This window comes from Rutidosis leptorrhynchoides, chromosome 3 (assembly GCF_046630445.1).
Source record: "Rutidosis leptorrhynchoides isolate AG116_Rl617_1_P2 chromosome 3, CSIRO_AGI_Rlap_v1, whole genome shotgun sequence".
Lineage (NCBI taxonomy): Eukaryota > Viridiplantae > Streptophyta > Magnoliopsida > Asterales > Asteraceae > Rutidosis > Rutidosis leptorrhynchoides.
In genome coordinates, this window is record NC_092335.1 from 324,149,379 (window position 1) to 324,221,467 (window position 72,089).

Below are 72,089 nucleotides of genomic sequence, written 5' to 3' on the forward strand. Positions count from 1 at the left end.
TCAACAAAGACTTATCACAATACTTACAGGATTTATAATTGTTGAAATATATGCTAATCCAATCGTTGGTATTATCTTCTAATTCCGTAGATGAATATATTAAGCATATATTGAGACAAATACGTTTATTCTAAAATATTATACATTTAATACTTTGTTAACGTTTTCAAGTTATGATATATATATATATACATATATATATATTAATATCCATTTATATATTCGTTTATGAATCGTCGAGCAGAGTCAAAAGGGTAATTGAATGTATGAACATAGTTCCAAATTTTCGAGACTCAACATTACAAACTTTGCTTATCGTGTCGGAATCATATAAAGATTAAGGGTGTGTTTGTTTGCATCTGAATGGAATCATTTAGATCTGACCTCTGAATCGGTCAGTGTCTAATGTGTTTGATATGTGCATCTGAATGAAAAGCTGGCTCTGAATGAAATCTGAACGGTTCACTTCCTAATTTATCTCTAAACGGTTCAGTTGTCTATCTTTCTCTTATATACCCTTTTATATCTCATTTGTTTTTCATCTTTTTCTCTTCACATTCGTGGTTCCTCGATTGTTCCACCGGTTGATTTTCTTTCTCTAGATAATCTTCTTCACCCTAAATAATTTTCTACTCTCAAACCCTAAAATTAATTTATTTTTCTTCTATCGTGTATATCTAATTATCATAACTCTTCAGTTCATATGATTCTAATGGTTTCTTATAATTTAATCCGTAAGAATTTAAGCTTTAAGTTCCCATATATATTGATGATGCTAATTGATTGTGTGGTTTTATATGATTTAAGTGCTATTGTGTTATCATAATTTTATTTACTTCTTTATATGTTTCCATCAGTTATGGTTATCCTCTGTTATATGATCTTTGTTTATAATTCTTATTTTTTCCTTTATAATGCTTATATCCTTTATATTAGCTATGTATAAACTCAATATCTCCATCGAGGATGCTATATATTTCATTGATTTTATATGATATTTATGTTTCCTTCATATTTTATTCATAGATAAAGCCAATTACTTCCATAATAAGTGCTATCCCTTCTATGATTATGATGCTTTCTATAATAAAAAGAGAATTCGTTTAAGCCTCTGTTTATTTTTAGGATTCCTCACTTTAGGCATGAATTAAGTGGGTGAATCCTTGAAATCGTAAAAGGTAGGTTAAATTGGAAACAAGATGGTATAGAGAAAACATTTCTTAAAGCTTGTATACATGAGTGCATGGATTGAAAAATTGGAGAAACTTGGTTGGGAGCAAATGATCCAATGTATGAGACCGCAGTTTTACTTTTCGGTGAAAGCACCAATTTTAGGAAACTTTGGTTGATTAGATGAATTTGGTCTCTTTTGAAGGTTTACCCTTTTATGTTTGATGAAGTAATGGAACTATGGAAGTAAATGAGGAACAAGTAATGGAAGGAATTGAATGGGGGTACTCAAGACAGATTATTTCAAGTTACTTTTATATATTGTTATATTTTATTTAATGTTTATAGTTCATAAAAAATAACACAGATTATTTATTTAGCAATATATCATGCACTTAAAATGGTAATTTTTACTCATTCAGGGTTTCGATTCAGAACTCTTATCAAACAGTGAATTTTCATTTAGAATCGTACTGATTCAGAGCTTCTAAACCATTCAGGACTCTGAACCATTCAGTACTAAACCATTCAGTTTTATCAAACGCACCCTAAGTTTAAATTTGGTCGAAAATTTCCGGGTTGTCACACTCAAACAATCTTACACAATTTAATGTGGGATGGGTTGTTACAAACTCCCCCACTTAGAATCCTGACGTCCTCGCTAGGCCAAAACAAATTGATACACATGATCTATTCCTCAGGAGATGTACGAGCCGAGTACCCGTCACACCCCGAGAGGCTAGTTCTCTGATACCATTCTGTAACATCTCTCCTTAACATGACCACAATATTGTCCGCTTTGCCTGCAGGAGCACGGATTTTTCTTGCCACCATACACGAGGAGCACTTTCCCAGGAGGTCACCCATCCTGGTAGTGCTCTCGCCCGAGCACGCTTAACTACAACGTACTCATACACCCACTCTGCCTGTGGTCCCAAAACGCGTTGTGTCTGATAAGGATGAAAGTTACCTTATAAGAGACTCAAACAATCTTACACAATCCGATGTGGGATGGGTTGTTACAAAGATGAATATAGGCAATAAGGTCATTTGATGATGAAAACGTTAGGTCGATTGATGATGAAAACAATTCTTGGAACAGATGGATGGAGATAATCCATATGAAATAGACGGACGAAGAAATTATGTTTGGAGCCCTAAATTGAAAATTTTAAACAGATCGAGGGGTTCGAAGGGACACGTGTTAATATTTTGTAATTTAGAATTTTGTAAATAGGTTTTAATTTGAAAAAAGGATAAGGTTTGGGTTAATGTGGTGGCGACACGTGTCCAAATTAGGGACTGATTTATGTAGATTATAGATTCATGTGTTGGGCTTCTTTCATGATGCGCTTTAAGATTAAAACTTTCTAACGGCTAGTGGCGTCGAAAATGTGTGAATCTCATCGATTTTATGTTTGGTCATCCCATTTATGTTTTTTTGGCAAAAAACAAAAGCATAAAAAGATAACCAAGACTAGCCATCAAAATGGTAGCTTGGCCTATTACAAAGCATTATAAAGCAAGCCCTCTATTAGTCCATTATAATTTGGATTAGAGGCTAAATGAAAAAAACAAGTGTGAGACTAAACGATATTTGGAAACAACAACAAATACTACTACAAAACTTGAACAAAATGTAAATTTCATTCGACGTGACGATTCTTTAATCAAACTAAAGCCCATGAGTTTGGATACCAAATGTAGAATTGGTGAGGATACATTTCGCAGCCTCTGACTGTGGAGCGTACACCTTGATCCTATAACCGGACTACGGACCTCTTTAACTGAGCTATGTGTGAATGCTTGATGTTAGGTTTACATTTTTGTAATTTGAGTAGAAGGCAGTGTTGTAAATCTCCTTATTTCTCCCCGAGATCTCTCCGAGATCTCGTTTTTGGAAGGCTGCCGAGACGAGATGTGTGACGACCCGGCAATTTCCGACCAAATTTAAACTTAAATCTTATATAGTTTCGACACGATAAGCAAAGTCTGTACTGTTGAGTTTAAACAATTTTTGGAACTGTTTTCATGAATGCATTTACCCTTTGGCTATCCCCGACAATTCACGAACAATTAATTGTAAATAAATATGTACAGATGTATGCATATATAAATATAAATAAGTATAATAAATATAAATAATTTAATTTAATCATTTAAACTAAGAAATTTTATTACTATTGTATATATATAATAATTAATAACATGTAATGTTAATATCTGATATAATAAACTTAATTATAAGTTAAACTATAATTGTTATAGTAATAATATTATTATCTTCAATATTAGCATCTACACTAGTATTATTAATATTATTATAAACATGGATATAAATATAAACTGTTATATTATTATAACTAATATCATTGTAACTAGCAATATTATTAACATCATTAATAAAATTATTATTATCATCATTATCATTATAATTATCAACATTATAAATAAAAATAATACAATTTAATATGGTTATCATTAATAACATTATTATTATCATAATTACTTTTATTCTTATTAATATTAGTATAATTTCGATAAAGTTATTATTAGTATTAGTAGCATTAAATGTTATAATATGAAATTTGATATATGTAATTGTTATATTATTATTATTACTTTTATTATTATTATTTATATTAATATTAATATTAATATCATTATATGGTTATTTTAATATAATATATAAAATTGATATATATTTAATTTGTTATATCATGATTATTATAAATTGTAATTTTAGATATTGTTGTGATTATTAATATTATTATGATTAATGTTATTATAATTATATTTAGTATTAATATATTAAATATAATATAAGGATCTGATAAATGCGTAGTATGTTAATATCCCCATCAGAGATTTTTTTATTAGAAACTATATGCTCGTGATATTATGGTCGACCAAGTATCGCTAGAAAACAATCAGGCTTTCCACTATCATTCTCAATATCAATTTGACTTCTTTTAATTTCTATTAATCGTTGGAATTAACCTGTAAAACAAATAAAAAGCTCGACACTCTGTATACAACCTTTTTTAGTGAAAATTCGAATTTGAAACATTTTCAAAAAATGTTAATGCAGTTTTGTTAGGATTCTCACACTCAATCTTTCTGCAAAGTTTCATCTCTCAATTCTTGATATCGAGCTTCAATTTCGAGGTCAAAGTTTTAAAGAAAAAAAGTCAACATTTGTTCATTCATCAAATTCGAGTTTTCTGGGATGATTTGATTTAAAATAACGATTCCAGTAGTTTTAAGAGTTGATTTTCAACGTTTTTCGTTTTATAATTTATGTCCAATACTTTCTCAAAAGTAAAAATCGATTTTCTTTTTTTCCTTATTAGCGACGAAGCAGTAGCAGCAGCTCCCTTGTTCTTATTTTTTTTTTAAGCTATTCAATCACATGTAAGTGTTTTCGTGATGGATATTAAGTATTATAATCAAACAAACCTTTCGTTGATAGGATTAAGGGGGTCTGATCGATTTACATGGTTGGAGAAGAATAAGTATAGAACACTGAAAAACATTTCGGTTAAATAAAATACAGAGGGGTATAATATCAGAAAAACTGAATAGGCTGGATGGCTGAGTGTGGGTTTTGGTTAGCAAGTGGTCATGGGATCGAGTCCCTGATGGGGCAACGTATTTTTTTTGGGCCATTTTTCTCTTGAAGGTATCTTAAATTTTCATTAATATTATTGTTATTATTATTGTTATTATTATTATTATTAAGCTGATTATTGTTATTGTTGTATTATTATTTGTATTAAGGATATTATTATTGACATCATTATTACTAATACAAGTAATAATTATTATCTACTTATAATTCGAAAATGTGTAAACTTACTAATATATGTATTAGTATTAGGTAATCGTATTATTATTGTTAGTATTATCATTAGTTCAATTATTATTATTATCATCACAACTGTAAGTATTACAACCATTAGTAGTATTATTATTGATATTAAGATCATTATTAATTATTGTTATTGTTATAACATGATTTTTTATTATTATCATTTTAGTTATTATTAAGAAATATCTTTATGAACTAAAAGTATTATTATTATTAATACAAAGTATGATTATTATTATTATTATGAATATGATTATTATTATTATTGTTTCTACGAAAATAACACAAATTATTACTATTATTATCATTAATGTTAGTATTAGTATCATTGTGGACTTATTATTATTAACAAAAGTATTATTATAAAGATTATCATTAGTAATAAGATCGTATAATAATAATTATTATTATTAAGTATTATGTATTATTATCAAAATTATTATTTTCATTATCATTATTACTATTAAAACTTATCATTTTATATAAAATCTGTATTAATATTATTATTATTAAATCTAATAGTATTATCATCCATATCTTAATATTCTCATTAATTTAACTAGCAAATGATATTCATATAACAATATATTTAATAACACAGAAGTAAACTATATTAATATCTTATTAATTAAAATAAATAAAATGAATATAATGAAACATATAAGTTATTAATATTAAAACTTGTATTACCAATAATATACATAGTTGTCTGATTACAAGTATATGTATTAATATATATACGAATGATATAGGTTCGTGAATCCGAGGCCAACCCTACATTGTTCAGTATCGTCGTATGAATATTTTTACTACAAAATATTGGATTGTGAGTTTCATTATTCCCTTTTATATACATTTTTGGGCTGAGAATACATGCAAATGCTTTATTAACTGTTTTACAATATTTATATGCGTGAGTTTCATTATTCCCTTTTATATACATTTTTGGTCTGAGAATACATGCAAATGCTTTATTAACTGTTTTACAATATTTATATGCGTGAGTTTCATTTACCCTTTTACCCTTTATATTTTTGGGCTGAGAATACATGCGCTGCTTTTATAACTGTTTTACGAAATAGACACGAGTAAATCAAAACTACATTATATGGTTGAATTATCGAAATCGAATATGCCCCTTTTTATTTAGTCTGGTAATCTAAGAATTAGGGAACAGACACCCTAATTGACGCGAACTCTAAAGATAGATCTATCGGGCCCAACAAGCCCCATCCAAAGTACCGGATGCTTTAGTACTTCGAAATTTATATCATGTCCGAAGGAGGATCCCGGAATGATGGGGATATTTTTATATGCATATTGTGAATGTCGGTTACCAGGTGTTCAATCCATATGAATGATATTTTTGTCTCTATGCATGGGACGTATGTTTATGAGAAATGGAAATATGAAATCTTGTGATCTATTAAAATTATGAAATAATTATTATGTTAAACTAATGAACTCATCAACCTTTTGGTATGTTTATTCTCAGGTACGAAAGAAATCTTCCGCTGTGCATTTGCTCATTTTATAGATATTACTTGGAGTCATTCATGGCATATTTCAAAAGACGTTGCATTCGAGTCATTGAGTTCATCAAGATTATTATTAAGTCAATTATAGTTAGATATATTATAAAATGGTATGCATTGCCGTCAACTTTCGATGTAATAAAAATTTGTCTTTTAAAACGAATGTAATGTTTGTAAAATGTATCATATAGAGGTGAAGTACCTCGTAATGTAATCAACTATTGTGAATCGTTTATAATCGATGTGGACTTTGTCCGGATGGATTAGGACGGGTCGCTTCAGTTGGTATCAGAGCGGTGATCTTAGCGAATCAGGTTTGCATTAGTGTGTATAACTGATAAGTCGTTAGGATGCATTAGTGAGTCTGGACTTCGACCGTGTCTGCATGTCAAAAGTTTTGCTTATCATTTCATGTAGAAAATTACTTGCTTATCATCCTTAAAGTCTAGACACGTTTTGCTGCCGCTATTGCATAGACAGTGTATAGATAAATTCATATTTTAGCATATCTGTTGTTGTTACTTTTACCTGACAGCTTCCATAGATTCCTCCGTAACTTATGGGATTTTAGTATTATATATGCATATGTAAATTATGTATTGTAGGGTACTAATCTACATCCTATAATCTATTTCTTATCGAAAATCCTTCATGTGATCGTACGGGATGAATCTTTCAACCAGTTCGAGTCCCTCGAATTCCGATAACTATTCTGATAGTTATTCCGACAGCTATTCCGACGTGGACGTTCACCTAAGCTCCGAAAGCAGCGTCACCAGAATTAATCAACCAACCAACCATCCCCAATTCATATGATGAGTTCGTAGTCTACTTAATCATTGGAGACAAGAAGAATCGATCCCTTTCACCCACCATATTGTTCGCTGGGCGAAGAACTTGAAACATTCACTGGCGAACCAATCCGAAACACCATCTTCACCCTCATTTACAGAGTAGCTAGACATGATTATATTCTATCCACAATTTGAAACCTTACTCATCTGCTCATTCCGACCGACAATTATTCCGGAGTAATATAAGAAGTCAACGAACTTCGCGATCGAGTAATCAATTTGGAGAATATGGTGCAAAACGTACCAGCTTCAGCAACATCACTGGCATCAACAGTACCACCAACAACACAAGTTTCAACATCACATGCCCCAATATCTCATTCTGTACCTCGAGCATAATCATCATTCTACGAATCATTCTACATTATTTATCTTCGTTCGACATGGCGATTATATAATCTTTAATGTTTTAAGAGATTATATATTCATATTCTAACGGTAAATCAAATGAGTCTAATATCATATTGACCCATTAAATTCATGATTACATCTGAAGAAAATATATATGTAAGTATATTTTCATAAAGATTGTAATTAAAATTCTTTTGTATAAACTGATAATGGTGAAAATATTTTAACGGGTAGGTAATACCCGAGGAATATTTAAATTTCACATTAATAAGTTACACTGTACATTCTTCAAATCTGATTCAACAGTCATTTACTATTCTACTTACATCCACCGCTATACGTATCCGTTCACCACAGAATAACCATTTTCATTCAATTTCATACTTGAATTTTGATCTATCAGAATCCAACAAGTGGCATAATGAAGAAAACATTGGACAAAAAATAAAATTTATTAGAAACAAACAAATTAACTATGAGTAATTTTGTTAAGAATCCACACTGACAAAATCCTAGCTAACTGTTCCTAGCTAACTGTTAATTTCTTATTACATTTTAATTATCGCAATTTATTTTATCGCAATTTAATTATCGCAATTTTAATTATCGTCATTTAATTTCTGTTATTTACTTTACGCATTTTATTTATCGTCATTTAATTTCTGTATTTATTTTACGCACTTTAAATATCGGGACACATATACAAGGTTTTGACATATCATATCGACGCATCTATATATATTATTTGGAATTACCATAGACACTCTATATTCAGTAATGATCGAGTTCTCTATACAGGGTTGAGGTTGATTCTCAAATAATATATATACTTTGAGTTGTGATTGAGTCTGAGACGTATAGGGTCACGATACATATTAATTAATTCGAATATTATATATTAAATTATATATGAATTATTGGACTGTTAAATGTGGACTATCGACTGTGGACTAATGACATTGGACAATTAAAATGAATTAAAATATTGATTATAACATATGAAACTAAATAATTCTTCAAGGTTGCCACATGATCTCATCTTAAACCTCATTGTATCTCGACGATTACAATCTGCGTTCAAACCTGTCATAATTCCTAAAAACACCTCAATCGAGATGATGAACCAACCGCACTTCATCTACGGAAGAAAAGATTTATGCATATAGTTATGCACCTGAAAAATACTCTGAATCTGATTAAACATTCAATACATATCGGTGCTAGCTCCTTTGGCGTTATTATTACCGAAAATAACTTTGCAATCCCTTTCCAAATTAGCCAATTTTGTCACAGCTCCAACAAGTCAACTTCGACTTTTCAGTCGGACTAGCCTTACTATAACCTTGATATATATGCGTGCTCTTTTATTGTTATCAGGGAACCTTTTATATTCCATCATATTACCAGCAGACGTACCAGCAACAAATCACTATATTTATCTATTGAAGTCTCATCATGTACTCATCCGCGTTCTGTAATGATAATTGCCATTCCAATTACCGGGAATCAGCAATCAGTATTTCGAATCTCACAACGTTTCTACATCAACAGTATATGTATACATATAACCTTTATCTCTTAGTATTATGATCTTTCATTCTAAAATTCTGAAAAAGCACCCAGTCTGCGAATTAATGCTCTGAATTTTGAAAAGTTGAATGAGGCATCAAAAACTGTAAATGACCTCAACAGCCAAAAGTTGATGATAAAGAATTGTATATTGGCAAAGCTCAGAAAAAGGTTTGAAACTGAAAAACTGATTGAGCAAACTATGAAGGAGTCTCTGAACAAATCACAAGGACTAAACTTGTACATTAAGAATCCTGATGATTCTGTTTCTGATGAAATCTTTAGCGAATACCTTGCTTCTGACTCCAAACGCTTGCGGACAAATTTTCTTCACCATCCTTTGATATTAGAAATTCCAAGATATCATAGTATCTTTCATTATAAATATCCTCCATATTTCTGAAGATATTTTCATAACTATTCTTATCTGAAATCATTAATCTCTTCGTGCTATTAGTGTTACATCATATAGAAACTGTTAGTTTCTATATTATGTAAACTTTCGAGCTTAAAATATGAATGTTATTGAAGTAATGTTGGGAACTGATGCATGAGTTAGTATAATATAATGACACTTGATCAATGTGATTATATTACAGTAAGTCATGCTGAGTTTCTAAATGGGACATGATGATTCACAGATTATAACGTCATCATGTGCCATGTTACACGACTCTTACATTTTATCTGATATATAAACATATTAAGAACATATTTTCTTGATAGTTCTATCTTTCTCGAATATTCTGGTAATTTGACGAATCAAGATCGTGTTATTACCATTTCTTTCTTAGAACATTAACTATGCTCATTTTGAAATTCATATCTATGAATTCTGGACCGTTGCTCGCTTTACTAGAGGTCGAGAGGATAATAAAAAGGCAAAGAAATCCAAAATATAAGAGAAAATATAAAGCCCAATGACAACACCGAAATTACAAACCGTGGATATCAGTACGTATGGCAATATAAAGACACGGGAGGATTATAAATACAATAATTCCTAGAGCATAATAGAAATAAATAGATTCTTCAGGTGGGAGTTGGAAAAGAAGAATAATCATTACGATAGTTAGAATAAGAACAAGGATCAGAACAGGGTTAAGCATTTTCATAAATCTTTTGAATTTGGGAATTGAGTATAGAAATGGTGAAAACTAATGGAACGGAAAGGGTAAATTTATAATGGAAAAATCAGACGTAGTAATCGAGGCAGATCACCGTATTTAATTATAGAGATCTTAAATTCCTTACTCGCCGAAGAATCAAATCTTTTTAGATTTCGAAGATTTTCTTTAAAATTCCTCGAATTTTCAACCAAAGCAACGTCAAAAGTTAAAACGAAACTTCATTTATTCATTTCACACTTTTGTGATAGTTTCATTCGTGCTCTTCGAATAATCGAATTATTTTATCTGTATTATTCAATAATGATAAAACACTATTTATTAGCTCATATTCGTCAGGAAAACAATTTTATTGTTAACCATGACCACCTCACTCAAATTTCGGGACGAAATTTCTTTAACGGGTAGGTACTGTGACGACCCGGCAATTTCCGACCAAATTTAAACTTAAATCTTATATAGTTTTGACACGATAAGCAAAGTCTGTAATGTTGAGTTTAAACAATTTTTGGAACTGTTTTCATGAATGCATTTACCCTTTGGCTATCCCCGACAATTCACGAACAATTAATTGTAAATAAATATGTACAGATGTATACATATATAAATATAAATAAGTATAATAAATATAAATAATATAATTTAATCATTTAAACTAAGAAATTTTATTACTATTGTATATATATAATAATTAATAACATGTAATGTTAATATCTGATATAATAAATTTAATTATAAGTTAAACTATAATTGTTATAGTAATAATATTATTATCTTCAATATTAGCATCAACACTAGTATTATTAATATTATTATAAACATGGATATAAATATAAACTGTTATATTATTATAACTAATATCATTGTAACTAGCATTATTATTAGCATCATTAATAAAATTATTATTATCATCATTATCATTATAAGTATCAACATTATAAATAAAAATAATACAATTTAATATGGTTATCATTAATAACATTATTATTATCATAATTACTTTTATTCTTATTAATATTAGTATAATTTCGATAAAGTTATTATTAGTATTAGTAGCATTAAATGTTATAATATGAAATTTGATATATGTAATTGTTATATTATTATTATTACTTTTATTATTATTATTATTAATATTAATATTAATATTAATATTAATATCATTATATGGTTATTTTAATATAATATATAAAATTGATATATATTTAATTTGTTATATCATGATTATTATAAATTGTAATTTTAGATATTGTTGTGATTATTAATATTATTATGATTAATGTTATTATAATTATATTTAGTATTAATATATTAAATATAATATAAGGATCTGATAAATGCGTAGTATGTTAATATCCCCATCAGAGATTTTTTTATTAGAAACTGTATGCTCGTGATATTATGGTCGACCAAGTATCGCTAGAAAACAATCATGCTTTCCACTATCATTCTCAATATCAATTTAACTTCTTTTAATTTCTATTAATCGTTGGAATTAACCTGTAAAACAAATAAAAAGCTCGACACTTTGTATACAACCTTTTTTTAGTGAAAATTCGAATTTGAAACATTTTCAAAAAGTGTTAATGCAGTTTTGTTAGGATTCTCCACTCAATCTTTCTGCAAAGTGTCATCTCTCAATTCTTGATATCGAGCTTCAATTTCGAGGTCAAAGTTTTAAAGAAAAAATGTCAACATTTGTTCATTCATCAAATTCGAGTTTTCTGGGATGATTTGATTTAAAATAATGATTCCAGTACTTTTAAGAGTTGATTTTCAACGTTTTTCGTTTTATAATTTGTGTCCAATACTTTCTCAAAAGTAAAAATCGATTTTCTTTTTTCCCTTATTAGCGACGAAGCAGTAGCAGCAGCTCCCTTGTTCTTATTTTTTTTTAAAGCTATTCAATCACATGTAAGTGTTTTCGTGATGGATATTAAGTATTATAATCAAACAAACCTTTCGTTGATAGGATTAAGGGGGTCTGATCGATTTACATGGTTGGAGAAGAAGAAGTATAGAACACAGAAAAACATTTTCGTTTAAATAAAATACAGAGGGGTATAATATCAGAAAAACTGAATAGGCTGGATGGCTGAGTGTGGGTTTGGGTTAGCAAGTGGTCATGGGATCGAGTCCCTGATGGGGCAACTTATTTTTTTGGGCCATTTTTCTCTTGAAGGTATCTTAAATTTTCATTAATATTATTGTTATTATTATTGTTATTATTATTATTATTAAGCTGACTATTGTTATTGTTGTATTATTATTTGTATTAAGGATATTATTATTGACATCATTATTACTAATACAAGTAATAATTATTATCTACTTATAATTCGAAAATGTGTAAACTTACTAATATAAGTATTAGTATTAGGTAATCGTATTATTATTGTTAGTATTATCATTAGTTCAATTATTATTATTATCATCACAACTATAAGTATTACAACCATTAGTAGTATTATTATTGATATTAAGATCATTATTAATTATTGTTATTGTTATAACATGATTTTTTATTATTATCATTTTAGTTATTATTAAGAAATATCTTTATGAACTAAAAGTATTATTATTATTAATACAAAGTATGATTATTATTATTATTATTATTATGAATATGATTATTATTATTATTGTTTCTACGAAAATAACACAAATTATTACTATTATTATCATTAATGTTGGTATTAGTATCATTGTGGACTTATTATTATTAACAAAAGTATTATTATAAAGATTATCATTAGTAATAAGATCGTATAATAATAATTATTATTATTAAGTATTATGTATTATTATCAAAATTATTATTTTCATTATCATTATTACTATTAAAACTTATCATTTTATATAAAATCTGTATTAATATTATTATTATTAAATCTAATAGTATTATCATCCATATCTTAATATTCTCATTAATTTAACTAGCAAATGATATTCATATAACAATATATTTAATAACACAGAAGTAAACTATATTAATATCTTATTAATTAAAATAAATAAAATGAATATAATGAAACATATAAGTTATTAATATTAAAACTTGTATTACCAATAATATACATAGTTGTCCGATTACAAGTATATGTATTAATATATATACGAATGATATAGGTTCGTGAATCCGAGGCCAACCCTGCATTGTTCAGTATCGTCGTATGAATATTTTTACTACAAAATATTGGATTGTGAGTTTCATTATTCCCTTTTATATACATTTTTGGGCTGAGAATACATGCAAATGCTTTATTAACTGTTTTACAATATTTATATGCGTGAGTTTCATTATTCCCTTTTATATACATTTTTGGGCTGAGAATACATGCAAATGCTTTATTAACTGTTTTACAATATTTATATGCGTGAGTTTCATTTGCCTTTTTACCCTTTATATTTTTGGGCTGAGAATACATGCGCTGCTTTTATAACTGTTTTACGAAATAGACACGAGTAAATCAAAACTACATTATATGGTTGAATTATCGAAATCGAATATGCCCCTTTTTATTTAGTCTGGTAATCTAAGAATTAGGGAACAGACACCATAATTGACGCGAACTCTAAAGATAGATCTATCGGGGCCAACAAGCCCCATCCAAAGTACCGGATGCTTTAGTACTTCGAAATTTATATCATGTCCGAAGGAGGATCCCGGAATGATGGGGATATTTTTATATGCATATTGTGAATGTCGGTTACCAGGTGTTCAATCCACATGAATGATATTTTTGTCTCTATGCATGGGACGTATGTTTATGAGAAATGGAAATATGAAATCTTGTGGTCTATCAAAATTATGAAATGATTATTATGTTAAACTAATGAACTCACCAAGAGCACTGGGTGTCCGTAGTCCATTCACGGCTTCCATTTCAGTGTTCATTTTGGAAGCTGAAATTGACTGACGTTGACATGGGTGGAGGTGTCCACTGCTTCCATTTCAGCTTCCATTTCAACTTCCATTTTATATATTTTTTATTATATTTTGTTTTATTTATTATTAATTCTTTTTTAATGAATTTAAACTTCATAACATAAATTAAAATACAATTAAACTTCATAAAATAAAATAAATAATTTAAATTTCATAAAATAAAATACATAATTAATTTAAATAAAATAAAATACATAATAAAATGTTTACTATCAGTTTGACCACAAATGCTGAACTAAGTCGGCACGTAATCCTTCGTACACTTCCCTGTCACGTAGCTCCCTTGCTCTTCGATTTCGAGCGTCACACCTTTTGAACCAAGTATTTTGCATATTAACCATCGGCTCATAAACCCAATCGTTTTCAACAATGTTATAACTGTTGTCTTCGATAATTATGCTGTGTAGTATGATGCACGTATACATAAGTCTTTTCATGTGATTCACTTCGTAAGCCCTAGCGGGTTGTTGTAGAATATGACAACGACCCTGTAGAATCCCAAAAGTCCTTTCAATATCTTTACGAGCCCCTGCTTGTTTCTTTGAAAAGTAAACACGTTTTTCATCAACGACACTAGAAAATGCCTTGACAAATGATACCCATGTTAGATAAATCCCGTCGGCTAGATAGTAGCCTCTTTTGTACTCCACACTGTTAACATGATAAGGGATGTCCGGCATGTCTTCTACAAGCATTGAGTTGAACAAAGGACTAGTATATAAGACATTTAAGTCGTTGTTTGAACCCGCCACACAAAAAAAGCATGTCAAATCCAATTATCATACGAGGCAACGGCTTCAAGCATAATAGTTGGGTAACTATGATCACCTCTCATATATTGGCCTCTCCACGCAACTGGGCATTTTGCCCCCGCCCAATGCATACAATCTATACTACCCATCATCCTCGGAAAACCATGAATCTGCTCGTGAGCCTCGTACAATCGTTCAATGTCTTACGTATCCGGCTCTCTTAAGTAGTCATTCGTATACAAAACAATGATACATTCCGTAAAGTTGAGTAAAGACTCTCTAGCAACACGTTCGGACATTTGCAAATACTCGTCTAAAGCATCCGGTGAATAACCGCATGCGAGCTGACGAAGGGCGGCAGTAATTTTCAAATGTGTACTAATACTCCATTTGCCACGACTATCTTGCCTCATTTGAAACCAATTAAAAAAAATGAGGTAATGGTCTAGCGGAGTAGTGTAGAATATCATGCATAATTTGGAGAAAAACACGTCATCGCATCCGAAACGGTCGTTTGAAATTATCTTCCGTATATTTGCAATCTTCATTAAAATAATTGTTCATCAAACGCTCGTGTGCACCATAATGATCACGCCGTATGTAACGACGACAAGAACTTTCACCTTCATTGTATGAAGAATCGACCTCATCTAATATATCGAACGTATAATTGGTAAAATCATCGGAAGAACTCGAAGAAGACGACATCGTTAAAAATAAAGTAAAAAAATTTATGTATAAAAAAAAGAAAGTTGTGAAGAAATGAGAGTGAAATGGTGTAAAAATGATAAAATAAAACATGTTATTTATAGAGTAAAAAAAAAAAAAAACCTAAAAACTAGTCGTTAAAACGGTTAGTTTTTTCAAATTTTGAACCAAAAACGGTTAGTAAACCACCGTCGGCCTCAGGAAGTTGGAAAACCGACACCGTAACTGACGCCGGTCTAGTGTCGGTCGACCGTCACTTCCGACGTTGGATGAGACCGACGGTGACTTTTTTGGGTGGACACCCAATGCTCTAAAAGCATAAATAAATACCAAGTCTTATATAAATACAGTATCACTTTCCTATTTCATTTCATCCCGTTAATACCAAAAATACAATACAATTTCGTCACAAACCCTAACCCTAGCCTTAAGTTGCCCACCGTATTCCATCACAAACCCGAAAGAAAAACCTTAAATCCGCCATGGCCAAAAAGCGAAAGACTCGTGCTTCACAACCACGATTAGAACAACAACAATCCACCGATGACGCAGTTGTTGTAAAAACAGAGGAGCTATCGCAAGAAGAATACGAACAGTTGGAAGAAAATAACGAAATTAAGGATGAAGAAATTGAACCAAAAGAAGAAGAAGAAGAACACGAAGAACACGAAGATGATGAAGAAGAAGAAGAAGAAGAAGAGGAAGAGGAAGAAAACGATGACGTGGCAACCGGAAACGATATGAAAGAAGTTAAAATCGAAACTAACGGCGATGAAACGGAAGATTTAACGGAAGAGCCAGTAGAGAATCTTCTAACTCCGTTTTCAAAAGAACAACTGATATTACTTATGAAAGAAGCTGTATCTAAATATCCTGATTTAATTTCAAGTATTGAAAAGATTGCTGATGCTGATCCTGCTCATAGGAAGATATTTGTTCATGGTTTAGGGTGGGATACTACTACTGAAACCCTAATTAGTGAGTACACAAAGTACGGTGAAATTGAGGATTGTAAAGCTGTAGTTGACAAGGTTTCGGGTAAATCGAAAGGGTACGGGTTCATATTGTTTAAACATAGGGCTGGTGCGAAAAAGGCGTTGAAAGAACCACAGAAGAAGATTGGGAATAGGATTACTTCGTGTCAGTTGGCATCTGCAGGGCCGGTGCCTGCGCCTCCACCGAGCGGGCCACAGGTGTCTGAGTATACGCAGCGGAAGATTTTTGTTAGTAATGTGGCTGAGGAGATTGATCCGAATAAGTTGACTGAGTTTTTCGCAACGTTTGGGGAGATTGAGGAGGGACCTTTGGGATTGGATAAGCAAACTGGGAAACCGAAAGGGTTTGCGTTGTTTGTATATAAGAGTATTGAGAGTGCAAAGAAGGCATTGGAGCAACCAAAGAAGGTATTTGAAGGGTATACATTGAATGTTCAGAAGGCTATTGATGGTCCGAAACCGGTTAAAGGTGGTTTTAATCAGCAGCAACACCCTCCACAATTTGGTGGTGGTCATCATCATCCTTCGAAAAAGGCGAAATATTCTGGTATGGGTAGTGGAGCAGGACAAGGTCATTTGATGGCACCGTCTGGACCGGGTGTTGGGTTCAATCCTGTTATTCCTCCGCCCGCGTTGACACCTGTTTTGGGTCAGGCTTTGAGTGCACTTTTAGCTGGACAGGGTGGATTGGGAATCGGGAATCTTTTTGGAGGACTTGGTTCACCTGGGAACCCACAGGGGATGCCAGGATATGGGAATCAAGGAGGTGCAGGTTATCAACAAGGAGGGAATGCGAACCCTCAGATGGGTCAAGGAGGTGGTAGGCAGCAACAAGGTGGTTCGTCTTACATGGGTCAGCGTCACTAGGTGAGTAAAAAGTGCTACATTTTTGTTGAAATAATGGTATGCAATCTAGCTATGTTTTTTAATCTGATTATCTGCTTCTTGTTACTGATTAAATGTGACTGGTAGAGTAAGATAGGGGGGCAACTATAGATTTGATCAAGTTCACACTTCACATTGGAAACTTTACAAAAAGGCAAAAAAAAAAAAAAAAAACACACACCAGCCAAAAAAATCGTTTGTGGCTATTGTCTTTGGTGAAGGGTTTGTACTATTGGTTTATGGTTTCACAATGTTTTAATCTTTACATCATTTACTATTAAATGAGGCTAATTCGAAAATTACTATTGTATGTATTTAAGATCTCAAAAGCTCTTATTGTAGGTATTTTGGCTTTTTGTTGATACATAAAATTATATGGTTTGTAAATTTCAATACATACATACAAATTAAACGTACACCGTATGTGTTTAAAATTTCAATACACACCCAATAAACTTCTCAAAGTTTGCCACATTCAATAGTAAACAGTGTAAAGCTCCACTACATTTTGTAACATTAAATTATTTTACTATCTCCATCTAAAATAATGACTTTTCTTTGCTTTTTTTACGTAATAAGAAATAAGATTTGCGTTGTGCTTCATTCAAAATTTGGAAGTGCTTCTCTGTAAGAAATGACCATGTTGATACATTCATGTCTCAAATTAACAAAATTGGAAAGGCTTGGGACATCGGATATGAGGGTGTTCTTATTTGGGATAATACTTCAAATCTTTGTGTGCTTAGTTTATACTTTATATTATATTAATGATGATATAGCTGATATTATTGTAACTTAAAGTCCATACTGGCATCACAGGGTAAATGGTAGGATGTCTATTGTAATAATGAAGTTTAGCAAGCTTTGAACTTTTGTTGATCGAGCTTTTAAGGTTAATAGTGTTGGTTCTCATACCTGTTGGTCGTTCTTAGGTGCTAAGCTGTTATCTAGGCTCTTTGTAAACCAAATAATTGGATAAACACTTAAAAAGAAAATAGTTGCTGTAAATATCTTAGCTAGTAGTCAAAAGCTCAATGTGTAGGGCTGAAGGCATTAGTACTCTTTCCAAACCTTGCATGTTCTTCTTTTGCTTCTACCGATTTCATTTATTTACTGTATCTAAGGGTCAACTGTTGCTTGCATATATGCAACAAACAGTTCATGCTAGTTTATATTTGATTATTGAGGTGGACTTAACAGTGAATTTGCACCATTACTTACGTCATATCAGTTTTGAATCTGATAAAACATTAGTGAAATGAAGTGTAGGGAACAACTATACGCTCTCATAATCGTCTTGTAATAGCTTTTGCTAAGTTGTACTTGACTCGCGTGTGGAAAAGCATACACTGATAGATTAAGTTTCAGATGCCTACAATGCAGAGAATGGAACAGAGAAGAAGGTGTAACGATAAAGGGGAAGGGGAATCACTCGTTTAGCTAGATATCTCGGGATCATATGCCAAGTTTCACTCTAAAATTATGATGATACACATATATCCGGGGTTGTATAAAATAAGGGTTACATATAGTTGAATATGCTAGTGTGACTTGCATTTATCCTGATTCTAATTGAAAAACAAAATTTTTATGTTGGCCTTTTTAAGCGTGGTGTTACTTGATCTGTTTAAAAGAATTGAAGGTACATGTACCATAATTCTAATTTCTTATAGCTATTGAAAGCTATGCCTTTTTGATTTATTTGATCAAGTTTTTTCTGGTAGAAATTTTCATTAAATTATGATTTTTGAATTCAAGATTTTATGATTTTGACAATTTATTGTGCAGATCCTACCATAGATGCTTCTATCTTTTTGTTTTGGATTATGCTGATTCTTCTGAAGTTCCAGCCAATCATGCAAATGAAGTTTTAACAAATGTAGCAAAAAAAAAAAAAGTCATGATTTGTCTAGCAGAATAAAAAACTTGTATCTTTTACTTCTACTTGGTTTCATGTTCTGTTTCAAAACCAGTTTGGTATTTTATGTTGGTATTTTTTAGTTCGCGTATGTTTGAAAAAAGAGTAGCCCGTTGGCCTTTGTTATTATGGTAAACTCGTGACTGGTATTTTAAAACATTTGATGCACTTATTTTCAGTTTTAAAATCTCTTCGTTACGTGTTCTCTTGGTAATGTTATGTTGAGAAAACTACCTTACTTTGGGCTTTGGCTAATGCATTAAAAGATCATTCTGAAATTGCGACTTTGTCTTTGGTTATCCCGATTATTCCTATCGGGACAGCTGTCTATACGAAATCTTTATGGCTCGTGCTTCATCATTGGTTACCTAACGAACCAACTTCTGCACCATCTTACGTTATATTTTCTATTTTGTTTTACATGTATATAAACCTGCTTCCATCACAGTGAATATTTTTAGTGCTTAAATTTTTAGTTTGAAACTCGAAGTGATGATGGACTGCAAACTGATGACGAATCATATTTTGAAATGCACAATTTATATTTTTACTTGTTAAACGCACTTTTGTATAAGTGCTAGGTTGGGTAACGGCTCAAAACGAGCTCTGGTTAGAGCTGGAAAACTCTCAGTATGGGTGTGGTTGGTCGTACCCACAAATACTCTCTTTTTTCAAGTTTTTTCCGTTGAACCGGAAAATATTTTTTAATACGTAGGGTGTTAAATATAATTGCAGCTTTATATTCTAAATAAATAGAAAGGCTTAAGATCTATCCTTTTCACTAGTTGTGAACTTGAAATACACCCTGAATTTTTAGATGAAAGGTGACTTTTAGCAGTTTTCAGAATTTAGAGTTCATTTGCTTTTGTTGAAGCATTAGATTAGATGCCAGCCAATATAGGTTACAGCAGGGTCTGTTGGTTTTTGGGATTCTTTGTTGGTGTAGCCCAGGAAATGAACACAAACTGAAGAACTGGGCAAATATCCATCTATCGATGCTGCACGTGTGCCATAAAAGGTAATATTTTGATGGTTCATATTACACATGTTGAAAAGCAGTGTATATTTTAAGGTTAAATATTTGATTTCATCAAAGTAATACATATACGTGTATTTCTATCTTTCAATTGTCCATTTGTCCCCTCTACAGAAACTACCACCCAGTTACTTTTTGGCATGGCTGATGTCTAAAACTCTGCCGTAAACTATCTTGATCTATAGACCAGCTAGTTGTAGATAAATTGTTATGAACCATCACAAACGTGTCCGACTGCTTGTAGACTAGAGGTGTTAATTGGTTCGGTTTCTTGGTTTATTTGGTTCAGTTTTTCGTGTTTGTAAATTTTGAAGCCAAAATCAAAACCAAAACCGAATTCAAATTCGAAACCAAACCCGAACCCGAACCCGAACTGAATTCGAATTTGCTTCAATTTCAAACCGAAAAACCTAAAAATTCATAATTTAACCAAAATAACTATATAACAAATCAATTTCAAATCGACTTTTGATTTTATAATCGGTTTTTTGCTCCCGGGACCACGCCCCCGTGCCCCCGCCCGCCCGCTTGAACGCACGCACTAATTAAAAATGTTAGCTGAATTAGTTTTGAATTCGATTTTTGGTTAATGTAAATATTGAACACCCGTAGAGACAAAAGGACGCTACACCTATATGTATTCTGAGTGAAGGTGGATTCTTTCTTGTTGAAGGTTATTTTTTACATTTTACAAGTTCGTAGTCAAAATAATTCTGAAGGCGGATCCCTAGCATTGAACTAGTCCGTCTTGAAGAACACGTAGCTGGGAGATAAATTGAAGAATGATTGCTATACTGCATGTATATGTTTGACACTTTTTTGTGTACGGATTTCTGATTATCTTTCTAAAACATTCTGGATTGGAGATTATGAATGTTTTTGGTGGCTGGTAACAAATAACAATATTCTACATTCTGAAACAAAGCTGGTTGCAAGATTCAATAGGATTGTATAATGTCTGTTACCTTGTATGATGGAAATTTGTCAATTCAAGCAGATTTCGGCTAGGAGCTTGATGGTAACAATTTCTGTAGATAATAAATCTGTTGTTGGATATTGTAGTCTAATCGATTTGAATAGCTTGCTCTACCTTAATTAAATAGGCATGGTTTAGTTTTAAAGCTGAAACTTGATAGTGAAAGTGATGTATATCGATGACTCGACGAGTGTCTACATTGTAGGGTGCACAAACACCAATCTAAGATCATATGATATTGCATTAGGTGATATTGTTCACATCCTACTTCAAACTGTATGCATCAATTTTTTGTATATTAGGTAATAACTTTTAAACGTGTGCCGTAGTAATGTATATTGATCCATTAAGTCTCTAATCTTTGTAAGTGCATTGTGTAATGTTGTTATGTGACGTTCGTAATTAATTTTACCATATGTGAGAACTTAATTCCATTATATCATCGTAGAGCTTTAGCGAAATAACTGATGTTGATATGTACTGTCGGGTTTCATCTGCATTCATCTTTAGCCCTCGTGTATCTATGCTGGTGAAGAAGAGAATTGGGATTTGGGAGTAAAAGTTCATATGGATAATAAAAACCAACTAGATACATGTAGTCCGTAGTCGTATATGTTGCCAACTTGGACATGAATGACACGTCACCTCATTATAACCGGCTATCTTTTTCAAATTGAAATACACACAAACACTCAATTATGAACAGTCCACCACCGGCTATCTATTACAGGCTAGTTTGAAGCTAATGATGTAAATACAGTTTTAAACTACATTTACTTATCCCAAAAAAAAAAATTTAAAAAAAAAGTTGAATGATGTAAATTGCTTTTTTTAAAGAGCACAATGACCCTCTTGTAAGACAGTTAATATGGTGACATGGAAACGCAAACTAGTTATAAAGAAACATATAGTAATTGAAAATACTTAATACTGCTATTAATTTAGTTGTATAGTACATAAATTGTATTAAAGACATTAGTTATTTGTAGCATTCAAGTAAATCGACAACAACTCTTGATTATCAATCGAGCCCGGCCCGGCCGTATTGACCCATTACCAAACTCGGTCTTCAACTTTTGGTAAGGTGTAGTGAAACATTTAAATTTAAGAAACGAATAGTTACAAATTGTATTTATGAAGCAAAAGAAGAACATGTCTTTACCAATGTCCAACATAATCAATACTTTCTTGTTGATTATGTATTTGTGTCTGAATTGAATTAGGTGAAAACGGCAAACCAAAAGATTGGTCATGAGATGTCGTTAAGAAAGGTGGTTGAGACATCATACTTGCGGCCGAAGATGAATAAACATTTTCGTATGGCAAAACATTTGTAGCATTATGTTGTTCAATGCATTGTTGTTGCTTCGGTACATTGTTGTTAACCTTATCTCCTTCTAACTCTCGATACTTGAGAAGATACTGTTTGAGTGGGTCCACATATTCTTCGAACCCTAATGTCGTAATAGCCCATATTATATCATCACCGTTGATTGTCTTTCTTTTCTCTTGTTGGCATTTATCTGAGGCTTCTCCCGTTATGAAGCTAATGAATTCCGATACACATTCTTGAACGGTTTCTTTTGCATCTTTTGAGATTTTCCCATTTGCCGGGATAACTTTTTTCATAATTCGTCCTACGTTTGCTATTGGTAAGAACCGGTCCTGTTCTTTGTTATTGTTATTGTTGTTATCGTTGTTGTTCTTCGAACAAGGGTTTTCTAGGCTTCTTTTTCCTTGCCTAACATCTTCCATTTGAATTACAAAGTTGCATAAAAGGATTACATATTGGTTTGTTTGATATTTATATTACAAAAAGGAAGAGATTAAATCGCACAAGAAGCATAAATATAGGCAAGTGAAAAGGGTTACCAAAGGGCTTGGGTATACCGTACACGTTTTTAGTCCCTGGACTCGCTCCTTTGACCATCTTGTTATGTCATTATGTCATTTCAAACAAAGAGCATAAAAAAAACACTATTTGTATTCGTTCCGTACAATAAATTTGATTATGTCTTTTATCTATTTTTGCAATGGATAATGTAAATTTATTTATTTAACCCACTCTTATCTTGATAGGGTTTAGAAGGTAAACTTAGTAACTTGTGTGATGTTTGATCAATTATTTTTAGATACAATTCTTTTGATTCACCATTAATTCTAATTTGATACACAATAAGTCGGTTTTTACTTGATTATTATTTCTACACACAGAATACATAATATCAATAAACTCTGAAATGCTTGAATATATAATTTATTTTTAATAACTTTGTGAAATTAAGTAAAAAAATTTATTGTTTTATATAATTATTTTTTATTACAACATGTTCCAACTTTTGTGCTAAGAATTGTCTTGAAATTGTAACTTTTGTGCTAACACTAGAGTGTACGTACTAGAATGCTTGATTAATGTACCATCCCATTAACAAAGAATTTGCAACTAATTAGGCATTAGATTCTTTTTCAGTAGTCGATGTATAATTTCTTCGTATGAGAACATATTAAGAATGAGAAGATGCGTTTATTAAATTCAGAGTGCTATGATGATAAGTTAATGCACCAATGTCAAAGCGAAAAGTTGAAGATGTAGATTTTAAGGTTGTGACTATGTTCTCATTTGAAGTCTTGATGATTGTTTATGGGTCGTTTGTTGGAATTTTATTATTGATGTGAAGGAAATCGGTGATATATAGAAAAGTTGTACGGATGTTGGTCACAAGATTAGATGTGGCTGAAGCGATGAGCGCGAGCACGGTTGAATCTTAACGGTTTTGGTGTAGTGTGAAAGTGCAATGTGATTCAAATGTTTCGTCCGCATGAAATGAGTTTTCAATATGGTATGTCCGAAAGTTGTTGTGAGTGCGAATGTGTTAAGGTTTTGAAGTTGAGGTTGTTCATTTTGGATTTCGACCAAGTGATGTTGAAGGACTAGTTATCGAAAGTCTACCAGCTCGTGTAGTTGCATTGTGTGTTTCCCTATTCATTGGTGGTATAGATGGGTTGTATCGACCGAGTTGAAATGGTTATCTATGGGATTGTTCAATAATCAAGTGAAAGATTGATGTGTAAAATCGTGTATATTAATTATGTTAGGAAAAATACCGGTTTAAAAGACTATTACACACTCACGGGCAGTGTACCCGATTGTGTAGCAGTATAGAGTTTGGGTAATTTCAAGTATCGTTCCAATGACAGTTTCACGTAAATCAAGATTATAGACTAAATGTAATTAACTAGACAAATGACTAAAACAAATAAGATAACAGATTATTGGTTGTGGTTATTCAACGATTAACTAATCAATAAGAGACTTAAATTAAAAGACACTATTTTTAGTTTTTAATGTTTATGTAAGTAAACAACTCAAAGCAAGTAAGATAGATTTGATATCAATAAAACAAGAATGCTCGTCTAGACTATTTACCTTTGGTAATGGATGTTTTTATAATTAAAACCTGATTAACTAACTCGTGCATGCAAATTACTAGGTTGACTCGTCAAGAATTCTCTTTAGCAAATACTCAAACTAGAATTATCCGGCGGAGGATTCATTTTCACTTAAGACCTTTTCCTTTGTAACCAATTAATTAACTAAATCAAAGAGTTGAATAACAATTGCGTTTCCGTTCGCTCTTCACAATTTAAACCTATATCGTTTAACCGTCTGGATTTAATCTACCCCTTGGTCCGGTTTAGCACACAATCAATTAAGACAAATCAATTGTAAACTAGTGTCTTAATTGTTGATAATTTAGTGTAATTGAGGGACTTGTTTTTTCCACTTGGAAATGGGTTAGGAGGTACGGAGTGTACACCCATCTAGTGAAAGACTTTTAGGACCCAAAAGCGGTTTCGTAAATGTCTTAACTTTATTGACATTTACAATTCATTTAAATGGCATACGTTTGATCTTGTGATTAAGTCTATAACATAATTTATTTAAGATTAATTAATATGGATTAATGACAACTAAATTAGTCTAATGATTAAGAGTGTCGTTAATGCCATATTTCAGTTATCCATAATGAATGGGTCATGTAATCAACCTTCTTATTATTTTATGACTTAGTATTTCAATCACTTCGAATAATTATGAAATATCATAATGAGTGTTTAATTGGCCATTAAGTCTCATAATATATTTCATATTCTTGGGTGCCTATATAAGGGAAAACAATTTTGATGAGAATGAATAAGAAATACATCTAATACTCTCTAGCGAAGGAGTTTTAACTTTGTGCCAAAAGTTAGAACATAATATCCATCTTATCCCAAAGTGATATTCGTGTAACCCGGCAATAAGGGTCGAATAATTACTTTCGGAAAGTGATACCACGATCCAGTGATATATCCGGTCATCGATTATTTTACCGTACACGAAAGTTTTAAAACCTCCAACAATCGAAAGTAATTATTTTGATATTATCGATGGCGGCTACAATGAAGCACATAATGACGAATTTCTCTAAACTTGATAAGTTTGAAGGAATTGATTTTAGGAGATAATGCACTTTCTTCTTACTAGCATGAGCATGTCATATGTTCTGACTTCTACTATTCCTGAAGATCATGGTGATGAGGCTACTGTTGAATAAATTAGGCAAAGGAGCAAGTGGGAGAGCGATGACTATATCGCTAGAGGTTTAATTCTCAATGGTATTGCTGATTCTCTTTTTGATATTTATCAAAATGTTAATTTTGCTAAAGAACAATGGAACATGTTGAAAACTAAGTATATGTCTGATGATGCTTCTAGTAAAAAGTTCTTGGTGAGTAATTTTAATAATTACAAGATGGACGATTCTAGACCGACCCTAGAATAATACAATGAGCTCATTCGTATACTTGGTCAATTCATACAACATAAGATCAACATGGATGAGTCTATTCAAGTCTCATGCATCATTGATAAAGTACCTGCTTCTTGGAAAGAATTTGAACATACTTTGAAACATAAAAAGGAGGTGTTAACTCTTGTTGAGTTGGGCAGTCATTTGTGTATTGAGGAAGGCCTCGGGTTGAAGGATAATGACAAGCCAAAAAGCAACGAAGTTGCTAGTACGTCTGATGTTAATATGGTGGAACATATAAAGTTCACTGGTAATAATGACAAAAAGGGCAAACGTAAACATCAAGGTAATAACAAAGTTGATCCTAATAAGAAGTCTAAATTGACTTGTTGCAAGTGTGGTAAATCTGTACACTTGAAGAGGGATTGCAAGGTTATTTTTGCCACTAACAATGCTAAGGGATCTAGCACAAATTATTCGGGCAATGGTTCAAACAACCAAGCCACTTTAGGTCAGAATATATTTAATAATTCAATTGAGAATTATTATGTTTCGTATATATAAATGAGATTTTTTTTGTGCAGGATGATGATGTTGCGTGGTGGGCTGACTCGAGAGCTACTATTCATGTATGCAAGGATAGATGTTGGTTCAAGACTTACGAGTAGGTGACTGATGGATCAATTCTTCATATGGAAAATGAGTCAACCGCCTCTGTTCATGGATGTGGTTGTGTGGATTTAAGTTTTAGTTCTGGAAAGATTGTTTCGTTGTTTTATGTTTTGCATGTACCACAAATTAGAAAAAATTTAGTTTCAAGTAGTATGTTGAATAATTGTGGTTACAAGCAAGTTATTAAATTTGACAAGTTTGTTTTATCTAAACATAGTTTATTTGTTGTATTTTGTTTTTTGAGTAATGGAATATTTAGACTAAACATTGACCATGTAAGTGTTGATATTGCTTGTATGTCTACTATTAGCATAAATAATTTTATTTTTTGGCATGCTAGATAAGGACATGTACACTTTAAACGAATGATTGATATGTCTAAAGATGGTTTAATACCAGCCTTTGATATAAACAATGAAAAGTGTAAAACTTGTATGCTGATAAAAATCACTAAGAAACCAATTCAAAATGTACATCGTGATACTGAAATTTTGGAATTAATACATAGTGATTTATGCAATTTGCATGCTACTCCTACTTAAGGAAACAAGAAATATTTTGTGACGATTATTGATGATGTTTCTAGATTTTGCTATGTTTATTTATTACATACTAAGGATGAAGCATTAGATAAATTGAAAATATTTAAAACTGAAGTAGAATTGCAACAAAAGGCTTTGATTAAAAGACTTAGAATGGATAGGGGAGGTGAATACACTGATCAAACTTATTTCCAATCCGTTGGTATTATCTATGAGACCACAGCTCCTTATACACCACAACAAAATGGTATATCTGAAAGGAAGAATGAGGTCCTCAAAGAGATGGTTATTTCCATGCTATCCTATTCGGGTTTAAGTGAGGGATTTTAGGGAGAAGCTATGTTAACAGCTTGTTATTTGCGTAATAGAGTTCATAAAAAAGGAACAAGATTACACCTTATGAACTTTAGAATAAAAGAAAACCTAACTTGAATTATCTTCGGGTTAGGGGTTGTAGGGCTGTTGTAAGACTGCCTGATCCCAAAAAGAAAAGTTTGAGTGAAAGAGGTATAGATTGCATATTTATTGGATATGTTGAACATTCCAAGGCGTATAGGTTTTATGTTATAGAGCCTAATGAGTTGGTCTCAATCAATTCTGTGATTGAATCAAGGGATGCCATCTTTGATGAAAACAGATTTTCATCTATATCTAGACCAAAGGATATAATTCCAAGTAACAATGGAATCAATGAGGATTGTAATGATGAAGGCTCTGAAAAGGTTGTTGATCAGCCACTTGAGATTCGAAAAAGCAAAAGAAAAGGGAAACCTAAATCATTTGGACCAGATTTTCAGTTATACTTAATTGAAGGTTCCAGGGATGATGTTTCTACTCAATATTAATATTGCTTCAATGTTGAGGATGATCCTAAAACATTTGATGAAGCAATGAGGTTGATATGCGTAAAACACACCTAATCTTATTGTAATATACTTACGAATTCGTTCACAGGGAGCAGAGTTTAGGATTAAAAAGACTAACAATTATTCTAGAGATTTAAGTTGTAAAATGGGGTTTTGATTTAAAACTACTTAAAACAAAGAAAGAAAATACGAATTCAATAGATAAAGGGGTATTCACTTAGATTCAATTCCCTAGGTTCCGGATTGCTTTTTATTAAGAACAATGTAATTAAATCCCTAAGTATAACTCTCGTTAACTAAGTTCATTAATCAATTAGTAAGATAAGCTGGTGTCCCTCACTTAGATACTAATTCTACCATGAAAGTGTCGGTTTTTCACGTTGGTCTCCCATACGCTTCTGAAGAACACAGTCAATCAATATTAACTACTCAAGATTATGATTCGGTTGAAGGGTAAATCAGCGTCCCTATTTAGGCTTCACAATTACCTACTCAATTGATAGAATTATTTACTAATCTAATTACACCGGTCTCCCGTATGCAATTCAATCTATCTATTTATTTCTCAATAACCTAGATAAATTAATTGATCTAGTAACTCTCATTACATCAATCAACAAACAAGTAATTAATGAGATCAATTAATGGGAGTAATTAAGAATCACAATCAAGAACAATTATCAATACATATAAAGATCAAGCAATCCTTCACCTAGGTTCAATCATCTAAGCAAATACTAGGAATTTAGCTACTCATGAAAATGATAAAAGAAATTAAACATAAAGATAGATCAAAAATCATCATGATATAAATCAAAGATAAGAAAAGATAGTTACCAATGATTAAACCTTGATACGATGATAATCCAAGTGTTAGAATACCTTAAAACAACCTTGAAAAGCTTAAAAATTCGTAACCCTAGCTAAAATATTCGTAACATAAAAACTGAATACCCTAAAAAGGGTTAAAAACGCGTATTTATAGTAAACCAAAAACTGAAGTCGGTTGGCATATCTCACGGCCTCATTAAGTGGATCGCGGCCACGAGAATTCCTCAAAATCGAGCCCGTATCAAATGGAGTCGCGATCGCGAGATTTCACTTCTCAAATTTCTGAACTTCTGTTAACGTAATGCGAACGCGAGAATTAAATCACGGGTAAACCATAAAATCCCGTCCACATTGAGTGGTATCGCGGCCGCGAGATTCAATAATTCGAACAACATTTTTTCAGTTTCACTTTATACGTTGACACTTCGTTTCGACTTTCGATTTCTTCTTGAATGTACTGAAACTTTTACCCAAATATCTTCCAAAATATAATAATTCTCCGAATCATCTGTCACACTCCCAAATAGGGCCAGGGGTATTTGTGACTTTTCAATATCATAACACAAGTGTACAAACGAGAACGACTCTATATGAGACATTTTATAAAACATTAATTGTATTGCAGCGGAAAAATAATAAGGTTTTACATCTTTAATCCAATGACAAATGTCTAGATATTAAGTTATAAATAAAATTGATGGACTCCAATGCAGCAAACAAAGCAGGCAATCATCAACAGCACAGTAGCTAGCATCACAAAGCTAATCATAACCTGAGACAAAACATGCTTAAAAAGTCAACACAAAGGTTGAGTGAAATTCATAGGTTTATATTAATAATCAAGATTTTTAGACCACAAGATTTAGTTATAAAAATCCGATATAAATCATATATCAAAAATTAAAGTATATGTCATGAGTATAATATCGAACTAAACAATTAATACCCCATGGTACCATCGTACCACGCTTTCATTATTATGTACCCACTTGACATCTATCAATGGATAGGGACGTTGCTCCCATAGCGCTACCATCTATAATTAAGTTTGCCAACTCAAATTCATGCAATTAACGATATTATCTAGAGGGGATTTAGCATGTAAAAATACATGTATACATACAAGTTTAACAAAAACTCTCATCCAGTTGCATATAAAGTTTTTCAAGTTACTTGTGTCTAAATCGTAAAACATTTAAAAGCAAGCATGTGCCTCATCCCAAAGTATAAAAAACAGTAAAAATGGGACTATGAAAATCACCTTAGATAGCACAACAAAAGATGAAGATAATTCCACGAATGAAATGAACGAGAGTATATGACCAGGTCTTCAACCTAGAGATATATTGATTTAATCAAAAATTTGTCCATATGACAAATGAATTATCCTAAGTAACTTAAGAATTGATTAACTAATGTTCGCGTGTCCACCATAATCACTTTGATGTTTATACAACTTTGCCCAAACCTCGGTGCTATTAAATAAGTCTGGAATGGCCAGGTGTAACCGGGGCCCAGGAATCTTGATAAGAAAATAAGTCATGACATTTGAGATCCACAAGCTTATCCCATAAAGACAACCTAGACATCATTCCACTTACGACCGTAAGTAGCGGTGAAGTTTGTATAAGTTACATGTTATCTTATGATTATAGCATACACTTGTTATGTGTGTATAGGAATACATCACTTAATTAGATTACTTGTATATATATATATATATATATATATATATATATATATATATATATATATATATATATATATATATATATATATATATATATATATATATATAAATTAAAGTTTATATTTCACATATATGTATTATAAGTATTTAATCATTATTGTTTCATTATATAAAGTTTATGTTATAATAATAGAATATATATTTATTATATATGTATATATATATATATATATATATATATATATATATATATATATATATATATATATATATATATATATAAGTATTTAAGTATTATTTAAATGTTCATACTTAATATATATATTACAAAATCTTAATTATTTTTTTATTATTATATGTTAATAGTTATATCATATTAAGTATTTAATTATTAATTATATAAATACTTTCCTTTTGAGTTATTATATTAATATACAATTATTATGTATATACATATACATATATAGTTTATATAATATATTATATCTATTTACTAAGTTAATATTATATCATAGATATTATAATATTATATTATTATTTGTTACTTAAATTAAAAGATAATTATTAATAAATAGTTTAATAATTAAATATTATACATAAAGAGTTAAATAATTATTTAATTAGATAAATAATTACAATATTTTCTATTTCATATTATCTACTGAAATTATAATTATAAATAGTATTATTTAATTAATAAATATTTTATATATATTTATTTAAGCCGAATTATACATAATTGTACATAAATTTATTTTTAATTCAATTAAATATCCAAAAATTATGAATATAATTTATATTAAATTACTTAAGTATAATATCAGTAAAAACTTAACAAAAATATTTACATTAAAATTTTGTATTTATTTTCTATTTAATCCTATTTATTCTCTCAGTTTATACAAAAAAAAATTTAATTATGCATAAAATAATAATTTGACTTAAACAATTAATTTTATAATTTTTATAAGTTCTATTCACTGTAAAGATAATAAAAAAATTTATAAATCGATTTTATATGGTTCACAATATTTATTTAGAATTTTACACTCTAATATACATAATATTGCATAAATAATTAAATATAATAAACCTTCCAAAATATTATATAACGACGTAGATATGTTTCTTAACAGTTCTAAGTTGTTTTTATGTTTTTTCTACAGTTCCTCATATTTTATATAATTAAATTCACAATTTAACATACATTATATATAAACCAAAACCAATAATTCCATAATAATTAGTTTAATAGTTATAAAATTATGTAACTATATTATTATTATATTATAATAATAATTTTATGATTTTACATCAGATCCCATGAATTTATAATACTTGTATTAATTACTTTTTTATATTTTAATCTTTTTTGATTATAAATAATAATATTAAAACTATATAAATTCATTTATAATATATATGAAATATGTACTGATCAAATTAATCAAGTTTTATACTCTACTTTACTGGAAAAATAGTTGTATAATTTATTTAGCCATTTTCCTATTTTCTATAAATATATACATATACCGATTATATATATATATAATATAAACTATTTTTAATTATTTAAAAGTATAAAAAAGTGATATAAATATGTAAAAATAATTTTCTTAATCCTAGGATACATATTAGTTATTATCATGTATTACATATATTTATTTTATTGTACATAGTTTATTAATAATAATAATACTAATCGGCTAGAAAAATAAAAAGAAATCGAAAAAATATAAAGAAAAAGAAAAGAACTTACAAAATATTATTAGCATTTGAGAGGACGCTAGGGATTTTGTGAAAAAAAAATGTGAGGCCAAAGTATGTATTTATAGGGTAATTTTTCTTGGAGAGAGAAAAAGAATTATATAAGGAAACAAATACAATTACATATTTAAATAAATCTTTTTTTTTTATTTTTGACCAGATCTAATAGGGGGGAAATTTATTTATTTATTTATTTATTTAATAGGAACATTCTAGAATATTTATTTAATTATTTATTTTGTATTTATCTCTTTTTATTTAATTATAAATCGAAAAATAAATAAAAATATATAAATTTTGATTTTTACAATTTTAATTAATTACCCTTATAATATAATTTATTTATTTATTTACATTATACTTTTACATTTTATAAAAGTGCCACATTTATTTTATACAATTTATTATTACACATTTTAAATTAATAACCTTGTATTACAATTAGTTAATATTACATAAGTATATTATAATTATATTATACTTATATTAATAAAGATGTTGACTTAATAATAATAAATATTAGGTCAGAGTTAATTAAATTCGTATATTAATTATGTTACAGTATATAAACCCTAGATATTAAATACGCAGACATGCAAGGAAAAATCCTAAGGGCATTTTAGTCATTTCAAGAAGAAAAAAGTGACGGTTGTCACATCATCTCGTGGGAACGCAAAAACTGAAACTTTAACAATTTCTTCACCATTTCTTCAACTTATATCCAAAAACTCAATAGAAATGAACCGATATTGCGAGTAAAAATATGTATAAACGAGGCAATATCAAAATCCCCCACACTTGAACCTTGCTTGTCCTCAAGCAAGTCTATCTTCAAAAAATATCAACTCTAACAAAGATAACATACTTGAACAAGTCTTCAATAATTATAGCATCAAAACATACCGATATCGTCTTCAAAATCATCAAATCCATATCGTGTAGTTTTCAACAAAACAAGTGCAAGGTTCAAGCCTTCAATCAAATATAATCTCCAAAATTGAACTCATAATCACCCAAAAGCTTCATTATCCCGAATCAAGAACACTATGTGCAGAACTAAGAAAAATTTGGCCTTAGGGAAAACAAGACCTTAAGAAAACCATTTTACATTTTAAGAACAGGAAAATTAGTTAAGTTTTTACACAAAACGAGTTTTCCAGAAATTTTGGGTTTTAAGGTTATGTGCTTTCAAAGTCATCTCGGTTTTGAGATAGCCGCACGGACAATTGTTACCCCGGTATATTATCTAGGATAAACTACTTCCCGGTTCGAAAGCGATGAGATAACAATTGTCTCGGGCTCAAAAGGCGGTGTGCATACAAGCCTTCCCGGTTGTATGCACCTGTAGTTGCTAAAAATAGTCTACCTAAAATAATGGGTACAACCTTATCCTCCGACATATCAACAACTACAAAGTCAGCTGGGAACTCTAATTCACCTATTTTAACCACCAAATTTTTAGCAATCCCTATGGGTTTACTAACCGACTGGTTAACCAATCTAACTCCAGTATTAGTTGACTTAAGCTCATTTAAATCCAAACGTGAATAAATAGATAAAGGCATAAGATTCATACTCGCACTTGAATCAGTTAAACACTTCAAAATTTCAGAGTCATCAATCCTACAAGGCACTATGAATGGCCCGGGATTACCTAACTTTGGTGGCATATCACTCTTTTTTAAAATAGCAGCACATTCCACGTCAAGAAACGTAGAAGATGTCTGCTCATGCTCACTCTTCTTCGCCGTTAAATCCTTTAAAAATTTCCCATAGTTGGGCATACCTGCAAGAACATCAACCAAAGGTACATGCACACAAATATTATCATTAGTATTAATATACTTACAAACAGAGTCCTTTGGTTGCTCAGATTGAATAGCTCTCGGATATGGAATGGGCGACTTGTAAACTTTTAATTTAGGTGAAGGTTTCACCTCTTCTTCCACTTCAATCTCATCAACACTAAACTCAGGAGACTCGGTAGTCTCAACACTCTTCACTTCCAATTCTTGATTACCCGAACTCGAAGAACTCCCCGTCATTAAACTCATTAAGTAATTACCATACGCGGGGGTTATATCACTAACTCTGTGACGACCCGGAAAATTTTAACTAATTTTAAATCAAACTCTCGATACGATTTAATATTTTTGACACGATAAGCAAAGTTTGTAATGTTGATTCTCAAAAATTTTGAACTGTTTCATATATTCAATTGACCTTTGACTATTCCCGATGATTCACGAACAACTATTTGTAAATAGATACATATATATTTAAATATATGAATATATAATAATAATTTGAAATATAATTTGAAATATTATATGATTTAATTATTAGAATTTACTATGCAAAATAAAATAAAATATGATATTATAATTATTATTAAAAAATAAATCAATATATATAATTGAAGTATATTAAATGTATATATATGTGATTTTGAATTTATTTAGTAAACAACGGTGACACTCATTTATCATTCGATGGATATTAAACAAGTTAAATACGAACTTATATGATTTTAAAATAAACAGTTGATTTAATTTTTATTTAATAAGTTTAAACAATTAATAACCATTTTTATAAAAAAAAATAATTAAAAAAATAAAGATATTTAATTTGGGATTTTTTTCATAGACTTTTATCCGCACTGAGTAACAACGGAGTACGAATTTCAGTCCGTGAATGAAATAGTATATGACGGCTAACAATTTACACATTTATATTTAAATTATATTATAATTATTATTATATTATATTCTCAATTTAGTTATTGATTTCAATCATGCATTTGACATATACTGTACCTAATTGATTATTTAACTATGCATGATTGGTATTAGGAATCATTACTGTGTTAAATTTTTGTTTCTTTATTGATTGATTCTTTACACACTTTTAATATATACATGCAGATATTAAAGAATCATAGACACACACTTTCACGTTCCAGTACCAACAACCACATCACCTTTAATTATTTGTGTCTTGCCTTTACAATATAAGTTTTACGGAGTAATATTAAGACATACATATTCATAGATTAGGGATTTTTAAAACACACATATCATCTCCTATATGAGAAACCGATCAACTTCACTAATTTCCTTCGGCCACCAGCCATCACAACCGCCATCCTCCATCTTCCAAACCACCACTATCACCATCGAACTCCACCCCAACAATCACCACTCTCTTCATTAACCAAAAATCAATCATCACCTTCACACCACTACAGAACCCGTTTATATTTTTCCCGTAACTTTCTTCTCATTCGATTGTAACCCACAAACCAAAACCCACTTGTATATTATTATCTTTTTCTGGCTGACTCCTACTGTTGTGGTTACAAACGAAACCCAAAACTGCCACCTCTACACCACCCACTTCCCCACCTATATATTACCACTATTAAACACCACGATCAACCATTCTGTTTTCTACTTCTGTTCGAACCTCAATCACCAACCACCTGCAAAACCCATTTGTTTTGTCGATTGTTTCTGTTTCAGACATTGCAAATCGCCACCCAACCAACACTGTCACTGTTATTTTACAGCTATGAACTATCTATCGATCAATCTATATCTTTTTCTTTCTTCTCACATTATAAGCCGGTTCATTTATATTAGGTTCTTCTCATAAATAGAAGCATAAACCCATTAAGACCACCTTTGTATTTTTCTTGTCCATGCTAAACCACCACCAAGATCACTACCATCGCCACCCTCAACCATTAATAAACACCCCCAACGGTTACTCGATATATTTTTCTTTTTGTTGTTACATATTTGAAAACCATTCAACCCCTACTGCAACTGCTATCATTTCTGTTTACCAACAAAATATTTACTGCTACAGCTTATATTTTTTTTCGTGTTTTCGTTTTAAACCTTCACGAAACCACCATTTCTGCGGTTATGAACGAAAGGTTTCTGCTACAGTTTGGCATTCTTTTAAATTGGTGGGAAAATTTAATACATAATGGTAGACCAAATTGTGGGGTTAATGAAAGAATAAATGATTAATGATGATAATGATAAGAACCGAAATGATCATTATTTCTGTTTGATAAGTGGGCTTCAATCCAACAGAATTTATTCAAATTAGGAAAGTGTTAGTGGACTAGTTACATGGACTTATAATCTACTATCAATGGGCTGTGATTTCATTTTCTGTTTTGGGCTGAGACTCATGTATTTGTGGGCCGAGGTTCGTGTGAATGTTGGGCCAATATATTCCTTTTTCTAAGTGAGCCGTAAAAGGCTGCATGGTTGCTATTTATTTTTCTTATATACGCGTTCAATATGACGATGTTAGAATATAGGTGATAGTGATGATAATCACGATTACGATTATGATCATGGAATGATGATGATAAAGTTTAGTTATAATGATGAATTGATAACGATGATGAAAAAGAAAAACAGACAGATATATGGGTTATATATATTAATATGTCATATAAATCAGAAATGAAACAGGCAGACTATTGGTTAAGGGTGTTGTGTGTTAAACAAGAGGTCTTGAGTTCGAGTCCGGGCTGTGGCATTGTTTTTTTTGAAGCATGTTACTTGAGGTAGTATTACTATTATTATTATTAATATTATTATTATTATTATTATTATTATTATTATTATTAATATTAATATTATTATTATTATTATTATTATTATTATTATTATTAAAATGATGCAATTTATTAGTATTATCATTAATATTAGGATTATTATCATGTTTATAAATATTATTATCATTATTATCATTAGTATTAAAATTATTATTATAGTTATTATTATTATCTATATTATTGTTATTATTATCATTATTGCTAAAAGTATCATTATTTTTAAATTTATCTTTTTTATTAAAATTAGTATTATTATTGAAATTAACATTTTTATTAAAATTATTATTTTTATTATTAAAATTAACATTATTATTATTATTATTAGAATTATCATGACTTTTATCATAATTAGTATTATTTTTATCATTATTATTATTAGTATCATTAATATATCAAATAAAGATTTTCTATATAAAAATTATATTTATGACATAAAACATAACTACATTAATATCAAACATATTATATTAAATAATATTTTAATGAGTAATTACTATATTAAAATTTAATATGATAAGTATTAGTTACATAAAATATATAGATTAAATATAAATTTATCTATATAACATATAATATAACAAGTATATTATTAATAATAATATATATAAACTTGTTCAATTACTATTTTGTGTTAATATATATACTTGATATAGGTTCGTGAATCCGAGGCCAACCCTGCATTGTTCAGTTTCGTCATATGAATATTTTTACTACAAAATATTGTATAGTGAGTTTCATTTGCTCCATTTTTAAATGCTTTAGCAATATATATTTTTGGGCTGAGAATACATGCACTGTTTTTATAAATGTTTGACAAAATAGACATAAGTACTTAAAACTACATTCTATGGTTGGATTATTAGACCAAATATCGCCCCTTTTATCTTGGTAACCTAAGAATTAGTGTTTATTATACAACCTTCATGCTGGAAAATGATATGAAGCCTGTATAATGGCCACTAATTGACGCGAATCCTAAAGGTAGATCTACGGGCACTAACACCCCTCATTCTGGAAAATGGAATTCTTTAGTACTTCGAATTTTAGTATACAACCTGCATTCTGGAAAATGGAATGTGGCCTGTATGCTTATACACCCTCATACTAGAAAATGGTATGGGGCCTGTATTATTTTTTTTGGGGATATTCTATATGCATCTTATTAAGGTCGGTTACCAGGTGTTCATTATACGAATGATTTTTATACACTTGCGAGTGTATGGTTATTTATAAAAATGAAATCATTATTGAAATGATTGTTTATGATAAACCTATGAACTCACCAACCTTTTGGTTGGCACTTTTAAGCATGTTTATTCTCAGGTATGAAGGAAATCTTCCGCTGTGCATTTGCTCATTTTAGAGATATTACATTGAGTCGTTCATGGCATATTTAGGTCACTACCTCGCAATGGGACCAAATGTTGATGATTTCGTCCAGGTAGATTAGGACGAGTCATTTCATATGGTATCAGAACGGTGGTCTTAGCGAACCAGGTCTTGCATTAGTGTGTCTAACTGATAGTCGTTAGGATGCATTAGCAATTCTGGACTTCGACCTTAGCTGCATATTATAAGTTTTGTTTATCATTCCTAGTGAAAAATTACCTGCTTATCATTCCTAAATCTAGACACGTCTTACTGCATTTATTGCATAGATAGTGTATAGACATATTCATATTTTAGCATGTCTGTTACTATAAACTTTGTCTGACAGCTTTCGAAAATTCCTCCGTAATCTATGGGATTTTGGTATTATATATGCATATGTAAATTATGTATTGAAGGATACCAATCTAAGTCCCCAAATCTGTTTCACATCGAAATTCATTTCCTTGATCGTACAAGATGGAACTCGCAACTAGTTTAAATTCCTCAGATTCCGATAGCTCTTCTGATATTGATTTCCACTCGAGCTCTGAAAGCAGTGTAACCGGAATGGATCAACCAATCAGTCATCATCAATTCTAGATGAAAAGGGGATGGGTTCGTAGTCGACTTAATCAGTGGAGATGAGAAGAAGATGATCCTTTCCATCAACCAAATTCACCTCTTGACCAAGAACCTAAAGCACTTACCGGTGAACCAGTTCGAAACATCATTTTCACCCTCATTTCCCAAATATCTCGCCATGATTATATACTATCTTAAATTCAAAACCTTATTCATCCGCTCGTTCCAACCGTCAACCATCCCGGGATAATGGAAGAAGTCAATGAACTTCGTGCTCGAGTAATGGCTTTGGAGAATATGATGCACAACTTGCAGGCATCACAAGCATCAACAATACCATCAGCGTCAGCACTCGCAATACCAGTACCATCACCAACAACATCCGCATCCCAAGCCTCAACTTCACAATCTGTCCCATGAGCATCAACATCATACGCACCATAGATACCAAGGAGTACCAACAACAATGAACGATGAAGTATTGATTCATAACTTCATTGGAGAAATATTTTGTGAAGAATATGTGGTTTCTAAAAGTTTTAGAGATTACTTATTCTAGTCCTAACCGAAAACCAGATGAGATTAATATTATATTAACTCATTAAATCCATAATTACATCTAAATAAAATATATATGTAGGTATATTTTCATAAAGATTGTAATTAAAAATTCTTTTGTACAAACTGTTAATAGTGAGAATGTTTTAACGGGTAGGTAATACCCGAGAAATATTTAGATTTCATATTAACATGTTATACTGTACATTCTTCAATTCTGATTCAACAGTCAGTAACTATCCTATTTGCATCCATAAATATATGTATCCATTCACCGAAGAACAATCATTTTTATTCAATTACATATTCTGATTTTGACAAATCAAAATCCAAGTCAAGATTTGACAAGTGGCATAATGAAGAAAATAATGGACGAAATAAAATTGATTAGTAACCAACTAATTAACTACGTAAAATTTTAAATCTATACTAACAAAATCCTAGCTAACTGTTCCTATACCCGTTATGACTATTTCCTTATTACATTTTATTATTGTCATTTTAATTATCGCAATTAATTATCGCAATTTTAATACTCATAATTTTATATATATCGCCATTTAAATACTGTTATTTATTTTACGCACTTTAAATATCATCATTTAAATACTATCATAATATACTAGTCTTGGTTAATCCCGAGACAATATAATATAACCTTGATTAACTAGATTATATATTGGACTATTGGACTACTAACCTTGGACAATTAAAAAGTTTTAAAAGAGTAGGAAATATTAATTATAACACATTTTTGATTTAAAATATCGTTAATAAGTTACATCTTCTACAGTTAAACATTTTTTCAAGTTTGCCACTTGATTCCATCTTAAACATCATTTGTATCTTGACAATTACAATCTTCATTCAAACCCTTCAAACTCTTGAAAACACCTCAGATTGATAACCAATGATTCAGATATGAGAGTGCCGATGAAGCAGCAAAAGCTATAGATGGTCTTAATGACCAGAAGCTTAATAATAAAGAATGGTGTGTTGAAAAGGCTCAGTTTTGGAACTGAAAAATGGATTGAGTAAACTATGAAGGAGGCTGTGGATAAATCACAAAATCTGTACTTACAGAATCCATATGATTCAGTATCTGCTGAAATCTTTAGCGAATACTTTGTTCCTTACTTATTCTAAATCCTTGCGGAAAAGTTCTGCAACATCCTTTGATTCTTGATATTTTAAATTCTAAGATATTATCGTATCTTTCGTTATAAATATCTTCGATATTTCTGAAGATACCTTCATAAATATCTTTGTCCGAAATTATCAATCTCCTCGTACTATCTATGTTACATCATAAAAGAAACTGTTTTAGTTTCTATCCTTATGTAAAATTTGAGTTTATATTATGAATGGTTTCCGGAGAAGTGTTGGGAAGTGAAGCATGAGTTAGTATAATATAATGACGCCTGGCCAACGTGGTTATATTACAGTAAGTCATGCTACAATTTCTAATGGAACATGATGATGGTTCACAGATCATACCCTTATCATGTGCCATGTTACATAACTCTTTCATTCTACTTAACCTCCGAACATATCAAGAAAATATATTCTTGATAGTTCTATCTTTCGTGATTCTGGTAATTTGAAAATCAAATCGTGCTATTACCTTTCCTTTCTGCTTAGTATATTATGATCATTCGAAACTTCATACCTACGAATTCTGGACCATTACTTGCTTTACTCAAGGTCGAGAAGAGAAAACAAAATTATGAAGCTTCAAAACATAAATAGGAGTATAAATCACAGCAAACGAGAAAGGTCATTAACCGTGGATTTCAATAATTATGGAAAGACAGATGCAAGGAAGGATTATGAAAACCACCACCCCAAGAGCAAAGTAGAAGTAAACATATTCCTCCGGTGGGAGTTAGAAAAGAAGGATGATTGTTGCGATAGTCAGAATGAGGTCAAGGATCAGAACTGGATTGAGCATTTTCACAATCTTTTGGAAGTATGAAATGAGGAAGAATGTATAGGAATGGTGAAAATAATGGAACGAAAGAGGTTAATTTATAGTGAAATATCAGACAAAAAAATCGAGGCAGGTTATCGAATTTAATCAAAATTTCTTTAATCAGATCTTTTATGGATTACGAAGATTTTCTTTAAATTCCTTGAATCCCGGAAATCAACCGTGACTACGTTAAAAGTTAAGACGGATCTTTAAGTTCACTCATTTCACTATTATGTGATAGCTTCACTCGTATTCTTCGAGTAATTGAATTGTCTTATTCATATTACTCAACGATGATAAAACTCTAATTATCAACTCATATTCGTCATAAAAACATTTTTAGTGTTAGCCATGACGACCTCGATCAAATTTTGGGACAAAATTTCTTTAACGGGTAAGTACTGTGAGGACCCGAAAAATTTTGACTATTTAAATCAAACTCTCGATACGATTTAATATTTTTGACATGATTAAGCAAAGTTTGTAATGTTAAGTCTCAAAAATTTTGAACTGTTTCATATATTCAATTAACCTTCGACCATTCCCGACGATTCACGAACAACTATTTGTAAATAGATACACACACACATGTATATATATATATATATATATATATATATATATATATATATTTAAATATATGAATATATAATAATAATTTGAAATATAATTTGAAATATTATATGATTTAATTATCAGAATTTATTATGCAAAATAAAATAAAATATGATATTATAATTATTATTAAAAAAATAAATCAATATATATAATTGAAGTATATTAAATGTATATATATGTGATTTCGAATTTATTTAGTAAACAACGGTGACACTCATTTATCATTCGATTGATATTAAATAAGTTAAATACGAACTTATGTGATTTTAAAATAAACAGTTGATTTAATTTTTACTTAAAAAGTTTAAACAATTAATAACCATTTTTATAAAATAATAATTAAAATAAATAAAGATATTTAATTTGGGATTTTTCCATAGACTTTTATCCGCCACTGAGTAACAAAGGAGTACGAATTGCAGTCCATGAATGAAATAGTAGACGACGGCTAACAATTTACACGTTTATATTTAAATTATATTATAATTATTATTATATTATATTCTCAATTCAGTTATTGATTTTAATCATGCATTTGACATATACTGTACCTAATTGATTATTTTACTATGCATGATAGGAATCATTACTGTGTTAAATTTTTGTTTCGTTATTGATTGATTCTTTACATACTTTTAATATATACATGCAGATATTAAAGAATCATAGACACACACTTTCACGTTCCAGTACCAACAACCACATCACCTTTAATTATTTGTGTCTTGCCTTTACAATATAAGTTTTACAGAGTATATATTAAGACATAAATATTCATAGATTAGGGATTTTTAAAACACACATATCATCTCCTATATGAGAAACCCATCGACTACACTAATTTCCTTCGGCCACCAGCCATCACAACCGCCATCCTCCATCTTCTAAACCACCATTATCACCATTGAACTCCACCCCAACAATCACCACTCTCTTCATTAACCAAAAAACAATCATCATCTTCACACCACTACAGAACCCGTTTAGATTTTTCCCGCAACTATCTTCTCATTCGATTGTAACCCACAAACCAAAACCCACTTGTATATTATTATCTTTTTCTGGCCGACTCCTACTGTTGTGGTTACAAACGAAACCCAAAACTGCCACCTCTACACCACCCACTTCACCACCTATATATTACCACTATTAAACACCACGATCAACCATTCTGTTTTCTAATTCTGTTCGAACCTCAATCACCAACCACCTGCAAAACCCATTTGTTTTGTCGATTGTTTCTGTTTCAGACATTGCAAATTGCCACCCAACTAACACTGTCACTGTTGTTTTACAGCCATGAACCATCTATCGATCAATCTATATCTTTTTATTTCTTCTCGCATTATGAGCCTGTTCATTTATATTAGGTTCTTCTCATAAATAGAAGCATTGATGTGCGTAGAGGTGTATACAAAATAGTTATAGTTTTTTGCTACAAAATACTATTAAATACGATACAATTTTACACAAGTGATTTATTTATTTATAGAGTGGATATACCTAAACCTTGCTACAACACTTATAGGCAGTGTACCTAATCATACAATAGTGTAGTTTTTAGTAAGTCCGGTTCGTCCACAGGGAACTCACCAAGTTTAACGCTATATTTTTTAACTTATAATTGTAAAAATACAAAAATATATATAAGTAGTATTATTATTATAAAAGGGGGTTTTTACCGTTTAATGACCGATTTATCAATTTTAAAACTTAAGTCGCAGTTAAAACCTAATGTAAAATATTAAATATATAAAAGACTTAATTTAAAGTGTAAAGTAAATAACAAAAATAAAACTGCGATAATTAAAAAGTACGATAATTAAAAGTGTAATTAAATAAAATGACAGTAAATAAAAAGTGCGATAATTAAAAGTGCAATTAAATATGAAATAAAGGAATTATGCTTATTTAAACTTCCGTAATCATGATGTTTGACGTGTGGATTTTAGTTTATTACCATGGGTTAATTGTTCTTTGTCCTGGATTAATCGATATGTCCATATGGATTTGTCCATAATAGTCCATCAGTCATAATCATAAAATACGAAAGTCTTCGTCAAATTATTCTTATTCTCGAAGTCAAATATTCCAAATAATTGGGGATTCGAATTGTAACAAGGTCTTAATACTTTGTTTAATGAATACGCCAGGTTATCGACTGCGTGTAATCCAAGGTTTTATTACTTTGTTAACAATTACACCAATTACCCTTGAATGTAATCCGCCCCTGTTTCAACTAGTCCATTAACTATTAATCCAGTTTCGTGTCCGGTAAAATGAATAATTATTGGTATTTATAGATATCCCCACCCACCGTACCCAGTCAAGCGTATGTGGTTATATATAAATACGTCAAATTATAAGTCTATATATTAAATTAACGAGGTATCATTTAGTTAATATAAAGTCCATTAATAACCCATAGTCTAATTTCCACAAGTGTCGTTCTTTTATCCAAACTCCAATTATGGTCCAAAGCCCAATTACCCAATTTTAATATTTAGCCCAACATCACGATTACTTCGGCATTAAATAAGCATAATAATAACTTAGCTACGAAACATTAATTTAAAAAGGTTGAACATAACTTACAATGATTAAAAATAGCGTAGCGTTACACGGACAGAATTTCGTCTTACACCCTTACAACATTCGCTAACATACCCTTATTATTAGAATTTAAAATTAAAATTAAAATTATAATATAATATAAATATATATATATATATATATATATATATATATATATATATATATATATATATATATATATATTATACGAGTGAGATAGAGAGATAGATTGATGTTTAATCGATCACCAAACTGCGAATTTATAGGGGTGTGGCCTGACTTTTTGGGTCATGCGACCGCATGGAAATCCTTCTTCAAAGCCATGCGATCGCATGGCCAGCAGGGACAGCTCAACTTTGGTTGTTTTCTTCTTGCCGACGGTTTTATGTAATAATATAATATATATATAATTTTAAGAATTAATTATATATTATATTATATTCATGTGCATAGTTGATTTGTAATTTTTAGTCCGTTGCGTCGAGCGTTGAGAGTTGACTCTGGTCCCGGTTCCGGATTTTCGAACGTCCTTGCGTACAATTTAATATCTTGTATTTTGCGTTTTGCGACTTATACTCTTGTAATTTTGAGACGTTTCTTATCAATAATTTGAACCACTTTGATTGTACTTTGTACTTTTTAGCTTTTTGGTCTTTTGCGTCTTCAATTCGTCGAATCTGTCTTTTGTCTTCACCTTTTATTATTTAAACGAATATTACTTGTAAATAGAACAATTGCAACTAAAAGCTTGTCTTTCTTGAGGGATAATGCTATGAAATATATGTTCGTTTTTAGTATTATCAAATATTCCCACACTTGAGCATTGCTTGTCCTCAAGCAATATAGTCTTGAAATAAAAATACTAGAATCACTTCTTTATTCTTCACACTTTGTACATCAGTGATTTCTATACGGCGGTATGAACAATGATAGTAACGTTGTGGTTTATAGTCCCACATGACTATAAAAATTTAGATCCTTAAGGAAATTGGATCTTTATGAAAATATTTGATCTTTTGAAAATTCAATCTAGCTTTTACCCTAGATAAGTTTTCCGGAACAACCCTTCACCGGTGTTTGCAAATTGTTTTTGTGGGTTTAGTGGGTTTCAGATTTGAAAATTTTAGCTCAAAACTTATGATTTTGTGTCACCCACTTGCTAACCTTGTATTGGGAAAGCAACACGTACAGTATACTTGTTCTGTATATTACCTTTCGGTAAACTACCGTCCGGTTGTAAAGGAAAGTGTGATGCCCCGTACAAAACCATCGTGTACGAATCATCAACAACAGGATCATTACAAGGTTAAGTACTATATGCTGTAATTAAAGAAGTTGCATTCACGATAAAAAGGTGATGTCATAACTGACATCAAATGTTTTACATTTCAAAAGCATGCTTCACTAAGTAGAAGCAAATAATAAGTGTATGTGACCACAATGGTCGTTACAAGTTATAGTTCAAAAGTACAAATATTTGAATGCAAAATAAAGTAGTTCATGCGTGGACAACTCTAAGCAGCGGGTGTCTACAGCACAACAAGTAAGACAGCGGAAGCAACCTCAAGCACCTGAGAAATACATGCTTAAAAATGTCAACACAAAGGTTGGTGAGCTATAGTTTAAGTATAACATTATGTAAGGTAGGCCACGAGATTTCAGTGCTACAAAGAGCGTTTCAAAACAGTATGATAAAGTATATGTTAACCGTGGGCACTTGGTAACTAACTTAACGTTTATACCCCCTGAAAGTACACTTGGCAAGTGCGTATCTTTACGAAGTATTAAACACTCATTAAATGCTAGCGCTACTAGCCCGAGTGGGGATGTCAAACCCTATGGATCCATATCTAAGATTCGCGTTCATGGTTCAAAAACCAATGATTAAACGTTACCGAGCTAAAGGGAATGTTTCTACCGTTATATAACCCACACATATATAAGTTTAAGTACTCGTGCCTAGTATGTAAAATATAAAATCCGCATGCATTCTCAGTTCCCAAAATAGTTAAAGTAAAAAGGGAATGCTATAACTCACAATGATATGTAGCGGTAAAGTAGTAGTCGGGAAAGGTGTGCAAGTAAATGGTCCGAAGTCCTCAACCTAAGTCAAATAGTACTAAGTTAGTAAATCGTCTTAATAGGTTTAAAAGTATGTAATTAAGGTCTTAAGGGTCATCATCATTCATCATCAAACAAAAGGCGTAAAGTAAGTTTCGTTTATGAAAGTAGTTTTCAACAAAGTCTGACTTCAGTCAGTCACCACGGCCTCTACCCTTACTGAATTAAGGTGAGACCAGTGGCCATGGCTCCATCTATGAGTCCCTTAAGTGTGGTAAAATTTACAGAATCAAACTCGTCTTGCTTTGACTGTGGCGACGGTCTAAGTGCGAGTAGGTCAGAAATTTCTGCACAACGTTAAAGGACATAGTAACGATCGGAGGGCCATAAATCCTAAACCGTAACTCGGATTAAGACGAGTCCTATATGAAAAGTTATCTACTAGAAAAGTTATATCTAAAAATCAAGGTTAGAACAGCTCAGGTATACTGGTATGTTCCAGAAGCATCAGGTCAGAAAGTTTTGGACAGAAACAGTAAGTTTAAAAGGGTTCCGGTGGTCTTGGTGTTTGATGTTCATCATGGTTCTCATCCTTGATGCATATAGCTTCAAGTGTACAACTCATGGGTGTGTTTACGTCATCTTAACCAAGTCTTGACCATCATAACCCTAGTGCAAGTCTAAGACATGAAGCACAACTCACTTAAGAGTTGCATGTAGTTTGATGAACCAAAGTTACATCAAAGTCTTAGGTTTGACACTTACATGAACTATAAACTTGAAAGTTAACTAACTAATCAAGATCATAAGTAGTAGAACATAGTTCTTAGTTTGATCTTGAAGATCCAAGACTCAAAAGTCTAGATCCAAAGTTATATTTAAAGAAAACTTATTTGTGTGTTCTTGAACTTTCAAAGTTAACTTAATTTGTTCAAGAGATATGAGATCAAGACTAACTTGTAGTACTTGACCATATAAACTAACTACATGAAATTAAAGTGCATAAATTGAAGAAGTAAGCTTAAATAAACAAGAAAAAGATTCATGGTTGTTCATACTTTTAAAGATTCAACCAAAGTTGATCTTTAAGTAAAGTAAACTTTAAGTTTACTTCCATGACTTACAAGTATGATTTTATACAACCATGAACTTAAATCTTTTGATGCAACATATGTAGAACATAAACTAGTAAGTTAGTTCTTGTTGTTCTTGTTAGTACAAGATAAAAAGAAGAATTCAAACTAGAAAGCTTGATTCTTGTTAACTAGTAAGTAATCATCAACAAGTATGTAAACAACAAGTAATTAACTACAACAACAACAAGTGATGATGATGATTATGGGTTGTTAGATTTCAGTTTTTACAAGAAGAAAGGAAGAGAAAAAGTATCATGTAACTTACAATATTTGAGAGCAAAAGAGAGAAAGAGATGAGAGAAAAGTTGAGAGGATTTTGCAAGTAAAGTGTGTGAAAATGAATGATGAATACAAGTGAAAGAGTAATAGAAAAAAATGAAATCAAAACCTCCCTCCAAGGCCATATGGCCTACGGTTTTTCTGCAGCAAAAAAAGGGGAAGGCAAATGTTTAATGGTTACTTGTTTGTAAAGCTTGAAAAAGTGTGGTTAATAGAGGTATGTGCATGGGGATTATGGTAACTAGATTCCTTCAAGTATTAAACTAAGTAGTCTCCATCTAATTGATACTTACAAGTGTAGGACATGGGCTAACTAGTCCAACTAAGAAGTAGGGTGGGCTTGGAAGTCCAATAACATGAGTCCATTACACTAACAAAGCCCAAGTTCAAATAAATCACAAGTTAAACCAATTAAAGCCCAAGTAACTAACTAGTCACCATAGTTAATTAAAATGATTAATAAAATTAATCATGAATCCAAATAATATCTAGAAATATTATTCGTGAAAGTTCCGGGTGTCACAAAGACGTTTCGAGAAATTAAAGTCAAGTACGTTTAGTCATGGCAACATGTAAATGTAATAACATACATTCGTTTAATCACACGTATTAATAATAATAATTATTAATAAATAAACGTTGGAAAATTCCAGGGTCGTTACAGAAAGCGTTGAACAAGCAACTGTTAAGGCAATGTCCCCTGACATGCTTTTAATTATGGTCAATATCGTGTCGGATGCAATTACTATCCTTTGTAGGAGCAATAGTAAAGCTCACCCTATAGTTTTTCGGTCTGGCACAAGGTCCTGTCTTTGACCATGCTATGCAACCACCGTTCTTACAGTTGACACCCGATTTGGTTCAGGTGACCTAATGAATTTCAGGTTAATTCCTAGGATTTTATGTTCAATGGTAATGAACGCATTAAAAATGGGTTTTCAGAAAACAAATCGGTTTGTAATTTTGATCAAAATATTTTCTCGTTCAAGCTCGAGTTTAGATATCATTGAATTTCATGAGTTTGTAATTCTCAATCTTTAAAGTCAATCTCTAGGATTGAGTAATATATGGCTTAAAAGCTAATTTTTGATCTTTAAGGAGATTATTCTTTTCTGGAGGTCTGATTCATTAGTCTTATCAAGCTAATTTGCACGGCGCCCTCCCCATTTTACGAGACAGATCCTCTCATGGTTAGAATAAGTCTGACCACTTGGCGACCCTATTTGATGCTGAGGTCCGTGAATTTCCTGCTGATTTTAGTGATGACTTTTCTAGATTTTTTGTCAACCTACAGCTGGTCTGGACCACAACTTCCTGACCTAAATCAAGAAGCGCTTTTCTTTTTCGAAAGACTTTACTTCCTTTTAATGATGGAATTGATTCATCGTGTAGCCCCATCTTTCTTTCAAATATATTACAGTTTTCCGGGTAAAACAAATTAGTTTAGTCCAAAGCAAAAGTATATTCAATTATTTGTTACAAAAATATGTGATATATGTTTTAAATAACTTGGTAAATTTTTTCCACACTTGGCTTTTATTTTCTTTGCCTTTTTATTGTCCTCTATTCCATTTTAAATAAATTCTAACATTTTGAGTTGTTTCTCAATTTATGTCCTTTCCGAGGTAACACTAATTTCGGTATTAACACCTAGTTTTATGGTTCATAAATATATATAAACATGATTTTGAGTTCATTTAATTGAAAATTTTGAAAAATTTTACTAGAATTGGTAGTCAGTATATAAGACTAGGGCTGTTCTTTATTATCAGAGAGCACTAGATTCTAATACAACTACTGCATTACTAGTATTTTTAATGGTAACCAAGTGTATAAGTTAAAAATTTTAAAAATCTGAAAGAATTTAACCCCTTCCCACACTTAAGATCTTGCAATGCCCTCATTTACAAGAAATCAGTAACAATTTAAATTATTGAGGGTGATTAGCGTAGAAAAATGATTAAATTTTACCAAAGTTTTTCCAAACATATTGGCGTTTGTTTGTTGAATGATAAATGGTGCACATCATTTGTTCATTCCATCTTGTTGTTACATTACATTTGTTTTTCATTTTGTCGTCAAAATTAGTAGCTTTTGCTGAACTTAATGCCAGTCTTTGAAAATGCGCTGTTTTACCCTGTTGTATACAATTGATAATATACATACATACAAATATAAACATGCATGGTAATTTGAAATGGGACTTTAAATCCCACTTTCAAATCAAATATGAAATATTAGTACAACATAATAGAAATATTAAACTTACATAAAAGTATCAAAATATAATGTGTTTAAACATAAATAAATAGAAATAATAAAAAGATAAAAATCATAGAAATCACCAACAGGAACTATATCAATCTGGATAGGGGAGTTCATGTCATCATCCGGGTTCCATGGTTAGTGATAGGTGTACTGATAGGCCTGGTTAGGGTCCTAGAGAGTATATGGTGGTCTCATCTCGGGCTGGTGTGGAGGATAGTAAGCAGGTCGGGTCAGTACGTAGTGATCCTGAGGTGACAGCCGGCTCATGATCTGACGCTGATGATAGTCCCATCTATCATGCTGTCATTGCCTGGAATGCTCGTACTCATTCCGGGCTTGCCACTGCTCCATCCGACTAAATCTCTCCCCGTTTGTCATATCTACTTCATCTACACGCTGGTAGACGTCAGTCATAGCCTCCCTAATGACATCCCTAATGTCATCCGCTTCCTTCATTTCCTCATCTGAACCTCTCTCTACCTGAGGATGACTACCAACATATGGTATTGCCTGATTGCGTCTGCTTTTTAATACCTTAGCACCCTGATAAACCCTCAATCCTAAAGGCTCAACCTGTTCCCTACATTCCAAAAGTGGACCTCCTTGATCCCTATCTACACCCAAATACTCTCCAATAAGAGTAACAAAAATACCTCCTCCTATTATTCCCCCTTCCTGTATTCCTTCTACCATTTTAGACAAATAAAAACCAACACAGTAAGGGATATTAACAAAGCCTCTTGGGTCTCGAATACACTTTAGGTAAAATAAATCATGTAAGGTCATTTTCTCCTTATTGTGACCTCTCTGTGTAATCGAGTTAGCCAAAAATCTATGAAATATACGAAGCTCGGCTTTGTTAATATGTAAGTAGGAGTGTTTTCCTCCCAGAGTAAAAACATTATAATCTGACATACGCCTCCAGACGGCGTTCGCGTCAAAATTCCTATCTACCCTTTCACCACGATAAATCAAATTCATACAATCGGGTAGTAGTAATTCACCAGGAGTATATATCTGCAAAGCCCTGGCCATGTCCAGCATGGACATCCTGTACATCCTACGGCCAAGTATAAATATAAGAAAACTTCTATTATCTAATCTATCTACATCTGCATTTAACGCTATAGTACTCATAAGCTCAATGCACCATTCCTTATATACAGGTCTACGAATAGTGAATAAACGTTCTCAATCGGAAAAAGGAGAACTGCCATACCTTTGGATCAGATGCTCCCTAACTGAGTTAACTAGTTGGACCCTTTCTAAAGGCTCCCAATCGATTACCCTCGGCACTTCTACATTTTTCGGTATCAGTTTGAATTTGTTACTTTGATATGTTGGGTAATCTCTCCAGCTTCTATCAAATCTCAGATTAGGATGCAACGTGTGTTCAGGAATCGTTGGGTATTCTACTGGCGGATGCATCGGAAATACTATAAAGGCATCAACAAATTGTAGCGGATCATAATAAGGTACGTATTCATCAGGTTGCTGTTGTTGTTCCTGTTGTGGTTCTTGTTCAGGTTCTGGCTCGTATTGCATTTCTGGTTCAGGTTCTGGAGCAGGTTGTCTAGATGATGATGATGCACCATCAGTATTAGTAAATCTATGCAAAACACATTAAACACAAAATGTGTGCATCCAAATATGCATTAGTGTTAGCAAAATAACAACTTAAAATAATTATAATAACATGTTCAATCAAAATTAAACTTATACGCATTTTCACAATTTTTACAATTCTACACTTTTTCAAGTAAGCATATATGAAAATGTTTACAAAGTTCATAAGCATTCAACTCAAATAACATGTTAAAATAACCATTACTAGCAATTAAACAAGTTTCAAATGGCATTTACATCAATTTAATCAAGTTCATGAATTTTATACCTAAAAAGTCCACTTTAATTCTCAAAAATCATGTTTAGGATCAAAGTTTGGATCATTTAGTTACCTAAACATGTTACACTACTTAATTTAGCAATAATTCATGATAAAAATCGGCCATAACCTGTTTATATCAAAAAGCCCCAAATTGCTCAAGAACACAAACCCTAGATTCCTAAAAATTTTGAAGTTTTTGGCTTCAAATCATGTTAAATAGCATCAATCTAGGTTATACATGCATAAAATACTAACAATTTAACTCTAATTACACTAGAAATTAACAAAATCAAATTAGGAAAAATATAGCTCAAGAACACTAAAAATCAAATTTTAAAAAGGTTTAGGAGCGAAATTGTTACCCTTCTTGATAAACTTCTTATCAAATTAATGTTTAGGGCGGATTGTAGCAAGAAATTTGGTGAATTTTGGTGAAAAATTGATGAAAATTGAGAGAGTTTGGGAGGTATTTGCGTATTTGTGTGTGTTTGTGAAAGAGCAGCAGCTCGCTGAGCTTTATGTTTCTGGCTAGTTTTCCAGCCTCATGCGATCGCATGAGGTTACAGGGTAAATCTCATGCGATCGCATGAGGTCCCTTTTTTTTTTTTTTTTTTTTTTTTTTTATAAAACCTTTAACTTATTAAAACAAATAATTAATTAAATTTAAAATTTTGTTTCTTTTTAGGATGAGGGCGTTTCGGATCATTGTCCTAGTCCGTCCCTCGACAAAATTTTTAAATTTGTCAATTCAAAGCTCAGTTTTAAAAGCAAAGATTTTTGGGTTTTTTTTTGGGCATACTTTAATTCAATAAGATTAAAAATAATGATAATAAAAGTTCTCGTCCCTCCCTTGGGTAGAGCAATTTCGGTTCAACGACCTAGTTTTCAACTCACGACGAATTTTAAAAATCATATTTTTATCTTAGTGAAATAAAGTAAATTTTTGTTTTTAAATTCACACCAAACTTAAATTTAAAATGCATAAAATTAAAAATTCATATTATTAAAATTTTAAAAATTCACACCAAATTTATATTATAATTTTGTTTTTATACATACAAACTTATATTAAAAACATAAATTTTTCAAATATTTACAAACTTAAATATATTGATTTTAAAAAGTTTACAATATTAATTGAATATTTATATATTAATTTTAAAAACATGGTAAAAATTAAAAATTAAAAATCTTTTTGGTCTTTTATCCCACTTTAATCAATCAAATATTGTCAAAAATATACACCCCTCTTTTCGGTAAAGTAATTTCAGTTCAACGACCTAGTTTTACTCCTGACGAATTTTTGAAATATTTTGGGTTGATTGATTAAAGATATTTATACCTTAAGAATAAACGGTAAATTTCGTAGTGATGTAATAAATTTTTGTATGATATCAATAATTTCGGTTGCAGAACCTAATTTTATTGAATACCAATTTAATACTTTATAGCGAACGATTTAGCGTTTACTATCAAAAGGTTAAAAGCAATAAAATAAAAATAAAAACTGTACATACTTACCTGTGAGAGAGAATTCTCAGTGACTTGCTTTAGCCCATTCATAAGATAGTCGGACTAATTGGTTTTCCATAGCTACATAGGCATAACCTCGAGCATTCAACGATTTTTCTTTGAAACATATGAACGGTCCTTCTCTACATAAAGTAACGAACTCAGTATTGGAATATGTCTGATTCGTCGAGCATTTTCCTTCGTGTGACCATTTTCCGCATTTATAACATCTTTCAAGGTGTCGTGCTCTTCTTTTTGTTGCGGATTTTGATTTTCCTTTACCAAAATGTATCTTATGATGATCTTTTCTGAGTTCTTTTCTTACTCCATCCATTTTGTCTCTTATAAATGATACCAGTTCACTCGGAAGTGTGTCATTATTATGTTTAGTAATCATAGCATGTAGCATTAGACCATGGTTTAGATCAAAGGAATTCTTCATCTTGTAAAACCTAGAAAAATAAAAATTCAGAATGGGGGGAGAAGACTAGTTCTTTAGGGTTTGCTAGGGAAAGACCATACGGATTCCATTTTCGAAAACTACATGAAAACAGAATATCTAACTCTAACAGAAATACATATTACCCTAAAAAGATTCGAACCTCCCCACACTTAGTTAGATGTGGTGTTGAAATTGTGATTAACTTCATTGTCAACTTCCATCGGACCATGTATGTAATGTTTAATTCTGTGACCATTAGCCTTAAATTCAATCCCATTTGAATTTATTAATTCTACTGTTCCGTATGGGAAAACTCTTTTGACTATAAATGGTCCAGACCATCTTGATTTCAATTTTTCAGGAAATAGCTTGAATCGTGAATTGAAAAGAAGAACTCTGTCTCCTTCTTTAAATTCTTTTGAACTTCTGATTCTTTTATCATGCCATTTCTTCGTTCTTTCTTTATAGATTAACGAATTTTCGTATGCTTCATGTCTTAATTCTTCTAATTCGTTTAGTTGACTTAATCGTAAACGTCCGGCTTCATGTAAATCAAGATTACATGTCTTCAAAGCCCAAAATGCTTTGTGTTCAATTTCTACTGGAAGATGACATGATTTTCCGTAAACGAGTTTAAAAGGTGTGGTTCCAATTGGAGTTTTGTAGGCTGTTCTAAAAGCCCAGAGTGCATCCTCCAATTTCATAGACCATTCCTTCGGATTTGATCCTACGGTTTTCTCTAGAATACGTTTTAAAGCTCGGTTGGTATTTTCAACTTGTCCACTTGTTTGTGGATGATAAGCGGTTGAGATTTTATGAGTTACTCCATATCTTTTGAGAACATTCTCAAGTTGATTATTACAGAAATGAGTACCCCGATCACTTATTAAAGCTTTCGGTGTTCCGAACCTTGCAAAAAGACATTTTAAAAATTTGACTACAACTCGTGCATCGTTAGTCGGGAGAGCTTGTGCTTCCGCCCATTTAGATACATAATCAATGGCAACGAGAATGTAGAGATTATTATGAGATTTTGGAAATGGACCCATAAAGTCAATACCCCAAATGTCAAATACTTCACATACTTGAATGACATTTTGTGGCATTTCATCACGTTGACTTATTTTTCCGGCCCTTTGACAAGCATCACAGGATTTACAAAGAAGGTGTGCGTCTTTGAAAATTGTAGGCCAATAGAATCCAGCATCGTAAACTTTTCTTGCTATGAGCTGAGGCCCATAATGCCCTCATGTTGGTCATGTGTGACAATGGTTTAAGATTTTACTAGCTTCATCTCCGAATACACATCGGCGTATTATTCCATCGGGACAATTTTTAAACAAATGTGGATCTTCTCAGAAATAGTGTTTTATATCACTAAAAAATTTCGTTCATTTTTGGTACGATAATCCTTTTTCAAGGAATCCACATACTAAGTAATTTGCATAGTCTGCAAACCATGGAATTTCATTATAATCTATCTTCAATAGATATTCATCAGGAAAGTTGTCTTGTATGGTCGATTCATTTAGAACTTCTAATTCAGGATTTTCAAGACGAGAAAGATGATCAGCGGCGAGATTTTCTGCTCCCTTTTTGTCTCGGATTTCAATATCAAACTCTTGTAAGAGTAAGATCCAACGGATTAATCTTGGTTTAGCATCTTGTTTCGAAAATATGTATCTAAGAGCAGAATGGTCGGTATAGACCACCGTTTTAGCTAGAACGAGATATGAACGAAATTTGTCAAAAGCAAAGACAATAGCAAGGAGTTCTGTTTCAGTAGTTGTATAATTCATTTGTGCTCCTTGTAACGTCTTACTAGCATAATATATAGGTTGAAATCGTTTTTCAATCCTTTGTCCTAAAACGGCTCCCATTGCAAAATCACTTGCATCGCACATAAGTTCAAACGGTAGATTCCAATTTGGAGTTATCATGATCGGCACATTAGTGAGTTTTTCTTTAAGAATATTAAAAGATTTGATGCATTCATCTGAAAAGATGAATGGAGCATCCTTTTCTAGGAGTTTATTCATAGGAGTGGCAATTTTAGAAAAATCTTTTATGAAACGTCGGTAAAAACCGGCATGCCCTAGAAAACTCCTAACTCCTCTAACATTTGTGGGATGTGGAAGTTTAGCAATCACATCTACTTTAGCTCTATCCACTTCAATTCCTTCCTTTGAAATATGACCAAGAACGATGCCTTCTTGAACCATGAAATGGCATTTCTCCTAATTAAGTACTAGATTTAATTGTTCGCATCTAATAAGCATTCGTTCAAGATTAACTAGACATGATTCAAATGTATCACCGAAGACTGAAAAGTCATCCATGAAAACTTCCATGCATTCTTCTATCATATCGTAAAAAATCGCCATCATGCACCTTTGAAAAGTTGCAGGGGCGTTACAAAGTCCAAATGGTATGCGTTTGTAAGCAAAAGTACCATAAGGGCACGTGAACGTGGTTTTCTCTTGGTCCTCGGGTGCTATTGGAATTTGAAAATATCTGGAAAAACCATCAAGAAAACAATAATAACTATTTTCGGCTAATCTTTCTAACATTTGATCAATGAAAGGTAAGGAAAAGTGATCTTTTCTGGTGGCGTCATTTAATTTTCTATAATCAATACAGGCACGCCATCCTGTTACAGTCCTAGTAGGAATAAGCTCATTTTTTTCATTTGTGATGACAGTCATGCCACCCTTCTTAGGTACACATTGAACTGGGCTTACCCATGGACTATCAGAGATTGGATAAATTAAACTTGCATCTAGCAGTTTAATAATTTCTTTCTTAACAACATCTTGCATATTAGGATTTAGTCTTCGTTGGCGTTGCACATACGTTTTATGACCTTCTTCCATAAGGATTTTATGTGTGCAATACGAAGGACTTATGCCTTTAATATCATGAATCTTCCATGCAATAGCTGGTTTATGAGCTTTTAGCACAGTAATGAGTTGAGATTTTTCATTTTCAGTAAGAGAAGACGATATTATTACAGGTAATTTAGATTCATCATGTAAATAAGCATATTCCAAATGGTTTGGAAGTGGCTTTAACTATAATGTCGGTGATTCTTCTATCGATGATTTATATCGATATCCGTCTTCTTCTTTTAGCATTTGAATTTCTTCTGTTGTCGGTTCATATCCATTAGCCATAAGTGTAGCTAACATTTCAGTTTCATCAATTGGTTCAGTTCCTTCTCCTAAAGAACATTCTCCTGTTCCTTGTAATTATGAAAATTCTTCTAATAATTCTGCATGTGAATCTATAGTTTGAATATAATAACATGTATCATCTGCAGATTGCGGTTGTTGCATGGCTCTATCAACAGAAAAGGTAACACTCTCGTCCTCTATACTTAGGGTCAGTTTCTTACCAAACACATCTGTTATTGCTTTAGCCGTGTTTAAGAATGGTCTTCTTAATATGAGAGGAACTCGAAAATCTTCTTCCATGTCTAGAATAACAAAATCTACTGGAAATACTAAAGTACCAACTTTAACTAGCATGTTCTCCATTATCCTTCTAGGATATTTTACTGATCGATCGGCTAGTTGTATGCTTATTCGTGTTGGTTTCAATTCTCCAAGGTCTAGTTTAGCGTATAGTGAATACGGCATTAAATTTATACTAGACCTAAGTCTGTCAATGCTTCTATTGAACTAAGACTACCCAGAAAACATGGAATTGTGAAACTTCCTGGATCTGATAATTTTTCTGGTATTTTATTCAACAGCACTGCAGAACAATTAGCATTCATAGTAACAGCCGAGAGTTCTTCTATTTTCTTTCTATTTGTGATTAGATCTTTCGAGAATTTGGCATATCTAGGCATTCCTGATATTACATCAATGAAAGGAAGATTAACATTTATCTGTTTAAACATATCCAAGAATTTGGATTGCTCGACTTCAAGTCTCTCTTTTCTCATTTTACTAGGTTAAGGAAGTGGTGGTTGGTATGGTTTAACATAAGGTTTAGCCTTAACTGTGTTATCTGCATTAACCTTCTCAACTACCGGTTCTGTTTCCTTATCTTGCTCAGGCTGTGGTTCTTGTGTAGTAGGAATAGAATCATCAGAAATTACATGTATTTCAAGTGGTTTATGTGTAATACCACTTCTTGTGGTAATGGCTTTAGCTGTTTCATTCCGGGGGTTAGCATTTGTATCACTAGGTAGACTTCCCGGTTTCCTTTCACCTATTAACCTTGCTAGGTTACTTACTTCTTGTTCCAAATTTTGAATCGAAGCTTGTTGATTTCTAAATGCTTGAGCATTTTGTTCATTGGTTTGTTTCTGAGATGTGAAAAATTGATTTTGAGATTCAACGAGCTTCGACATCATATCTTCTAAATTTGGCTTTTTATCATTGGTTTGTGGTGGTTTATTTTAAAAAATAGGTCTTTACTGATTGTAAGTATTATTGGATACTTGTTGATTGTTAGGACCTTGTTGGTTGTTGTATGGAACATTTCGGTTATAGTTCTGATTTTGATTGTAGATTGGTCTTGGTGGTTGATAATTATTCTGATAATTATTTCCAGGCCTTTGGTTTATGTATGAAACATTCTTTTTTTGTTCCATTGTTAGTTCAATACTGAGACAATCTTTTGTCAAATGTGGTCCTCCACGCTGCTCACAACTAATTCGTATTGAGTGAATATCTTTAGTCATCTTTTCCATTCGTCTCTCGACAGCATCTATCTTTGCGGAAATGGAATCAAAGTCATGGCTAGAATCGGCTCTAGCTGCTTTAGATGATCTAACGATATCTTTTTCTTGATGCCACTCATGTGAGTGGGAAGCAGTGTTATCAATAATTTTGTAAGCGTCAGTTGCTGTTTTCTTCATAATGGAACCACCAGCTGCTATATCGATGTCTTTTCTTGTAGTGATGTCGCATCCTTGGTAGAATATTTGTACTATTTGACAAGTGTCTAAACCATGTTGCGGACATCCTCTCAATAACTTTCCAAATCTTGTCCATGCTTCATATAGAGTTTCATTTGGCTTTTGCGTGAACGTAACAATTTCTCCTTGAAGTCTTACGGCTTTAGATGCTGGAAAGAATTGTTTAAGAAATTTTTCAACTAAAACATCCCATGTATCAATCGCCCCTTCAGGTAACGATTCTAACCAATCTTTGGCTTCTCCCTTTAAAGTCCAGGGAAATAACATGAGATATATCTGTTCATCCTCCACTTCTCTTATTTTAAATAGAGTACAGATCCTATTAAAGATACGAAGATGTTCATTTGGATCTTCCTTCGGTGCACCACTAAATTGGCATTGATTACTTACCATGTGTAGGATTTGTCCTTTAATTTCATAATATGGCGCATTAATGTCTGGTTGAGTAATTGCGTGACCTTGGCCAGTGCGTTTAACTCGCATTCGGTCTTCCATACTTAGAGGTTCCAGATTTTCCATGATTGAATTTGTTGAATCTGAATCACTAGAGGATTCTGATTTAATGGTTGGTTCCTCGACAATTTCTGTTTGAATGATTGGTGGTTCCGGAGGAAAGATTAATGGTTCAGGATCTCTGAATTATCCCTGAATATCCTTCGGATTCTCAATTGTGAGGTCTGGTTCAAAAAATGGATTATCAAAATTTTGAATTGGAGTACTTGGTCGACTGAATGACGTTTCTAAAGAAAAATCAACGGCGACAATATTGGCTAGATGTCTTGATCGAGTTACAGGTGGTGAACGCACAAAAGGTGGTGAACATTTTGCTCGGTGTATTCATTGAATATCCTATTAGTTATAAAAGATAAAAAATTATATAAGTTATCAAAATAATAGACTTTTATGCTTTTGCCCACGTTTCGAATAGCCAATAGATCCAGCAGGGAGCCAGAACCCTTTAAATCGGAAGCTCACAACTCAGCCACTAACAAATCCAACTATTACTACGAAGCAGAAAATTTGGATGTCTATCAATTTAACCACTTAAAATAATTTTTCGTTGAAATTTAAAGAAATTGTAGAGAAGAAATAGAAAATTCTAAATCCTAAAAACTAGAGCGGCGAGAAATAAGAAAGAAAAAGAGCGCGTCGAAAAATAAAAGGTCGAAAAATAATAAAAAGAACGTAGCGCGTCGAAACTTAAAAGTCTAAAAACTAAGAATTAAAAGTTGTGTCTAAAAATATTAAAGCTTAAAAGGAATTCTATATTCAAAACAGTATAAACTTAAAAAGTACTAAAATTTATAAAATGGCGTCGCAAAATTCTAAAGCACCTAAATCTTAGTCTAAAGAAAAAGCACTTAATGGATTTTACGGCAAAGCCTAAAAATCTAGAAATAAAAATAACTATGGCAAATACTATATCTTAAAACTAGTTACGAACGAAAAATACAAATATTACACTAAAACAAATAAAAAGATTCAAAATATAAAAAAATAAACTTAAAGTTGTAAAAATTACAATTTTTATAAAAATATTATTTTTATATTATTATTTTATAAAAGTATTAATTTTTATATATTTATAAAGCTAAATAAACTTAATAATACAAATTAAATAATAAAACTAAACTAAATAATTAAAAACTAAACCCTAATTAGGGTTTTAATAATAATAATAATAATATACTCCGTAATTATTGCAGTAGGAAGTCAAACTGTGGCGTGTCAGACAGGTTCATGCGGTCGCATGGATGTTTGCCTTCGGGCTCATGTGATCGCATGGGTTAGGTTTCCAGGCCAGGAATTGGGCTTCAACAGTACCGGGCCGATTGATTTATATATATATATATATATATATATATATATATATATATATATATATATATATATATATATATATATATATATATATATATTTTTTCTGTTTTAATTTTATGTTTTAATATTTATAAAAAGTATTTATATAAATTAAATAAAACTTATATTTTTACAAAATAAAAATAGAAATAGAAATATTTTATAATTTTATATATTTTTGAACAACTCTTAAATATATATATATTATTTTTCTTTTTATATTTTTGTATTTTTAATATTTAAAACGTATATTTTTTATACAAAGAACTTAAAAAATCTTTTTTTTATAGCGTTGCGCTTTCGGCGTTTTAATTTCCCCGGCAGCGGCGCCAAAAATATACTTGATGTGCGTAGAGGTGTATACAAAATAGTTATATTTTTTTGCTACAAAATACTATTAAATACGATACAATTTTACACAAGTGATTTATTTATTTATAGAGTGGATATACCTAAACATTGCTACAACACTTATAGGCAGTATACCTAATCGTACAGTAGTATAGTTTTTAGTAAGTCCGGTTCGTCCACAGGGAACTCGCCAAGTTTAACGCTATATTTTTTAACTTATAATTGTAAAAATACAAAAATATATATAAGTAGTATTATTATTATAAAAGGGGGTTTTTACCGTTTAATGACCGGTTTGTCGATTTTAAAACTTAAGTCGCAGTTAAAACCTAATGTAAAATATTAAATACATAAAAGACTTAATTTAAAGCGTAAAGTAAATAACAAAAATAAAATTGCGATAATTAAAAAGTACGATAATTAAAAGTTCAATTAAATAAAATGACAGTAAATAAAAGTGCGATAATTAAAAGTGCAATTAAATATGAAATAAAGGAATTATGCTTATTTAAACTTCCGTAATCATGATGTTTGACGTGTTGATTTTAGTTTATTACCATGGGTTAATTGTTCTTTGTCCTGGATTATTCGATATGTCCATACGGATTTGTCCATAATAGTCCATCAGTCATAATCATAAAATACGGAAGTCTTCGTCAAATTATTCTTATTCCCGAAGTCAAATATTCCAACTAATTGGGGATTCGAATTGTAACAAGGTCTTAATACTTTGTTTAATGAATACGCCAGGTTATCGACTGCGTGTAATCCAAGGTTTTATTACTTTGTTAACAATGACACCAATTACCCTTGAATGTAATCCACCCCTGTTTCAACTAGTCCATTAACTATTAATCCAGTTCAGTATCCGGTAAAATGAACAATTATTGGTATTTATAGATATCCCGCCCACCGTACCCAGTCAAGCGTATATGGTTATATATAAATACGTCAAATTATAAGTCTATATATTAAATTAACGAGGTATCATTTAGTTAATATAAAGCCCATTAATAGCCCATAGTCTAATTTCCACAAGTGTCGTTCTTTTATCCAAACTCCAATTATGGTCCAAAGCCCAATTACCCAATTTTAATATTTAGCCCAACATCACGATTACTTCGGCATTAAATAAGCATAATAATAACTTAGCTACGAGACATTAAATTAAAAAGGTTGAACATAACTTACAATGATTAAAAATAGCGTAGCGTTACACGGACAGAATTTCGTCTTACACAATTACAACATTCGCTAACATACCCTTATTATTAGAATTTAAAATTAAAATTAAAATTATAATATAATATATATATATATATATATATATATATATATATATATATATATATATATTATACGAGTGAGATAGAGAGATAGATGGATGTTTAATCGATCACCAAACTGCGAATTTATAGGGGTGTGGCCTGACTTTTTATGACAACCCTCAATTTTTCTTTTCATTTCTGCTATACCTATTGTTTCTGTTCCATTAATAGGACTTTATGTACTCATAAACTTTGTTTAACAACCGTTGATCGAATGCTAACTTTTGATCGATATTTCATGTTATATAAAGTTTATGTTTATGCGTATTATCTTTATTTATACAAACTATATATATATATATATATATATATATATATATATATATATATATATATATATATATATATATACATTAACACTTAAAAGTGTTATTATATAAACTATAAAAATTAGTACAAACAAATTGGAACAAAGAAAATTTATAAAAAGATTAGGGCCTAATATATAAATAAAATGTAATTAAAATAATACAAACCTAATATTAATAAATAAATAAAAAAGATAATATAAAAAAAATAAATAGGATATACCGTAAAAAAAAAGAAAAAAAAAGAAAAAGAAAATAAGCATCACAAAAACTCGGCTGTAGGCTTTCTGCAGGAAGTTTTGTAACTTGAACACCAAGTCTTTTAATCCTAGTTAATCTCTAATACTTTCCTTAATCCCCAAGAATCATAGTGCCAATAGGAGATTCCAACAATCTATATAAACAATCGTGTTTTATCCAGGATTTAGTCACCAAAATCTCCTGCTTTTTAGTCGACTAGTCACTTCCTGCATTCTTTCAAATACCTATCAATACAAGAACCTGCTATCCATTCACCTGCAGTCGACAAACCCTCACCAATCCCTCCTGCAAATCGACTGGAAACACCAAGAAAGCCTGCTGCAAATCGCCTACAAACACCTGCATACCTGCTGCGTTTTCTTCTGCATAGTTTCTGCTGTAAGTTTCTTTTCTGTTTCTGCTGCGCAGTCGCCCTCATCAACCTGCAATTCATCATGTAAGTGGCTTCTGTCCTGCAGCTTTATTCGATCCACAACAGGTCGCTTAAGTGTGACTAATTGTTGTTTTTTTCTGTGTTCCTGTCGCGATTTCCAACAGCCCGAAAGACCACACTTGTTGCTGCACCTGTCTGCTGTTTCTGGCGAGTGAGACTGACCCAAACAGACCTCCATCCGGGTCGTGATTGCTTGGGTTGCTGTTTCAGTTTCTATTTTGTTTTCGTGTCATTATAAATCCTACTCTCAATCTTGTTAAGGTAGCCTTTAAACCCTAGTTAATTTTGTTATTTATTGAATTACATACAAATATATTAATAAGTAACATGTTATGTATAATGATTATGATTTTATGTGGAGTTTAGGCTATAACTACAAATAAGAACTTATGAATTTATGTGTAAAGAAAATGATGATAATTGAGATGGGTAATGTTAAAGATTAAAAGATTATGAATTAAGATTGATAAAAGATTAAGATCATGAATCTTGCATGAATAAAGATTATGAATATGAAGAATGAATAATAAGTATGTTTAAAGTTATAAAGATTTATGAATTGTTGTAAGGTTAATTATTATGATAGATAATAAAGATTAAGATCAAGTATTTTAATTAGCTATTAATAGTAGGTTTAATGAAAATTGATTAATAATAATATAATGGGTATGATTAAAGTAAAAGTATAGTTAAAAGTATGATTAAAAGGTGATAACGAGTATGATTATGGTTATGATGATTAGGGTTAATGAAAGTAACTATTAGCTATAGAAAAACTTATGATTTTATGTCAAGTTGTAAAGTTGTGATTAAAATTTAGGTTATGATCATGGTGTACGTGCATGCATGCATGCATACGTACGTGTGTGCATGTATACACTGTATGTATATGTGTGTGTATATGTAAATATATGCATACGTGTATATGTAGGTGTATATGTGTATGTATATGTACGTGTGTATGTATGTATGAATGTTCGTTATGTAAGATACATAAGTTAGTAAACTTAATGATAAAAAGTAATGAGTTTATATATATGTATCATTTTACGCCTATCTATATGTAACACTTAATGTATATATATATATCATTGTTATAAACACACACAAGTATAGTAATGAATAAAGAGTATATATATTTATGTATGTATCATATAGATATAACTATGTACGTAGCATATTATGATAGGACACATAATAGTTGATTAATGTAAATAATAATACTATATTTAGTATAACCCATACACATACCTATATAGTAACATTTAAATACACTAAGTATATTATCACTTACATATATATAACTAATAAGTAGATTAATAACTTGTTACGTGTACATACTTATAACGTGAAGGTTATAATTAAAGATAGCGTACAAAGACTATAAACGTCACCGCTACTTGTGGCCTAGGGTGATCCTTGGTACCATTATGGGACGCTTGTGGATCTCGAATTCCATGACTTAGATTCTGGTCAAGAGATCCTGGGCCGCTCGGTAACAATAGATCATTCGAGTGACTCGCATGTTAGCAACGAAGTTGGGCGAGATTATACAACATCTTTGTTAAAGATTATAACCTGAACTTCCTAACTTAGAAGCTTACTATAAGTGAAAGCTTTCCATAAATAGTAGGTTTCCAAATATATAAACTTTTGAGAATTTATAACTATTTCTCGAAAACCGTCACTGTTAATATAGTTACTATATTAATAAACACACTTTGTCTGTTGAACAATAACGGTCACTGTTAATATATTCATTATATTAATAAACAAACCTTATGTCTATTCGACATTAACTAATTGAACATTATATCTCTAGGTTGAGATCTCCGATTCAACACTTCGATCATATAACTTGCGTGGAATTTCTTGCTTACTAATAAGGTGAACTTTATAGCCCCACTTTTTAACTGTTTCTATTACTTATTTGAAACTTTGGGGTGAGACACATGCTTGCTTTTAAACTGTTTTAAGCTTAGACACAAGTACATGAAAACTTTATTTTGATTAGTTCAAACTGTGCTATGACATGCTTTGATTCATGCTTAATCCCTGCCATGATATCGTTAGTTGCTGGAATTTTGGCAAGCTTAATTATTGTGAATAGGCCTATTGAGAGCGACGTCTCTATCCGGATGACCGTTGGTCAATGGATACATAATAATGATTTAACGACACGAACGAATAAAGTGATCACACAGGGTAACTTGTTTAGTTTCGATATCCTACACCTCAGCACTACTAACGAACTGATTGAACTTTATTATTAAATCTTGTGGTCTAAACATTATATTAAACCTATGTTGTTCACTCAGCCTTTTTGGTTGACACTTTAAGCATGTTTTGTCTCAGATGAAGATTGCTAAAGACTTGTGTGCTATTTGGACTTTGCTGCTTTTGGAGTCCGCATATTATCATTTACATTATTGCATTAAAACATTTGAATTTACATTTACATTTTTGAATTACAAATTGTAATGACTTAATACTTTCCGCTGCGTTAATACATTGGTTTTTAATTAAAACGTCTCATATAGTGTCGTTCTCGCTTTACACTTGTGTTATGATATTGGTTAGTCACAGATTACCCCTGGTTCTATTTAGGGGGTGTGACAGATTGGTATCAGAGCCAGGTTGTTATAGAGAACCAGGATTGCATTTTATGTGTGCCTTATGTGTTAGTTAGGGTGCCTTAGTAATCCATAGGTCTATAACCTTTCCTGCCTCGATTTTTAAGTACTTTCCTTTACATTTTAATTCGTGCTTTTGCGTCTTCCTTAGAACTTGCCTAACTTAGTTCTTTCGTGTCTTTTAAGATGTCTCGCGTTAGCCCGATCATCATCTCTGACAACGAGTCTGAAGGATCCGTTAACTCACCGGTCTACACACCTACTACTCCACCCGCATCACCGGTTTATGAACCTGCTACACCACCCACATCACCTGTTTACACGCCCGCTACTCCTCCACCCTCTCCTAAGGGAGAATCCCGCACTGATGCAAATTATGATAGGGATGACAAGGAGGAAGAACCTAAATCCAAGCCCTCGGTTGACTCACCTCACTCTCTAAAGAGGAAGGAACCCGAGACCCTTACTAGTGTTATCCCCGGTCCTTCTAAAAGACAAGACACCACCGACTTGGTAATGATCATTAAACACCAAGATAGGTTGGAAAAGGAGCAAGAGAGCATCTTTGATTTCATGTCTGATTTTATCAAGTACCAAAGGCAAAAGCACCAAGTATTTGAAGATTTCATGAAATCTGTTCAAGATCTCCTAGGGGATAAAGAGCAAGCGCCTGTTCATGCTCCATTGGCTAAGGTCGAGAAGAACCAAGATCAATTGGGGAAGATGATGGCCGACATGAAAGCGCTTCAAGATAAGTCAATGAAGGATTTTGAAGATTTCTTCAAATAGTACCATTAGATAGTTTCCTTCTAGCACATGTTTTTCCATTTCCGTACTAGTGTTTTCATTCATTGTAAAGGCTTTGCCTAAAACTACTATCTTAGTTTCGTTTTGTGTTTATTCTAGTTTCGTACCGTGTAATAAAAGATGTTGGTTATCTTTGTGATGTTTAATAAAATTTAAGTGTTTTTATTACATCTCGTTGTTTTCTCTTACATATATTCCCTATTACTTGTTGTGTGAAATTTGTGCATTAATTAAAAATTTATAACTTATTAGCACCATAACTCTTCAACTAATACTGTTTTTATGTATTGAAGATCATGGCTCAAGCAACTCGTGGTGCTACCAACCTCCCAAACGTCACTTTGACACCCGCACAATTTCAACAACTGCTTGCTGCCGCCCAAGGCAACAATAATCAAGGGAACAACCAAGGGAATCCACCAATATCATGTACCTACAAAGAGTTCATGAACTGTAAGCCTCCATCCTTCAATGGGAATGAGGAAGCAGTCGAGCTAACTCGTTGGTTCGAAAAAGTCGAATCAATCTTTCGTATTTGTAACTGTGCGGAAGTCGACAAGGTGAAGTATGCCACTCACACACTAGGTGGCCTTGCCTTGACTTGGTGGAACACTTATGCCCAAACTGTGGGGCTAGATGCTGCTAATGCTATTCCATGGGCCGTTGTGAAAAGAATGATGACGGATAAATTTTGCCCAAGGAATCAAATTCAAAGGCTAGAAGTGGAGTTTTGGGAATTGAAGGTCAATGGTACTAACATTGAAGCTTACACCAACAGGTTTATAGAGTTGGTTTCTTTGTGTCCGGACATGGTTCCCACTGAACAAAAGAAGATTGAGCGATACATAAAAGGTCTTCCTGATGAGATTCAAGGAAACGTAATTGCTGCTAGTAAGGAGACTCTAGATGCAGTGATACTTATGTCTCAAAACTTGATGATGGCTAAGAGGAGAAAGGCCGCGGCTAGTAAACAAGCTGAGGCTAAGTCTAGTGAGGGTAAGAGAAAGTTTGAAGCATCTCAAGGTTCAAGCCAAGGTTCAAACAAGAAAGCTTCCGATGGTTCTAGAAGTGGTTATGCTGGGGCAAAACCACAATGTAGTCGCTGTGATAAGCATCATTATGGGAAGTGTATGGCCCAGTGCCCCAAGTGCAAGAAGGTGGGTCATATAGCTAAGTATTGTAGAGCTTCTGCTACTCCTGCTAAAAAGTCAAACACTTTTATTCCAACTTGCTATGGTTGTGGAGAAGTTGGACATTTCCGCAATCAGTGTCCAAAGAACAAGGGTAACAATGGTAATGCTAAGAGTTGTGCTTTTGTGATAACTGCCGAAGAAGCCCGTGAGGATGATGAAGTGATAACGGGTACGTTTCTTGTTAACAACATCTATGCTACTGTTTTATTTGATTCTGGTGCCGATAGAAGTTATGTGTCTACTGAATTTTGTGCTTTATTCACCGAAAAACCACAAGCCTTAGAAATTAAAAGACTTGTAGAAGTAGCTAATGGTAAGGTTATGAAAGTAGACAACGTGTATAAAAACTGTGATCTGATCCTAGCCGATAAACACTTTAAGATCGACCTATTGCCAGTCGTGTTAGGAAGCTTTGACGTAGTCGTGGGAATGGATTGGTTACGCCCGTTAAGAGCTGCAATCATGTGCTATGAGAAAACCATTAACATTCCTTTAGAAAATGGTGAAACCCTAATCGTTCAAGGAGAGACAAGTGGTTCTAAACTAAATATCATCTCTTGTATCAAAACCCGCAAATATCTAATGAAGGGATATCAAGCAATCTTAGCTCATGTTAAGAAAGTCGAACTGGAAGAAAAACGTATTGAAGATGTACCGGTGGTTAGAGACTTTCCCGAAGTATTCCCCGAAGAACTCCCTGGTCTCCCTCCTCAACGACAGGTTGAGTTTCAAATTGATTTAACTCCCGGTGCTGCACCGATTGCAAAGGCACCATACCGACTAGCTCCATCCGAAATGAAAGAATTATCTAGCCAACTACAAGAACTTTTGGAGAAAGGTTTCATTCGTCCTAGCTCGTCACCGTGGGGAGCCCCTGTTTTATTTTTCAAGAAGAAAGATGGCACATTGAGAATGTGTATTGATTACCGAGAACTCAACAAGTTAACCATCAAGAATCGTTATCCTCTGCCGCGCATTGATGACCTGTTTGACCAACTGCAAGGGTCAAGTATTTATTCGAAGATTGACCTTAGGTCGGGTTATCATCAATTGAGAGTCAAGGAAACTGATGTTTTTAAGACTGCTTTCCGAACTCGCTATGGGAATTATGAGTTTCTTGTCATGCCTTTTGGTTTAACCAACGCTCCTGCTGTATTCATGGATCTTATGAACCGTGTATGCAAACCTTATCTTGATAAATTCGTGATTGTTTTCATCGACGATATTCTAATCTATTCCAAGAACGAGAAAGAACATGAGCAACATTTGCAATTGATTCTAGAGCTCTTAAAGAAGGAACAACTTTATGCCAAGTTCTCTAAATGTGAATTTTGGTTGCGAACCGTACAATTTCTCGGACATGTAGTTGATAGTGAAGGAATACATGTCGATCCGGCGAAAATCACTGCTATTCGGAATTGGGAAGTACCTAAGAGTGCGAAACATATTCGCCAATTTTTAGGACTTGCTGGTTATTACCGAAGATTCATCAAAGATTTTTCTATTTTAGCCAAGCCTCTCACCAAGCTAACTCACAAGGGGAAGAAATTTGAGTGGTCCGAAGAACAGGAATCTGCTTTTAAGGTTCTAAAGGATAAATTGACCACAGCCCCGATTTTATCATTACCCGATGGCAACGACGATTTTGTAATCTATTGTGATGCCTCGAATCAAGGTTTCGGATGTGTCTTAATGCAACGTAACAAAGTTATAGCTTATGCATCTAGACAATTGAAGAAACATGAGAAGAACTATACCACGCATGACCTGGAGTTAGGAGCGGTGGTATTCGCATTGAAGATGTGGAGACATTATCTCTACGGGATTAAATTCACGGTGTTTACCGATCATAAAAGTCTTCAACATATCTTTGATCAGAAGCAACTAAACATGAGACAAAGGCATTGGGTCGAGTTATTAAATGACTACGACTGTGAGCTTAAATATCATCCCGGTAAGGCGAATGTGGTTGCCGATGCCCTTAGTAGAAAAGATCGTGTCAAACCAATCCGAGTCCGAGCTTTAAACATACGTATTCGTACGAATCTTACATCCCAAATCCGTGAAGCACAACTTGAGGCATTGAAGGAAGAAAATGTTCAACTTGAGGGACTTAAAGGTCTCATGAAGCAACTTGAACTTAAAGGAAACGGAATAAGGTATTTCAATAACCGAATCTGGGTCCCAATTTTTGGAAATCTTCGAGAACTAGTCTTGGATGAAGCACATAAGACTAGGTATTCTATTCACCCGGGCTCTAGTAAAATGTATCAAGATGTGAAAGAGTTTTATTAGTGGCCTAATCTTAAATCTGATATTGCCGACTATGTGAGCAAGTGCCTTACTTGTTTGAAAGTCAAGGCCGAGCATCAAAAGCCGTCTGGTTTACTTCAACAACCGGATATTCCGCAGTGGAAGTGGGAATGTATCACTATGGATTTCATCACCAAATTGCCTAAGACTTCAAATGGCAATGATACCATATGGGTCATAGTGGATCGCCTTACTAAATCTGCACACTTCTTGCCAATCAAAGAAACCGACAAGATGGAGAAATTGTCACAACTTTATATCAAAGATATTGTCTCGCGTCATCGAGTCCCTATTTCAATCATTTCTGATCGCGACAGTCGATTTATCTCTAGATTTTGGAAAACGTTACAATCTGCTCTTGGAACCCAACTCGACATGAGTACTGCTTATCATCCGCAAACCGATGGTCAAAGTGAACGAACCATCCAAACATTGGAAGATATGCTTCGTGCTTGTGTTATCGATTTTGGCAAAGGTTGGGATAGACACTTGCCTTTAGCCGAATTTTCTTACAACAACAGTTATCATTCGAGTATTAAGGCTGCACCTTTTGAAGCCTTGTACGGACAAAAATGTAGATCTCCACTATGTTGGGATGAACCAGAAGATAGACAAATAACTGGTCCGGAAATCATTCATGAAACAACCGAAAAGATCGTTCAAATTAAGAAGCGGTTTGAAACTGCCCGCAGCCGACAAAAGAGCTATGCTGATATTCGTCGGAAAGATTTAGAATTCCAAGTTGGTGATAAAGTCATGTTGAAAGTATCCCCTTGGAAAGGAGTCGTTCGTTTTGGTAAACGAAGCAAACTAAGTCCGCGTTTTGTTGGACCTTTCAAGATTATCGAAAGAATTGGTCCCGTAGCTTATCGATTGGAACTACCTGCCGAGCTTAGTAAGGTACACGACGTGTTC

General features: G+C 31.9%; 3 protein-coding genes across 5 annotated transcripts; 1 reads left to right on the forward strand and 2 right to left on the reverse strand.

The window, feature by feature from the left end:
- Positions 1-14,638: 14,638 nt before the first annotated feature.
- On the reverse strand, positions 14,639-15,591 carry LOC139901111 (uncharacterized). Its single transcript, XM_071883849.1, has 2 exons — positions 15,386-15,591; positions 14,639-15,137 (listed from the first exon to the last, which is right to left on the reverse strand). The coding sequence occupies exons 1-2, from the start codon at positions 15,589-15,591 to the stop codon at positions 14,639-14,641; spliced, it is 705 nt and encodes a 234-aa protein (XP_071739950.1).
- Positions 15,592-16,254: 663 nt separating this feature from the next.
- On the forward strand, positions 16,255-21,836 carry LOC139902804 (UBP1-associated protein 2B-like). 3 transcript variants are annotated; one of them, XR_011777710.1, is made up of 3 exons: positions 16,255-17,748; positions 19,555-20,702; positions 21,394-21,836. XR_011777710.1 is itself a non-coding variant. In XM_071885435.1 (2 exons), exon 1 carries the CDS (start codon positions 16,369-16,371, stop codon positions 17,746-17,748), a length of 1,380 nt encoding a protein of 459 aa, XP_071741536.1. In that variant the 5' UTR covers positions 16,255-16,368; the 3' UTR covers positions 19,555-20,994. The 3 variants fall into 3 exon arrangements, 2 of the variants coding, with proteins under 2 accessions (XP_071741536.1, XP_071741537.1); XM_071885435.1 differs by lacking the exon at positions 21,394-21,836 and having other exon boundaries at positions 19,555-20,994; XM_071885436.1 differs by lacking the exons at positions 19,555-20,702; positions 21,394-21,836 and adding an exon at positions 19,135-19,489.
- Positions 21,837-22,854: 1,018 nt separating this feature from the next.
- On the reverse strand, positions 22,855-23,451 carry LOC139897486 (nuclear transcription factor Y subunit B-7-like). Its single transcript, XM_071880190.1, has one exon. The coding sequence runs from the start codon at positions 23,449-23,451 to the stop codon at positions 22,855-22,857; it is 597 nt and encodes a 198-aa protein (XP_071736291.1).
- Positions 23,452-72,089: the final 48,638 nt, after the last annotated feature.

Bases quoted from the DNA above. Each gene is read 5' to 3' on its own strand.
- LOC139901111 (XM_071883849.1), bottom strand. From the start codon at position 15,591: ATGAGGCAAGATAGTCGTGGCAAATGGAGTATTAGTACACATTTGAAA. The intron at 15,138-15,385 runs GTAAGACATTGA...CTTATATACTAG, and splicing joins TACTTAAGAGAGCCGGATAC to TCCTTTGTTCAACTCAATGC.
- LOC139902804 (XM_071885435.1), top strand. From the start codon at position 16,369: ATGGCCAAAAAGCGAAAGACTCGTGCTTCACAACCACGATTAGAACAA.
- LOC139897486 (XM_071880190.1), bottom strand. From the start codon at position 23,451: ATGGAAGATGTTAGGCAAGGAAAAAGAAGCCTAGAAAACCCTTGTTCG.